General features: G+C 46.2%; 1 protein-coding gene across 1 annotated transcript; it reads right to left on the bottom strand.

Moving 5' to 3' along the window:
• Positions 1-13,329: 13,329 nt before the first annotated feature.
• On the bottom strand, positions 13,330-60,823 carry LOC116940508 (protein shisa-like-2B). The gene is made up of 4 exons (XM_032950421.2): positions 60,637-60,823; positions 42,015-42,198; positions 32,943-33,085; positions 13,330-15,588 (listed from the first exon to the last, which is right to left on the bottom strand). The coding sequence occupies exons 1-4, from the start codon at positions 60,785-60,787 to the stop codon at positions 15,362-15,364; spliced, it is 705 nt and encodes a 234-aa protein (XP_032806312.1). The 5' UTR covers positions 60,788-60,823; the 3' UTR covers positions 13,330-15,361.
• Positions 60,824-72,089: the final 11,266 nt, after the last annotated feature.

Raw genomic sequence — 72,089 nt, 5'->3', positions numbered from 1 at the left:
TCGCGTCAAGGAGCTATGTTGGTCGGCACCCCAAAGGAGTGCATAATTAGAACAGAGGCCACACGTAGATAGCCGCCCTAACCACAGCGAAAGGTTTTATACATCAAATCAAGTGCTCGTGTTGAGAATATCCAGGGGGGGATTGAAATAGATTTGAATGCGCACACGGGACAACGTTGACTTAGCGCGCGGGTCAGTGACAACTTAAGACAAAAGTTGAGCTTCGGCTTTGAATGAACTCTCGGGGTACATGAAGGAGTGTACTCGCGCCTTGCGCCAACACGCCACCCCACACGTGTAGAAGGCGCGTATCGCAATCAACATTAGACGTTACGTTATATTGGGTCATGGCATAGGCATTTTTGCAAGTAGTGAACATACATTGCGAGAAATGATTGGAGCACTTTACAAAGGGGATAAATGTGAGCAAAAAGGCGACGTGCAATAAGTTTGCTCAACAAAATATAATAACGGTAGGATTGAAAAGTATGAAAGTTGACCGTGATAATGGAAATACGCATAATGTGTCGAAAAGAGAAGGTTTTTATTAATTCTGTTGTACCGTCAAACAACAAAAAAAGTCACATTAGTTCGAAGGTGCACAAAGACGCACAGGGAATTGCACCGAGACAAAGTTAACACATGATGATGAAACAAACACAAATCAGACACATTACATTGTACCCATGTATGTCGAACTTCTTTCGCACCGTACGTAACCGGCCGTGCTAATCGGAGGCTTAGGCAGGGCACATCACTGAAGGGGAAGTTGGCCGGTGACTGAGGCTCACGGCGGTGGTGGCAGCCACAGAAGACGACGCACCGGAAAATGTTGTCTACCCACGGAGATGAGGCGACGTGAGATCATTTCATCCACAGGAGTGAGAATGAATGGGAGCAGCACCGGACCAGTGAAGGATGACAACAGTGTGGAGAGGTGTTCATCCATCAAATGGATAGAAAATGTATGATGATGATACATTTATGTACAAATACACGTACTGTAGATATTTTTTAAGTTCTAATGTCGGTAAAAATATGAGATATGTAACAAAAAAATTGGTAGGAATCACAAAAAAAAGAAGGGCAATAGACACCACTGTTGTGCTTCCCATTGCACGAATGGCAACGTCTGCTGTTTGCATTTCATTTGTTTAACCATGGTGACAGGGTAACATCAGTAAATAATTAATACTTGCAAGGTTACAAAAATCCCTGGGAGGATGGTTACAATTACAGTATTTAATTAGTCTTATTTTCCAGCGGGCACAAGACATGGTAGTTTCTAAATTGCTTTCCGATACACAATATCATTCTGATCGTGACCATCACAATCACCAGTAGCAAACCACCATCAATCATTGATATTGATCTGCGTGACCAATAACACCTACATTAATAGACAAGCAACTGTTCCCCACAGCACCCACATAACTGTGTCGGAATCATATTCCTAATTGCTTTCTTAAATCAATAATTTAATTAAAAATAAGTTCGTCATTTTCTTTTCTCAAATGCAAATAACATGATAAAACTTTGACCACAAAAAAGCCACCCGAGGCCTATGTTTTGTTACTCAAAGCAGGATGCTACCATTGTGCCATGGTTAGCACAATGGACTTGCAGTCCACGTCTGACCTCCCTGCGTGGTAGTTGAAGCAATGGGTGCGTTCCTTAAACCCCACCTCAGCTTTGTCCACCCTAATAGCATTGAATGCGTACCCCACAACCCACACGAGTTGTGGTGTTAAATGTCGGTACTCCCACCTCTCCCAAGACGTCTGAACAGTGTGAAAGAGTAGGCCAATACACCAGCTAAAGGATATTTGAAGAGCTCCATCTCTAGCAGAGGGCCTTATGCCAGCAGTGGCGTGAAGAAAAATCTGCTTTGCTGCACCATTATGTGCTACTTTTACAGATGCTTGTCACTTTTTCATTCATACATCAAAAGCGTATCCATAACTGTGCCTCTCCTTGAAATCACCAGATGGATGACATTAACAGAGGACCTTTATTCTATCTGACGCTTTCTTGTTGACAGAGCCCTGAGGGCCCATACATTACAGTTTCATCTCTATTTATTTATACAAAATATCCGTTTGTGGATCTGTCTTTTTTGGACGCTTCCCCCAAAGGAGGCATTTATTTAAGCTATTTATGTGTACACACTCGCTGCTTACACAGCACAGGATTATTTTTTATACTAATTTTCCATGAAATGTATTTTTTTCCGTAACTGCAGTCGAACGTCTTGGTAGTGATGTCGGGGATGAATATCACGGATCATATCTACGGTGTTATCCACAAAAATGTTGTACTCCACATCGGCAGAAAAAAAGTCGTGAATGGGAAGAATAGGCTGTGGATAATAGAAAGAATAACCAAAAATGTTTTTGTGCTATTTGCAACCCAAATAATGTATAAGAGGATATTGCTAAGTAAATTATTAGAACATTGTACATGAACCTTCATAGCGAATTATGTTCTCCAAAAGAAGCAGCTTTTATTCAGACACACAAGCCAAGCTTTTGTTCTTGAAACAATTTATTTTTGGAATACGTTATTTAGAGGGGAATTCGACGTTATGATATTATATAGCTCAAAACCAAAGGAACAACAAAATACCAATGACAATTTTGCCAACACATCGTCTGTGATGTGCTCGGGCCAAACAACAATCCAGTTCACAAACAAACAATTGAAATTGGTTCCGAACATATATTTTAGTATAGACTTACATTTAAGTAAAACCTCCTTCCGATGTTCATTATTTACCCCCGCCTTATAACAGAAAACGCCTTTGCTGCCTGTAAACTCTCGCATGCCTCACTCCAATGCGAAACACCAATCAGTCGTTCGTCTCTACAAATGCAGCCTACTTTTTGCATTCAAGTAAAATGTTATGATGTTGTTAGTGTATTTGAGCGTCATTTAGGAGTTGGATCATTTCTTCGTACATTTGGTCTCCATCATCGCGATGGCTTGCTGTTTGTTGGCGCATATGTTTGAATTATGTCCAACTTATCGTTGATAAAGAGCCTTCATGTTCCAATGTAGCCTGGAAACATAATTCCCGGAGAGACTAAGGATACTCCTCTAGAATTACGCTCAACCTCCCTCTATGCAAGAAAAGTCTGTCACGATAAGAAGTGCGGAGTGCCTTTTTCATCCCATCTCAAGCGAGGCCAAACAAGCTGCCATTTATTTCTCTCAATTCCTGTTTTCAAGCTCAACAAAAGTTGTATTTTTCACCGTAATACATTGTATGTTGCAATGGTTCGTATCCTCTCCTCCTGCATTTTACCCTGGTTACCATGATTCGTCATGAAATCAGAGTTGCATACTACCAATCAAAGTCAATTAAATTCTGGAAGAGAAATTTTAATATAAAAAAACTCCATCATAGCTAGCCCTAATAGATTATGAATAGGCATTTGACTCGCTAGACAAAAATGGCAAAATAGAAACCTTATAGAATGAAAAGCATTTACATGTATAGATGTAGTGGAATAAATATGCGCATGGAGGTAAATGGTGAGATCGCGTGGGGGCAGGACAGTATGGGTCATATTGGGACAGCCAGGTGCGATGGTTGGGACGATGAGACAATGATTAGGCCATTTAAGCTCGGGAGCCAGAGACGGCTGTGATTGGCTGGTGTGGTTTTCAGGGCTGAAGTGGCGTCTTAATGTCTGGACATGGAATAGGTGCACGGGGACGCGGGTTAATTAATTGGGGAATAATGAGAGCGGGGATACATTGGGGAGACGCGAGGAGAGAGGGGAGTTGGATTCGGGGGTTGGACGAAGCAGGACGTGGAGCGGAGCTGAAGTGAAGGCAGCCAGCAGTGGAGAGAGGAAAGCGGAGCTGAAGTGAAGCAGCCAGCAGTGGAGAGGGCACAGTGATAGCGGAGAGCAGAGACGAAGCAGCCAGCAGTGGAGAGAGCACAGTGATAGTGGAGAGCAGAGACGAAGCAGCCAGCAGTGGAGAGAGCACGGTGACAGCAGAGCTGACGGAGAAGCAGAGATTGGAGAGACAAAGGCGGCGAGTGAGTCGAGTGAGGCGCGGCGAGCAGGGGAACTGTGAGGCATTGAGGACATGTGGAGAACTGTAAATAAAGTGGTGTTGGAAGAAAGACAAAAGTAGTCCGAGTGAAATCAACCACTACATATATGGAAGAGCTACATTTCGATTGCATGAAGAAAGTACCAAAATACATTAAATGGGGAGAAAGGAAAGGATATGCTTTCAATCAAAGTTATTTAAATCAACATTTGATATTTCTTTCTGAAAAATTGGTTGGGGGGGCGGGAAAAAAGGCACACATAAATAGAAAACAACATGAATTATGTAATGTTTTGGATGACATAGATATTTAACAGTAAATTAACGAAACGAACAACAGGAAATTATAGAAGAACTTGAAGGAGGCTGCAAAGTTGGGCTCAAGATGAATGAGCAAAATAAGAATCCCTGGAAAATAATTATCAGAGACGCATAACTATAAAAGGATAACAGAACAGCTCCTGAAAACAGACTGGAAACATAATGATGAATAATAGGCTGGAATGCTATTGGAAATCTGAACTTAATAATACAAAACAAAATGCTGTGTCTAAAGAAAGTTTTAATCAATGGGTACAATAAAGTGCTGTCACGCAAACATGAAAAACGATGCCACTGATGAAGAATAAGGGACAAGTCTTTCGAAATTGTGCAAAGAGTGACCTATTTGGGATTACACTGAAATACGAATATAACAATACACGGATCAGAAAACTTAAACATGTTACAAACAGAACTGATTGACTGTTTAACACGTAGGCTTCCGCGACCAATATTATTCATAATAAAGGTTTTTTTTTAGTTAGATCGCGTTATTTATAAATGTGTCGTAACCCTTCACCACCCGACACGGCCAATCAGCAAAAAAAAGTGTCACGTTGACAAAAGACAATTAGTTCACTACTTTAGCCCACCGGTGTGTTGAAGAGTGAATCCACAACATTTACAGTTTGAATACGACGTTTCGCTGGTCATTACGGTTTTTTAAATTTTATTCAGTATCTCAGCGGAGACAACAAAAAAACAAAACAAAGCAAAGACCGAGGGGCCGCCCCCTCGCTCGCGCCATAAAGGCCCCGCTCGGCCACCGACCCATCCTCTGGACCAGAGTCACCCCTGCCACAGCACTGGAGGGGCAGCCTCCCCTTCCAGTCACGCACACCTTCACCCCCGGACGCCGGCGAGGCCCCCCCCCCCCCCCGGCCGCCCTAGCCCACCCTGGGCAGCGGCCACTTCCATCGTTCCCTTGCGGCATCGCGCCCCATTTTCACCCGGTCCACCTCCACCATCCTTTCCAACAATCTCCTCGCAACATAACACGTCTCCAACGGGGACATCAGGGACCCCTCCAGCTCCTTCTTTAGGTGACATTCTTGGAGGAAAATTACGTCACGTCTGGTGATCTGCAGCCACTGCATGATTGCCCCTCTCCTTCCCTTCCCCTTCATTCCTCTCACATTAACAGATGCTACAGATATGTCCATGCCGAGGCGTACATTATTCCGTGTCGGACTCCGGTGTGCGCTCCCCACGTCTGCCTTTGTCCGCCTTCTCCTTCACCTTTTTTCTCCCTTTCAACCTCCGGGGCTTCCCCCGGTTCAAACGTCCCCCCCCTTCCGCCCACCTCCACCCAGATTCCCCCAAATCCGGCGAGGATCCTGAAAGGCTCGTATCTTGCTGGGGACTAGCTTCTTTCAGAACTCTGTCCAGCTTCCTTTTTCTCCCCCCCGATTCCTCCCATGCGTCATCCGCTTCTTCCTCCACCCGCTGTTGTGTAAAACTAATTATTACACGTTGAAGTGTTGTGTAAAACGAATTATTAGTGGCAAAGACTAATTAGAGAATCCATTGAAATTGAGAGAAACAGAAATAACTTTAATCGTTCTGATAGCTATATGCTTAGTACGGCTTGGAAGCGTATTATTGAACAATACATATTACAATTCCTTATAGGGGAAACACATATTAACGGATTACTAATGTAGCATATAATCACAATAACACACATTACAACTAATTACCAATCTACAACTCATTACTAATCATAACCATTGACTGATTACCAATCGATTATATAATTACAATACCCCCTCCCTCCGCCTCAAATCACTGCACCTGAAATAAGTTAAATCATGACGTCACCCTGCTGCTCTATTTAAGACCGGGAGCAAGTGAGGGCTTTACCATTCTGGCGAATTGCCCGATGCTGCTGGAGTAATTACCAGCGAAACGCGTTCCTGTTCCTGTTCTGCCTGACGCACTACTGCAGCGCTCGTCGGTGTCTCGAGGGTTCTCCAGCCACCCCGGGGTGTGCGAGGGCCCCAGGCCGGGTGGTCTGGGGTGGCCTTGCTGCCGGAGGGTGGGGGAGCCACAGGCGCCGCGGGAGGAGTGACCCCGCTGCAGCGGCCACGTGGAGATGGCGGGGATGGAGACGGAGTCGCGGCGCACGTCGCGGACCAAGGAAGGCGCCCGGGGTGCTGCGAGCGACCGGAGGAGCGGCGCGAGCCCGTCTGGTGCGGGGGTGATGTTGGGTGAGGCGCAACGAGGGAAGAGAGTGGAGGGGGTGGATGGGCTGGAGAGTGCGGGGAGGGAGGAGCGGGGAGGAGAACGAGGGGGAGCACCGGGAGGATGGGGTGGGAGTGCCCCCGACCAGAATGGGGAGGAAGGGGCAGGAGAGGCGCCTGCAGCCCAGGGGCCGGGGGAGGGGCAGTGGAGGGAGAAGACCGTGGGCGCTGGCCCGGTGGGTGCGGGGAGGCCCGGCGGAGGAGCGGGGAGGTGGCGCAGCGGAGCTGGGGCGGGCCTGACCCCGATGCAGGCCAGGAGGCACAACTGCGTGCGAGTCGAATTCAAGGAAGATGTGGAAGAGGGAGTGACCCTGGACAGGACGACCTTCGTGAGGTCGGTGGTGCTTGGGATGCTGCGGGTGGAGGTGGAGGACCTCTATTGCTTGATTGCTCTGCCGGGGGGGAGGGCGTTTGATGTGAGCTTCAACTCCAACATTCTGCTGCAAAATTTCCTTGCCCGTTTCGAGGAGAAGGCAGGGGAGAAGCCGCTAACCTCCATGAGGACGCGGTTACTGTCGGACCTGGAGACAAAGGTTGTGACCGTGTTCCTTTATCATGAAGCATTGTATGATCAGGACGTGGAGGTGTGGCTGAGGCAGCATTGTGTGGTGCTGTCGGGTTGCAAGAGGGTGCTGGATGCGGCGGGGATATGGACGGGGGCCAGACAATGGAGGGTGCGTCTGAAGACGGAGGGGGGGGCACTGAGGCACGTCCCGAGCGCATTGAACATTGGGGGGAACAGGGGCTATGTTGTCTATGCGGGACAGCCCAAACTGTGTAGGAGGTGTGGGGGAGGGGGGCACCTGGCGGCAGCGTGCGTGGCACGCGTTTGTTACAGGTGCAGGGCGCTGGACCACACGGTGGAGGAATGTGGGGAGCCGGCCCTTTGCAACCTGTGCAGTAGCAGAGGGCATCTGTATAGGACCTGCCCAGAGTCCTATGCTAACAGGGTGCGGGCATGTCGGAGTGGACAGGTAGAGGAGGCGGCGGAGGAGGTGGCCGGACGGGAAGCGGGCCGGATGCATGGCGGGGAAGGGAAAGGGGAGGTGGAGGAACCACGACCCCCTGGGGAGGGTGAGGGGGGGGGATCTGTGGGGGAGGGACCACCACCACCACTGGAGGGGGAGGGGGGGGAGGAGGGGAGGGGAGATGGAGAAGAGGACTCGGAAACCCCAGTGGGGGACTGGGCGGAGGTGATGGGCGAGGAGGAGGGCGAGGAGGGGCAGCGGGTGGAGGAAGAAGCGGATGACGCATGGGAGGATTCGGGGGGGAGAAAACGGAAGCTGGATAGAGTCCTGAAATAAGCTAGTCCCCAGCAAGATACGAGCCTTTCAGGATCCTCGCTGGATTCGGGGGAAACTGGGTGGAGGTGGGCGGAAGGGGGGGGACGTTTGAACCGGGGGAAGCCCCGGAGGTTGAAGGGGAGAAGAAAGGTGAAGGAGAAGGCGGACAAAGGCAGACGGGGGGAGCGCACACCGGAGTCCGACACGGAATAATGTACGCCTCGGCATGGACATATCTGTAGCATCTGTTAATGTGAGAGGAATGAAGGGGAAGGGAAGGAGAGGGGCAATCATGCAGTGGCTGCAGATCACCAGACGTGACGTAATTTTCCTCCAAGAATGTCACCTACCCTATACCCTAGGGTCGGAGGCTCTGCTGGACGAATGGAAGGGACACTACATTTGGTCTGGCAGCAACGGGAACAGATGTACAGGCGTGGTTACCCTTCTAAGAAGAAGGGGAATGAGAGTGGAAGGGACCCAGGAAATAATATCGGGTCGGCTCCTCTGTGTAGATGCATCTTACCAGGGTGTGGAGCTACGGCTGATAAATGTGTATGCCCCGGTACGATGTATGGACAGGACGGAGGTGTGGGAGTGCCTGGCGGGCCTACTGGCCACCAGGAGGCAGGTCATTGTGGGGGGCGATTTTAACTGCCCGTTGTGTCTGGCGGATCTGGTGTCAGTAAAGGGGAGGAGGAAGTTAGATTCCTCTTCCAGGAAACTGAGGGAGTTGATGGAGGACTTTGGGATGGTGGATACGTTCAGGAGGGTGCATGGCACACGGCCAGGGTTCACGTGGGCAGATAAGAGTGGGGGCACACGGTCACGTGTCGACTTTATTTTCGTCTCCGACAAGGTGAATGTGGGAAGTGCGGGGGTGGAACCTTTTCCCCTCTCGGATCACAGAATGGTGGTGGCGGGGCTTGTGATCCCAGGTGGGGTGAAGAGGGGGAAGGGTGTGTGGAAGATGAATGTGGGCTTGCTGGTGGATCAGGAGGTGGCGGAGGATTTCACGCGAGCATATACCAGCTGGAGGACGCTGCAGGTGTGCTTCCCCACGAGGGTGGAGTGGTGGGGGCAGATTAAGGGTAGGATATGGACGTTCTTTCAGCGTTATAGTAGGAGGAAGGGAGTGGGTAGGGAATTGAGACAGTGGAACGCTAGGTTACAAAGGCTGTATAGACTGCTAGAGCTAGGGTTCCCGGTGGGAGAAAGGATAGAAGAGCTGAAAGGGAGGGTAGCCTCAGTCCTGGAAAAGAGGACTAGGCAATTAGTGTATAGGGCGAGGGTCAGGGCAACAGAGGATAGGGAACAGTGTACAAGATTTTTCTTTAAGGTGGGTAGGGAGGGAGACAATGAAATGAGGGAGCTGGTTAGTCCTACTAGGGGTAGACAGGTGACGACGGAAGGGATGATTCGTGTAGCGGAAGACTTTTATGGGGATTTGTATAAGAGGAAAGGGATAGATGGGGGGCGGCGGGAGGAGCTGCTGGGGGCATTGGGGAAGAGGGTTGAGAACCCGGAGGCGCTAGAGGAGAGGATTCGACGGGAAGAAGTGGAAGGGGCGGTGAAGGGGCTGAACAAGAACAGGACCCCAGGCCCGGACGGGATCCCAGCGGACTTCTATATAAAATTCTGGGAACTCCTGAAAGAGGATATTATGCAAATTTGTAGGGAAACTCTGGAGGGGGGGCGGGTGCCGGACGACATGCGGGAGGGCCTGGTCACGTTGATTTATAAAGGGAAGGGGGACCGTAGGGACCTGGGAAGTTGGAGGCCAATAACCCTCCTGAATGCGGACTATAAGATCTTGGCAAGGGTAGTCGCGGGGCGACTAGGGAAGGTGGTGGGTGAGGTGGTGGGGCCGGACCAGACGTGTGCGGTCCCAGGGAGGAGGATCGCGGGCACTTTGGTGGTTTTGAGGGAGGCGATTGAGGGCGAGAGAGAGAGGGGGTGCCCGTTGGGGATCCTAAGTCTGGACCTGGACAAGGCCTTCGACCGCCTCTCTCATGAATTCATGCTGGCGGTGATGGAGAGGATGGGGGTGTGTGGGCCCCTGGTGGAGTGGGTGGAGCGACTTTATGGGGGCTCAGAGCCAGGCTCCTGATAAATGGGGAACGCTCCGGGATCATTCCAGTGGGATTCGGGGTGCGGCAGGGATGCCCGATGTCCCCAGTACTATTTGTCATGTGCATGGAGCCTCTGGCGCAGATGATAAGGAATGACCAGAGGATTGGGGGGGTGGTAATACTGGGGAGCAAGGAGCAAGGAAAGGTGACCCTCTACATGGACGATGTGGCTGTGCTATGCAGGGACGTAGCATCGGTATGGAGGGCAATGCAGGGAATGGGGAGGTTCTGCGCGGCCTCCGGATTGAAGGTTAGTGTGGGGAAAAGTGAGCGTATGGTTTATGGAGACTCGAGGCTTTTCGAGGGTCGGCCGCCGGAACTGAGTCTACAAACAGAGGGGATAAAGGTACTGGGGGTGTTCTTCTGTGGGGATAGGATGGGGGAAAATAACTGGGAGAAGGGGGTGAGGAAGGCAAAGGGCTGTCTGGGTAAGTGTGCTGGGAGGCGGCTCACGAAGGCCGGTAGAATTATGGTGGTAACGACAAAAATACTACCATCCCTAAACTACTTGGCGCAGGTTTTCCCGCCAGGTGGGAGGGAGGCTAAGGCCTTGACCTCGGCGATTTTCAGGTTTATCTGGGGGGGAGGGATGGAGAGAGTAAGGAGGGCCGCGGTGTGTCTGCAAGTCGGGAATGGGGGGAGGGGTGCCCCAAATGTGGGGTCTACCCTGCAATCGACTTTTGTCTGCAACGCGCTGCGGCTGTTTTTCTCTGCGGAGCCGCGGGGCAAGGCAGCGTGCTATATGAGGTATCGGCTGACGTGGCGGTTGCGGGGGCTCGGGATGACTGAGATAGGAAGGAGCTCTCCTTTTGGACTGGCCGGGGGGCTGGGTCGGGCAGCACGGCCTGAACCGGTGGGGGGGCCGGTGGGCTCCCAGGGAGGTGCGGGCTGCGGCGGAGAAGGAGGAGGCCTGTGACGAGGTGGCCGGTGCGAGGAGGGAGATGCACGGGAAGATTTGGAGGAATGTGTTGTCGGCAGTGCTCACGAAGGAGCAGAGGGACCTGTCATGGCTGGCTGTCTGGGACAAGTTGGAGACGCGGGGTTTCTTGTACAGCTGCCAAATGGCGCATACCCCAAGTGTCCGAGGTGCTGCAACGCGGACGAAACTCCATCGCACGTGATGGTGGCGTGGCCCTTTTGCCCAGGAGGTCTGGAGGAGGAGTAAGCCGTTGCTGGCCCGTTTCGCGCTGTCGAGGGTGATAGCACGGGACGTCATGTGGGGAGAGCTGCGGGGGGTGGGGAGGGAGGACAGGGACCAGGTGTGGGCTGTAATAGGAGCGACGAAGGAGGCGCTGTGGAAAGCGCGAAAGAAGGAGCTGGAGGGGTCCCTGATGTCCCCGTTGGAGACGTCTTATGTTGCGAGGAGATTGTTGGAAAGGGTGGGGGAGGTGGACCGGGTGAAAATGGGGCGCGATGCCGCAAGGGAAAGATGGATGAGGCCGCTGCCCAGGGTGGGCTAGGGCGGCCGGGGGGGGTGGGGCCTCGCCGGCGTCCGGGGGTGAAGGTGTGCGTGACCGGAAGGGGAGGCTGCCCCTCCAGTGCTGTGGCAGGGGTGACTCTGGTCCAGAGGATGGGTCGGTGGCCGAGCGGGGCCTTTATGGCGCGAGCGAGGGGGTGGCCCCTCGGTCTTTGCTTTGTTTTGTTTTTTTGTTGTCTCCACTGAGATACTAAATACAATTTTTAAAACCGTAATTACCAGCGAAACGTCGTATTCAAACTGTAAATGTTGTGGATTCACTCTTCAACACACCGGTGGGCTAAAGTAGTGAATTATTTGTCTTTTGTTAACGTGACACTTTTTTTGCTGATTGGCCGTGTCGGGTGGTGGAGGGTTACGACACATTTATAAATAACGCGATCTAACCCAAAAACCTTTATTATGAGAACTTATTGATTGTTAAGAAGAATAAGGGGACTTGGGCAGGCCATGTCGCCGGAAGGGATGATGGTCGGTGGACAAGGATAACGACGGAGTGGAAGCCAAAGCAGGGAGCTGTGTCCAAGGGTTACGTCCGCCACGGACATGGAATAATGACATCGGATCGTTTCTCGGTGCTAGGTGGATTCTTACATTGCAGGACAGATGGTGATGGCTTGGGGAGTCCTTCACGTGGAAGTAATTGATCATGGCTGATGATGATAAATATAATCTTGAAATTTGTAATATTATCACGTTATATAACAAGAGGTATGATGAAAGGGGCATTTGGTTATTCAACGGCCTTCCTCCCTTGGCGATGGATGCTCATGTCCCCCTATTTAATCAGCACTCCTAGAAAAATGTTGAAGCTCAGCTCCACTGCTCGGTCCTATAAACGTTAACAATATATAGCAAATTCAAAAAAACTATGTCAGAGGTGGAATGCTATTCCTTAATGGACGTGTGCTTTACGATGATAAGAACCAAGGCGGGGCCGAGGAATTCCATCAGTACTTATCTATGGATCCTGAAGGTAGCTCAAAGCCACACATGATCACTCATTTGCTGCAACCAATTCATCATACAGCATTCCACTCTGACGTTTTCACGTTTAAATTTATAATTTTGTGATAGTCAAATCGTAAAAAAGTACTTTCCTTTAACATTCATGTTTTGCTAAAAAAAAATGCCTTTACATACTTGACCACGTGACAATGTGATTTGATTGGTCCTGTTGGGTGGTTGAGGGGTAATTGTCTCACATAAAAGAGATAAATTATGAATCAGAATATGTTTTGAAAGCCTATGCAAAAAAATGCGTTTTCATTCTATAACGGAATGTATATATTTTGATTTAAAGCTTTCGTAACTGCAGGAATTCATATTCTTGGTTCTTTCGGTAAAGTCACGTAGAAGGGAAACAATAAAATAATAAAAATATAAAACAATAACATTCTTACGACGTTTCGACTGCAACACAAGCAATCATCATCAGGTGTGATATACTTTAATAACATTTTTATATTATTATTATTAGGCGTGAGGCAGTGGCCCATTGGTTAGTGCACCACACTTTGAACCTGGCGACCTGAGTTTGATTCCCAGCCATGGCTCACATCAGTGATGAGTGATATCCGAGCCAGTCCTGGCCACTCTCTTTACAAACCTAAACTGGGCAGTACGGTGCAGTAGAGTATGGGTCAAAACAACTCCCGTGACTGACATGAAAATCCAGTTTTGCAGTAATATGTGTAGTGTATATTGTATCTTGATACTGTTTTGTGATTTCCTATGTTATTATGTTCTTGTTCAAATAAAAATGGTGAACGTTTTTTTTGTATTTGTAACAAATATCACCTTGGCACTTTCACAACTCCACAGAAACATTTTATTTCCTTTTTCAGAAGAAATGCAATTATTGTATCTACAAGTAAAAATACTGCAAAGCACAACTTTGGGTGTAAAGGGGATATTACGGAGCGTTCAGGGAGAGAAAACATGATTTTGTTTTTAAAAAAATATGAAGCCAAGTTTGTCCTTTATCACATTACTAATACCTTTTAAGTGCAAGATTAGAGTAACATTAATGACAATTTGTCACTCGGATACTTAAAAATTATGCACTAATTAATTGCAAACATTTATCCAATAAAATATTGACATACTGAGCAAACACACGACGAACTGTTTTAAAATTGGTACAATGCTCGGATATTTAGCAAATACAACACACCATTAATTAGGTCAAAACTTTCCAACACACAAACCACTTGGAAAATCCAAATTATTATTAATCGAATTGTCCAAGCCACATTTTTGGCCACAAATGGAATAACATAAATTGTTTCTGTCGATCACCAACATAGTTGTTTGCATGTTTGTGTTTCTCAACACAGAGAATACAGAGTGCTCTAAAAAAAAACAATCGACTAAGGGCCTCTCTCGAGTCTAGACACTGCAGCATATGGGGTTTGAGTACAGTTCAAAGATTGGTACATTTGTATTGGTATTTTTTTAGAAGGTGTCCCTTCACACACAGTGCATAAGTTAATCGAACTGTATGTGCATTTTCCCCCTCAGCACCCTACCGTCGGATAAAATAAAGCTAGCAGAACCTCACAAGGTTGCGAAATATCTTACAGAAAATCTCTCCCGAATGCCTTCAATATGGGATAAACCGTAGCATATGAATGAGCTGTTCAACTTGTGTGCTTATTCCATGTTCACGACTGCGTGCGATATTTTCAATGTGAACTGAGATAATTGCCACGGGTTATTATTCTGGATTTACTGTCATCATTATCATACTAAAAATAATGTTGTGCCGCCGAATGTTACGGGAGTACAAAATAAAAAAACATAGACCACATATTTGTTTTATTCTTTGTAACAATTATCACAATTTTGTCTGTCACAAAACGCTAAATTGTCCAGCTTGAAGAATAATCTGCTAGTGTTTTTAACAATGACTGTGGCTCTGCAAACTCAATTCAGTTAAGAAAACGGTATTTTCGTATTCGTTTGGTGAACGTTTAAAGAGTGTCCAGTAAATTCTCTATTCAGTGGCAGACTTTATGCAGGGCATTGTCTTCCAAATGCATGACTGCAATTTGTCAATACATTAGGGTGGTCATTAAATATCCAGCTGTAATTAATGTTTATACTTGTTTGAAATGCATTTGATTTCGCCAAAACTCTGCCATGGCTCACAGCAACATGGACAGTTTGCATCAGAAAATTACGGTAATAAAAAAAATCACAGGAATTATATGCAACATGAGTTGACATATGTTAATGGTTGCCAATGTCATCTGTGTGATGGACCAACTCCGAGGTCACCGGTTCTGCCCCTGTCACAAAACCAAGCAACGAAACCATATTTGAACCCATACGAAAACGAAATGCTGCTGAAATCAAGTAACGAAAATTTTAGAAAAATAAACTACCCAGGAGAACATTGTTGCAGAACAACAACTGAAAGAGAAACCTATTTTCGATCGTACAATAGGGCCATGCAGAGCCCGCACCAATGCAGCCAGGTTGCTTTTGAACTGCAGAATCAAGAGCCGTGCCACTGACATCAAACACAACGAACATGTGGCGACATCAGCAGCATGGCTTGCACATGACACGATGTACGAAGGAAATGAATAACCCTGTCCCAAGTCAGACTCGTATAGCCTTGCGAGGCCAGCGTTTCGAGGTTTTGGTTCTAGCTCAGTCTCGCCAAAAATTATCCCGGAAAACCGCCCAGCGCTGCGAGGGCCCCGCGCTGGCGCAGCTCAGATGTGCCAGTGGAAAAGTGGGTATGAGAGAAAATACGGCAGCTAGCGGCGCGAAGACCGAACGAATAGGAATGCAGAGAGACGAGCACAGCCGCGCGCGCATACTGGGGGGTCACTTCCTTGCCGTGCAGCAGTGGGCCGGGGAGGGGACGGTCACGGCCCCCAGCGGAATGACGGCCGCCTCCTCCAGCACCATCTCCATCTTGGTGGACGTGGTGTCCGACTTGAGAACCTCGGAGACGAAGAGGATCCCGTGGGACTTCGCGTGGCTCACGCTCGCCGCGCCGCCGCTAAACGCGCTGAAGTCCCCCAGCTCCGGGTTGGCGCGCCGCTTCTCCTCTGTAACACGACGATGGAGGCGCGGTCAAAGGTCACGGCCGTCGATTAATTTGAACGTGTTGCTGGTCGTCGCAACATACAGGTGTGTACGTCAATTGCATAAAACTGTACACATACGCACAATTGACAGATAATCAACACATTTTGAATGATGCTCTGGCGATGGTCGTCTTCAAGCACCGTATTGTAAAACTTTGGTGCATACCAATGCTAGATATTTTGGAGTATGACTTTATGAAAATACCAAATGTTAATGGAATATTACCTAAATATCTCTTTTTTACATTTCCTCATTTCTTTAAATTGTCATATGAATGGTTTTGCCTTTTTTAAATCCACTGCCGGATGAAGGCCTTTATCCCAACGTTACTTCGCTATGCTAGTCAGTGCATGTCAGCGAAGGACGGAGACCAGCTCACTCACCGCTGTTAGCCATGGCCATGAATTGAACTCAGGTCACTTGATTAATAGTGTAAGTGTGCAAAGCAATATGCCATTGTTAAACCCCAATTATATACCATAAATAATCATACTACCTTAATGCCTGCCTTATGTATTCTCTTATTTATAATTATTCACCTACTGTTCTAAATGAAGTTTAAACGTTACTTTCAATATTCGTCTCTCTTGATGGCAAAATATTTCCCAATACCGTACACCAAAAATTTAAATGCTGCTCATTAAGACCCTTTATTGTGATTTATTTTCTCTCTCTTTACAAAATGCTATCATGATGTACTTAACAATACAAATGGAAATGTTGTGATTGCATTCCTTTTAAAGTGACTCGATCTGCTAGAGCATAACCTTCAACCTGGATGTTTAACCCTCTACAATAGCCCTCAAGCTGATGAAAAGCAATGTGGAGTTCGAGACGATCCTTCCTGCCATACGACTTGAATGAAATGTCTTGGCATTGAGTTGATTCGAGCGGCATGTTTTCTGCACTCCAGCTCATTGCGGAATTATTCGGTGCACAACTCGCGACTTCCTCGATTATGGTTGAAAACGTAGTAGGATTTTGCGATCAATATTATCCATAAGAGGTTTTCGGAATATAAATGTGTCATTAAACCCGCCACCAACCGACACACCGAATTAGTAAGGTTTGTCAGGAAAACAAAACATGCCAATTTGTTACTAGTGTAGTGACATTGAATGAGTCACTGTAGCACGTGGCGCTGGGAAATTGGTAGACAATGCGATTAGGGGTAGCAGCGCGTTCTACCAGTTGGACACGTGGGCCAAGCCCGGAGCCTTCTGGGGGATCCAGAAGGGTGCGTGGCCGAGGGCGGAGCCTCGCCACGCTGGGGAGAATAAAAGGCGAGCTCCGACCCACAGTCGGGGCTGCTGCCATCGGGAATGGAACTCGTCGTGCTGCTGTCGTCGTGGTCTTCGCCTCTTCAAGCTGTGGGTCTGGCAGCGTGTTGGCTGTCCCGACCCGGTATGGAGTTATCCCCTATGGCTGTGAGAGCTGGAATAAACAAGAGGGATAACGCCTCCTACTAGTGTCTCTAAATTAGTACACGACACTACTGCAGCACACCCGGTGTGTTGGAGAGTAAACCCACAACATTAACAATTCGAGCACGACGTTTTTCTAGTAATTACAAGCAGTGTCATCATGGGAACCGTCGTTGTGTTTCGCACACACACACACCATGCTGCACACATGTTTCATAGAAGGCACTACATATGCATTGCGTGCATTGAATCCTGGCGCTCCAACCACGGTGCACTTAGGAAGGTGGTGGGGCGATGTTTTAAGACACCGACTAGCTGTCAGCCCCACGTGGCATCACAACAATGTTGGTACAAATATTTACCACCGGTGGCAATTCACCGACTGTCGTCGCGGCCTTTCCTCCGATACACGAGGTGAGAGCTCGGGCAGGATGCATGACAGGCACAAGCAAATCTGTTGAACATTTGTGTGAAGTTCATTTAACATTGACCATGTCATGCCTAAGTGTTTATGCCCCCTTTAGACAAGGTCCTGCCACAGATTTGCCTGCGATGAGACTCGAAGGCATAGGTGTCAATTTGGAGCCATTGTAGGGAGCATATTTAAGGCTCCTATTGCAATGCCACGTTAAAATTTCGATTAAAAACTCATTTATTTTAGAACTGCCTTTTGTGTTTAGTTTGTTGTGCTCCGATTAGCACCTCCGATTGGCACTATGGGCTACGCATAGTGCGAAAGAAGTCCAACATACATACATATAGTAACATACGACATAGATTGAATATGGGTAGAAATCACTGACAATAAACATCCACACGCTTCTGACACCTGAATTAATTTTGTGACAGATTAATCTCAGTGAAGTGACAAGTGGCTGAAACGTCATGCATATAAATTACCTGAACAGACCTTTGCGATCGTCTAAATTGAGCGCAGTAATGTCCCTGTTAACGCAGGTTAATACATGTAATGTTTAATATCCATAACAACACATAGACGCAAAAGCACACATGCATACATTTAGATGAATGAACGTATAAAAAAATATGTATAAACACTTTCTGATCTTTGTGAAGGTCAAGCTAACCAGAAGAGTGATGAAATACTTAACTGACAATATGTATATTCTTGGTTCTTTCGGTAAAGTCACGTAAAAGGGGAAATAATAAAATAATGAAAATAAAACAATACAATTCTCACGACGTTTCGATTGCAACACAAGCAATCATCATCAGGTGTGAAAACCACAGCAGGAACATTTGAAAAAAGTGGCGGTTTCTTCTTAACGTTAGCACCACGGACAGCAACAACGTGACTTTACCGAAAGAACCAAGAATATGAATCCCTACAGTCACGAAAGCTTTAAATTGACAATATTTAGGTAAAATATAAGTCGAGCGGTAATGAGTCAAAAGGTTGGAAAAAAAGGTACATAATTTCACGTAATGGCCTGCTTAAGAACATGCCTCAAATTGTTTGGTTACTAACATCAAAAGTGCATCCTTGGTAGGGAATGCCTCACCGCATTTCACGTAAGCATATTCACCTGGCACCGAGTAAAAGCCCTCTCACACCATAAGGAATTATTCACGTTTGAATTCACGTGCCACTTAAGTTCAAAGCAAAAGCCAGGGTAAGAGCATAGCGATGCATCCGACTGCAGACAAAGACAAACGAACGTAACGATGCGCGTGCAAACTTTTCAATCGTGTGCCTGATTGTGCTAGGAGGGCGACAGGGCTCAATTATCCAAACCCGCTCAAGGTAATGGGAAACAAACGTGCCGTTCGTTCAAGCAAAATTACGACTCAATACGCTACTACATATAGTACACTAACAACATTACTCATGTTACAGACGCGTGACATTGGCAACGTGATGTTGTTCCGTTGATAAAGAGAATGTAACAAAGGCTCAAGGGTGCACAAAGGAAGCGTGGAGATGTGTGCACTTGGAATAACACCGACAGACGTCGCACAATTAAAGGAAGTGATGAGGTCAACTCATGTGCAGGCGCTCGAGCACTGTTGTTCACACATTTTAAGAGGGGGGGGATGGAGGGGGGGGCACTTTTGCCGATAAATCATCATCAGAGTGTGAGGGCCTCGACACGCTTGAAACCAATGGGGTTTGACAGCAGCACGATGATGACGATGATGGGGGGGGGGGGGGGTGGTGTCACGTGTTGTGTATTGTGGGGGGCCGCACGTCAGGGGCCACACCTAAGGCCACCAGGGGCCGTCAGTGGCCCACGGGCCTCGCAATGAAGAACACTGGGGTAGACCCTAAGACATGGCAAAGACTTGGGGAGTCTTTTCTCCAGCAGTGGATAGGTCATGGCTACTGTCGAGTTTATATATATACCAACGACATCCTGTTCAATGATTAACATAAACACTATTTAAATGAATCAATATATCGTGCGAGTATCGATATTATTGTTAAACTAGATTTCCTCATTGATCAAAGCTTGACAATTAGGGACATCAATGTGTTTTTTTTCACCCACTATTCTGAAACTAGAGAGCCAATCGTGCTAAAATTGCTGGCTGAATTGTCAAGTGATTTGTCCCCATTCTCCAATATCCTGCTCTCGATGGATCTATAAAAAAGGTATTTTACTATATGGCCAATATTGACAATGCCTATGTTTGCAATCTCCCGCCTCCTTTACGATTCAGGAGACATTGTGTAGCTAAAGTGCTGAGCTGATGGCATTTAAATGCAGGATGCTTTTATAAATGAAAGGATGATAGGCAAACATCGCTGTGCCTTAATAGAAAGTGTGGCCTATAAAGATTGATTGTCTGGACAAAGCAACAGAATTGTATAAAAGTAAAATACAATGTTACGGTTAACGAAAGGCATATAGAGAAGGCAGTGCGCAATGATTATGCCATTTCCACTGCTACACATTACATTGTTATACAAACGTCAGCAGCTCTGCTCTATCAGCTGCTGGATGAAGGCCTCCGTACACCTATGCCATCCCTTATCATGCTGCAGCGCCCCAATCCACATCGCTCCTGCACGTGAGCTGATCTGGTCACCCTCGCTGCGTGGATGGTCATTTTGCTCGGCGTGTTTGCCTTCCTTTAGCTGCCACCTCCTCAGCAGCCTCATCATCCATCATCCAATGATCATTTCTAGGAAAGTGTCCTCCTGCCCACGCCCACGTACTTTACTTTGCATTCAATCTGGCGAACCTGATTCATGGGCATATTTTTTCTCTCTCTCTCTTTCTCCTGCTAGTCCGCCACGTTTGTTGCAGAATACTGAATCCGTTGAGCATTGTTCTGCAATTCATGCGTGACAAAATGTTTGTGCCGCAATTTCAGAATGGCCCAGAGTCGGTTGGATTTTGGAGGCAGGATGGAAACACTTTTTTTTTCACAACTACGCTGTCAGCACTTTGACTGGCAATCGAGGCGCTGTTGTTTTTGAAGCCTTTATAATGGGCTGAAATCGTTTTTATCCCCCCCCCCCCCGTTTATCATTAATAATAATAATGTTACGGCCCTTTGTCAATACAATAACTTTTAAATGTACGTGTGTGTGTGTGTATATGTGGGAGGTTGTGGCTTGTAAACTGTGCTACAACAGCACGAACCTCAGTTCATTTCTCATCCATTGTAAGTATCAACAGTGACTCTGCCTTTAACGAGGACCCAGTCGGGTGTGTACTTTGGCCTCTGTCCTGTTAAACAAGAGGAAATAGCTCAAAGCATCGCCTATTATATATTTATTTATTTTTCAGTTTGAGGCAGTATTATTGACGAATGTGTTGAGTTTGTTATTTGTGCGTAAAGCACCACTGCCAACGCAGCATCACCAAATAGTTGATTTAATTTTGGAGGTAAGGGATGGTGAATCACGGCCGCGGCATCGTTATCAGCTTCATTCATCGTCATTACATCATCTAATTTATCTTCAGCATTGTTTTATACCCGCTTTAATTTATCGTCAACAACGTGCGAATTATAATTATCGATGTCAACTTCTCTTGGTGCTTTCGGTAAAGTCACGTCGATAGAAAAAATAACGAATAGATCACGACGCTTCGATCGCAACACAAGCAATCGTCTTCAGGTGAAACAATACAGCAGGCGGACCGCCTCTACGGGGAGGATTTCCACACAACTCAGACATGACATCAACCGAGAAGTTGAATGCAAATTTAGAAACCTTTGGAAGGACGTTGATCAACCAGGTAAAGTGTTAACTGTTGTGTTGGCCGACTCTCTGAGTTGCATTACATCTCTACGTTTGTTCTTTTTTTCTATTTCTCTCTCTCTCACCTTGTTCCCTCTTTGAATGTCACCCCCACCCTCTCGCCCGTTACGGCAGCCCCTCCCCCTCCCCTGCCTCCCCCCTCTGATTAGCCGAGGTATACCCAGCTCTGCGATCTTACATTGACTTGCAAATTCCATCTCTAGCCCCGCCCACTTACCCTTGGGTTGTACCCACCTCAAACCTATATAACCTTTGGCTGCAGTAGCTCTCTCGCTACATTTCTTCCTGCCTCAGCAGTCCGCCTGCTGTATTGTTTCACCTGAAGACGAGTGCTTGTGTTGCGATCGAAACGTCGCGATCTATAAGCTATTTTACTATCTACGTGACTTTACCGAAAGAACCAGAGTATGAATTCCTGCAGTCACGAAAGCTTCGAATCAGATTAGTCCTCAGTTCTTTATAAATGGTTTTGATCATGTCTAGATATCTCAGAATAAGCTTTGGATAAGTGCGAGCATGCATGATTCTATCAGTTTCCAATAAATTAAATACCCAGTCTTCAAAAAGCAGGCATAATGGCAATGGATTTAATTTGTCTTTCACGTAAATTTGACAGTTTGTATTCCATGGTGCATTAACGTGTTCTAAATCCAGATTGCTCATGCGATTGACCTGTAAAGTGTCCACGATTCAGTTATCTATGATCATCTTAGACAATTCACATGTCTGATGAGAAGCTAATGGGTCTAATTATTCAGTAAAATACTGACCAGAAAGGGTATATCGTGGAATACGACCAAACTTTAACAATTTGACTTATTGATAACCACCTCCTGTGTGTTGTGTTATGAAGATCACGGCCAGAAGAACAAAGCACAGTAAGAACAGTGCAGCACTTAGATAGATAGTCGAATTAACCAGAAGAGACACGAATAGTGAGATCAATAAAATACCTACATATAAATAGGGGACATTGCAGACATGATCAAACAGAGGCGATGTCACTTTGTGCACATTAGCTTTGACAAAAGAGAGCTTTCTCAACAGCCTTCTGTCACAGTAACAACGGTGGAACAAGCGTGGAGGTTATGTAAGGAGACGTTGAGGGTGGTGTAAGCGGTTCGTAGGCACGGTTGGCTACGTATGGTGCGAAAGAAGTTCAACATCCGGACAAAGGCGGCTGGAACACGGCCGTGCAGGAGAAAGCAGGGGATTGGCTGAGGACCGGGGGAGGGGGCAGAGATTTGGCGAGACAAGAGAAAGGAAAGGCGGAGGGGAGAGTTAGATGTGGAGAAAGAGGCCAAGGGACTCGGTTGTTGGAGAGGAGGAGACGGAGAAGATGAGAAGGAACTTGCTGGAAGCTTCCAGAAAGATCGAAAGGGGATTATAAAGGAGGGCCGTTGACGAGAGCTCGAGGCTCTTGGGAGAGACGGCTGCCTGCAAGTGCGTGTGCGTTTGTCGTTTGAGGGATTGTTTTAAGTGAAGCCGTGAACCGATGATCACCTCGTGTGGACGCCCTTTCACAAGGACGAGAGGATGTACAAGGCAAATGGCTCAATAATGTCAAAGATTGCCTGGAACGAAGAAGCACACTGCCATCCACTGATATACGAGAAGATTGATGAATATGAATAGGTTTTAACCCTTCCTGGCAATAAAACAGGCGTTAAGATATTCTTGGGTCTTTCGGTAAAGTCACGTAGATAGGTTCAAATAAAACAGTTTTTTGTTATTTAGTTTTTTTTGTTATTTTCTTTGAACCTATCTACGTGATGACTTTACCGAAAGACCCAAGAATATGAATTTCTGCAGTCACGAAAGCTTTAAGTCAAGGTGTTAAGATGTTCAAACACCTAAATAGATACCTTTTGGAAGGAATCAAGTCTGCATTCGCCACACGCAGTGCCGGATTAAACTAGTGCGTGGCCTTCATATTCTTGTTTTTTTCGGTAAAGTCACCACGTAGAAGGGAAACAATAAAATAATAAAAATATTAAACAATAACATTCTCACGACGTTTCGACTGCAACACAAGCAATCATCATCAGGTGTGAAAACCACAGCAAGAAAATTTGAAAAAAGTGGCATTTCAAATTTTCTTGTTGTGTTTTTCACATTTGATGATGATTGCTTGTGTTGCAGTCGAAACGTCGTGATAATTTTATTGTTTTATATTTTTATTATTTTATTGTTTCCCTTCTACGTGACTTTACAGAAAGAACCAAGAATATGAATCCCTGCAGTCACGAAAGCTTTAAAGCAAAATTTAGTGCGGGGCCTGTAACATACAATGAGGGGACAAAAGTATTTGATCCCCTGCTGATTTTGTACGTTTGCCCACTGACAAAGAAATGATCAGTCTATAATTTTAATGGTAGGTCTATTTGAACAGTGAGAGACAAAATAACAAGAAGAAAATCCAGAAAAACGCATGTCAAAAATGTTATAAATTGATTTTCATTTTAATGAGGGAAATAAGTATTTGACCCCCTCTCAATCAGAAAGATTTCTGGCTCCCAGGTGTCTTTTACACAGGTAACGAGCTGAGATTAGGAGCACACTCTTAAAAGGAGTGCTACTAATCTCAGCTTGTTACCTGTATAAAAGACACCTGTCCACAGAAGCAATCAATCAGATTCCAAACTCTCCGCCATGGCCAAGACCAAAGAGCTCTCCAAGGATGTCGGGGACAAGATCGTAGACCCACACAAGGCTGGAATGGGCTACAAGACCATTGCCAAGCAGCTTGGTGAGAAGGTGACAACAGTTGGTGCGATTATTCGCAAATGTAAGAAACACAAAAGAACTGTCAATCTCCCTCGGTCTGGGGCTCCATGCAAGATCTCACCTCGTGGAGTTGCAATGATCATGAGAATGGTGAGGAATCAGCCCAGAACTACACGGGAGGATCTTGTCAATGATCTCAAGGCAGCTGGGACCATAGTCACCAAGAAAACAATTGGTAACACACTACGCCGTGAAGGACTGAAATCCTGCAGCGCCCGCAAGGTCCCCCTGCTCAAGAAAGCACATACACCGCATCAAAGGAACGATTGACGGGGCCATGTACCGTCAAATCTTGGATGAGAACCTCCTTCCCTCAGCCAGGGCACTGAAAATGGGTCGTAGATGGGTATTCCACCATGACAATGACCCAAAACACACGGCCAAGGCAACAAAGGAGTGGCTCAAGAAGAAGCACATTAAGGTCCTGGAGTGGCCTAGCCAGTCTCCAGACCTTAATCCCATAGAAAATCTGTGGAGGGAGCTGAAGGTTCGAGTTGCCAAACGTCAGCCTCGAAACCTTAATGACTTGGAGAAGATCTGCAAAGAGGAGTGGGACACAATCCCTCCTGAGATGTGTGCAAACCTGGTGGCCAACTACAAGAAACGTCTGACCTCTGTGATTACCAACAAGGGTTTTGCCACCAAGTACTAAGTCATGTTTTGCAGAGGGGTCAAATACTTATTTCCCTCATTAAAATGCAAATCAATCATAACATTTTTGACATGCGTTTTTCTGGATTTTGTTGTTGTTATTCTGTCTCTCACTGTTCAAATAAACCTACCATTAAAATTATAGACTGATCATTTCGTGCAAATTCAGCAGGGGTTCAAATACTCTTTTCCCTCACTGTATATTATAAAGGGGCCCTAAATATATATAAAAAAACATGTAAATATAAAAATACATTTTTTTACTTGCATAGTAAAGTAATTTTATTTTTTCATTTGCTATAGAGCAAGATAATACGACAAATAGCTATCCTTAAACACTCAGTCGTTCCAAAAAGTTGAAGGCAGTACAGTACTATAGTAATAGAGCAAGTGCAGAATCACTGAACTGGAATTGATAACTTGAAAGCATTTAGCGCGGAGCCCTTGAAAGTGCGGGGCCCCGTAGCATTATGTAGCTACTGTTGCTACTCAGATAATCCGGCACTGACCACACGTATTTGTGTTGAAAATGTAAACAAACAAACATGCTCTGATAATTATGTGCACTATCTTTGAAACTCATTGGCCTACACCAGAGACAACCTTCTTCAAAGAAGAATGCGTATATTATCAGGGCATGGTTGAACATCTTAACACCTGTTTTATTGCCAGAAAGGGGTAAAACCCATTCTAACTTCTCATTCTTTGATGCTGGCAAACAAGGTCCCGTGATATACTCGAAGATTGCCTGGGATTGGGAATCAGTGGGTAGGATGGAAGATTGTTTCGATCTGGGAATTACAAAACGTAGAGAGGCGAAGGAGAGAGTGATGGACAATGGTCACGAGTGGGCTACCAGCACATGGCGACCTGTCCGTGTTGCCAAGGCATTAGGGGGCCGTCCATAAATGACGTCACGCGATTTTGGACGAATTTTTTACCCCCCCACCTCGTCACACGGTGTCACAAAAAGTCAGACCCCCCCCCCTCAAATATGACGTCACAAAGCTCTGCCCCCCCCCCCCAAAAAAATATATAAAACATTCTTCAAATGGCTTTAAACTATTGTCATTGTAGTGCGTAGTTAATGTGCCGCTGTGCTCTGATGTTGTAGGAGAAAACATTTATCAAGCTGTGCTCTGATGTTGTAGGAGAAAACATTTATCAAAAAGTCTATTTAATTAAGTAGAACATGTTGTCTATATTTATTTAAAGTTGCGCATTTTCATGTGACGTCACATTTCTCAAACCCACCCCCCCCCATTGTCACACATCGTCACAAATGTCTGACCCCCCCCCCACCCAGATGCGTGACGTCATTTATGGACGGCCCCTTACCATCGAAGGGATTCATGTTATTGATATGAGAAGATATAGTTTATTGAATACATTACGCTGGAATGCGTCCCAAAATAATGATTAGTGATGCAGTGATACCTCGTCAAACCAAGGTGGTGGCGGGGGGGGGAGTTACGTTCCTGGAAAATGCCGTTTTCGGGCAAAACCGCGTTCGAAAAATAATAGATGATATGGGGAAATAGGGTTGCGTTTGCCGAGTTCGAAATTATCACCCCCTCCTTCTTTGTTTAACTTCAAATTCCCCGTGGTTTTCCTCGTCATCATACAACAACATATACAAACAACATACATGGAAAATAAAATAAAAAGTAGGGCATAAGACGAATTAAAAAAAAAGTCAACCTGAATGTGTTCACACGTCGGCTTTCGCGACCGATATCAATAATAGAGGTTTTTTTTGGTTGGATCGCGTAAATATATAAATGTGTCGTTAAAACCCGCCACCACCCGACACAGCCAACTAGTAAGGGTTGTCATGTAAACGGTACATGTCAATTCGTCACTAGTACAGCACACCGGTGTGTTGGAGAGCCAAGCCACAACATTTACAATCTGAGTACGACGTTTCGCCAGTAATTACAACTAGCTTCATCAGGCGACAGCCAGATTTGTGGAGAAGTCTAACTGTTTCGTTCCTTATATAGAGGCGTAGACGTGTTGACCACCAACGGGAGTAACTGATAAACTAGCCAGATGTTTGGAAAAACAAAACATCCGAGTCAGATTTGGCACGGTACATAGAATACATAATTTAATATCTTGTACAAAAGATGTATTACCGAAGCTATCAACAGAAGGTGTGTACAAGATTAACTGCACGTGTGGTAAATGTTATGTTGGGCAAACAAGACGAATGGTCAGCACGAGACCAAAATAACATCAGAGAAATATTAAATTATCCCGAATGCAACAGTCAGCAGTAGCAGAACACGCGTACCAACGAGGACACTCAATTGGTTTTGATAATGTTGAAATTTTGTGCAAAACTAGCTACTACTGGCCAAGACTAATTAGAGAATCTATCTAAATTTAAAGAAATCAAAATAACTTTAACCGTTCGGATAGCTACGGTCTTAGTGCTGCGTGGAAGCTAATCATCAAATAATACATTCTTTAAATGCATGCCTATAAAGGGCAGCATACTTCAATAGGGATTACCGTTGGTACGGCTATTTTCATACACAAAAGACAGGAAAGACAAGATCTAAGGGCTGACCATAATGCGCATGCATAATGTACGTTAACTCAGTAATCCCCCCCTACCCCCCAACTTTGCGCGAGAGCGCAGAAGCGTGGTCACCACATCTACGCCTCTATATAAGGAACGAAACAGTTAGACTTCTCCACAAATCTGGCTGTTGCCTGATGAAGCTAGTTGTAATTACTGGCGAAACGTCGTACTCAGATTGTAAATGTTGCGGGCTTAGCTCTCCAACACACCGGTGTGCTGTACTAGTGACGAATTGGTCACGTTCTGTTTACGTGACAACCCTTACTACGTAGTTGGCTGTGTCGGGCGGTGGCGGGTTTTAAAGACACATTTATATATTTATGCGATCTAACCCCAACAAAAACCTCTATTATGGATGAATTGTTTTATTTGACTTACAAGGAAGAATGATGATGGTCATGATGATGGTGATGTTTAGTGGGGGTGATGGAGGGCGCCTACTTGTGGAGTGAGACCGATTGAGCGTTCTGGGGAGAGAGGATTGCGACGAGATATTCATACGCAGTACAACTATTTTGTTATATATTTGCTTTTAAAAGGTAAGGCCCACTGAGCTATAGAGCTCTTTTTCAGAAGCGACCTGGCCGCACATGACAGCTCAGCGAGGTGGCTTATGACGTGGACAATTTATAGCAGCCTAATTGCTCTAAACGCACGTTTCTAAATGCGGAGGGGAAAACCGGAGGACCCGGAGAAAAATCCACGAGACCACGAAGAGAGAGACGCGCAAACTCCAAATATACAGCAGGCGTCACGGGTCGTGATCGGACCCACGACTTCCTGTGTAGCAGGCGAGGGAGTTAACATCTCTTAGCCCACCACAAGCAAACCGCGCACTCCTTGCCGACGCTAAGATGAGAATCTTAGCAGCGTCAAACCACGTACAGCCGAAACATCACCCCCGTGATCCGGAAAACGTACCTCTAAGTAAAAAAAAATCCTTGGGAAAGGTATGACCGGACTATTAATTTACAGCCGTTTTGTCAATTCACGTCTAGATGAAGGTCTCCCCCATGCTGTGTAAGCCATGGGGGTTGTTTTGGCCGTTCCTCACCGCGCTAGTTAGTGCGGGTGGGTGAAGGGTATACTAGGGAATGGTTCAGATATCAATCGTCGCTGGTGTTCTCTGAATAAAATATAGGTAATTGAGTTCGTAGCGCGGTGTCATAACCGGTGTAATACTGTATCCAATGTAAGGTTTTGTTCAATTAAAAAAAAGATATGCCTGCCATTGCAGTTTACACATTCAACATTTATTTAGTACGCAATTGAGCTCCAACTGAAGACAAATCAAAGTGTCACCTTGTTAGATCGAGAGTTCGGTGTAATATCTTTGTACGCTTGGCATTAATTTGTAATCATCACACAATCTACCGCAATATAACCCTCTGGCTACGGCTGTGTGATTTGCACGGCTGAACAAGATTGCGACTCCTCTGGGACACGCTGAAGGAGATGGGTACACTTCCTGCATTGCAATTATAATCTAGAGCAGTGCCGGATTAAGCTAGTGCGGGGCCTGTAGCATTTGTTAAAAAGGGGCCATAAATAAAATAAAAAATACAAATATTAAAACACAAATTTTTCACTTGCATAGTAAAGTTATTGTATTTTTTCATTTGCTATTCAGCCAGATAATACGACAAATCGCTAACCTTAAACACCCAGTCGTTCATAAAAGTTGAAGGCAGTCTAGTACTATTTAATAGAGTAAGCGCAGTTTCATTGAATTGGAATCGATCGCTTGAAAGCATTAGAGCAGTGGTTCTTAACCTGGGTTCGATCGAACCCCAGGGGTTCGGTGAGTCGATCTCAGGGGTTCGGCAGAGCCCCCGCCACGGAGGTCCGGACACACTTGAATTATTGTGTAAATTTGTGATGACACACACGGCCCGCTTGGCCATCACTAGCTGCAGATGATCATGCTACACTGCTTGGCCAATCAGCGCTGCGGGGAATTTAGTGCATACTCAGTAGTCAACGTGTGACTGTTGTTGTCGTACGTCGTGTGATTTCTTTAATATTTTATCCATACTAACTATGTCGGGCAAAAGAAGAAAGTGGTCGGACGAATATGTACAACATGGATTCTCATGTATCACGGAACGTGATGGGAGTGAGCGTCCTATCTGCATGATTTGCAACGCCAAGTTGAGCAACTCTAGTCTTGCACCGGCAAAACTAAAGGAACACTTCTTGAAGCTGCATGGAGATGGGGAATACAAGAACACAACACTTGCTGAATTCAGGGTGAAGAGAGCCAGATTCGATGAAAGGGCCACTCTGCCTGCTCTTGGATTTGTACCTGTTAACAAACCGATCCTGACAGCATCGTACGAAGTTGCTTACCTGATCGCAAAGCAGGGCAAGCCACACACCATTGGTGAAACACTTGTGAAACCAGCTGCATTAAAGATGGCGAATCTGATACTCGGAACAGCGGCCGAAGGTAAATTATCCCAAATTCCCCTTTCAAATGACACCGTCAGTGACAGAATAGAAGACATGAGTAAAGACATCTTGGCTCAAGTAGTCGCGGATCTGATTTCAAGCCCGGCAAAATTCAGCCTTCAACTCGACGAAACCACAGACGTTTCTGATCTAAGCCAGCTTGCTGTTTTTGTACGCTATGTGAAAGACGACATGATAAAAGAAGAGTTTTTATTTTGTAAGCCTCTTACAACAACAACGAAGGCAGCCGATGTGAAGAAGCTTGTGGATGACTTCTTCAGAGACAACAATCTTTCATGGGATATGGTTTCTGCAGTTTGTACGGACGGAGCTCCAGTCATGCTGGGAAGAAAGTCTGGTTTTGGTGCGCTAGTAAAGGCCGATGCACCACACATCATTGTGACGCATTGTATTCTGCACAGGCATGCGTTGGCAACAAAAACCTTACCTCCAAAAATGGCAGAAGTATTAAAAACTGTGGTGGAATGTGTGAACTATGTGCGAAAAAGTGCTCTGAGGCACCGCATCTTCAGTGAGCTGTGTAAAGAAATGGGCTCTGAATTTGAGGTACTTCTGCTCCATTCTAATATTCGGTGGTTATCCCGGGGACAGGTGCTGAATCGTGTTTTTGCCATGCGTGTGGAATTAGCCCTGTTTTTGCAAGAGCACCAACACTGCCATGCAGATTGCTTCAAAAATCCTGAGTTCATTCTCATTTTAGCGTACATGGCTGATATATTCGCAGCTCTCAATCATCTCAATCAGCAGATGCAGGGTGGTGGAGTCAATATCATGGAAGCGGAAGAACACCTGAAGGCTTTTCAAAAAAAGCTACCGTTATGGAAACGACGAACAGAGAACAATAACTTCGCAAACTTCCCGCTTCTGGACGACTGTGCAAGTAAGATCGAAGATGTGTCTGGAATCGGAGATATTTCTGTATCCACGGAACTGAAGCAAACAATTGCCACGCACTTAGATGAGCTTGCAAAGTCTCTCGACGGATATTTCCCTACAAGAGAGTCATATCCAGCATGGGTGAGACAGCCGTTCACGTTTGCTGTTGAAACAGCAGATGTCAATGATGAATTCCTCGACGAAATCATTGAAATTCAGCAGAGCCAGGTTCAACAGCAACTCTTCAGAACAACAACGCTCTCAACGTTTTGGTGTCGACAAATGAACAAGTATCCAGTTATTGCTAAGAAAGCCCTGGATTTTTTTATACCATTTGTTACAACATATCTTTGTGAGCAATTCTTTTCGAGGATGCTGGACATAAAAACGAAGAAAAGGAACAGACTTTGCTGTGAAAATGACATGAGAGTGGCACTTGCCAAGGTGAAGCCACGCATATCTGAACTGATCTCTCAAAGGCAACAGCAGAAGTCACATTGATTTCCAGGTATGTAATTTGTTGTGAGTTTATGCATTGTGTTGGTTTTATTCTTTGAACAAGGTAATGTTCATGCACGGCTCATTTTGTGTACCAGTAAAAAACATATCTATGTATTGAATTTGAAAAAAATCACATTTTATTTTTCACTAAAGAGGGGTTCGGTGAATGCGCATATGAAACTGGTGGGGTTCGGTACCTCCAACAAGGTTAAGAACCACTGCATTAGAGCGTGGGGCCCTTGAAAGTGCGGGCCTGTAGAATCTGTAGCGACTTTGGCCACTAAGATAATCCGGCACAGATCTAGAGGCATTATTACAGTTCACATTGGTTAGATTTGTCCTCATTCTTTAAATCACAAAGTATTATTAATGTCAAATGAGGGCGGTGAGGCGGTGGGGGGGTGTTTCAATTGAAACAATCATGTCTAGAAGTTTGTCATTAAACATGTTTCTATATTATTCCATAATTGTGTGTTGTCCGTGCACAGATTTTCTATGAGATAGCGCATTTGTACGTACATAGTGTATATGTAACAGCCAGTTTGTCAATCCACTGCTGGATGAGGGGCTTGCCATGCCACGTGAGTTGTTTGACCACACATCACCAGGCTGATCAGTGCAGGTTGGTTGAAGGACAGATTTGTACCCTGTTGTAACGTTCGCTTTTGCCAAAGATGCAACTTGTGTCTTTGGTGAAAATATGGGAATTGGCAGAAAGTAACAGCAATTCGGCCAATTTCATGGGAAACATAACGCCTTTGCGTCAACGTGTAAATGTCGGTGTCTCAGTGAACCCTGGCCTGGCTATAAAGTGAGAGATGGAAGTGTAGTGGCCAGCGCCTTGCACTCCAAATCCGTAAATTCGAGTGTGATTCCCACTCATGGCCAACATCATTGGCGAATATCTAAACTTGTCCTTGGCTTCCCTTACCTTGGCTCAGCTTTTCAACAAATCCCTGCTGCGGTGTGAACATGTTAGCTACTGGGGAGACATCAGACGGCTTGGGCGTCTGATGATGCCATCTCGTGCGCCGAGATGGCATCATTGAGTGCTCGCTAACGGCACTTTGCCCCCAACAGCCACGATAGGGGGCCATCCATTGAGTAGGTACAGCAAGAATCTGTCAAATCTTGTCCCCTCCCCCCATCCCTGTACGCACGCAGACTTTTTACACCCCCCCCTCCCACCTGTGTTCGTACGCCTGACGCACCCCCTCCCCCTGCCGAATCCTTAAAGAACGGCCGATATTTAATCCACGCAGAAACGATCAAGGATTAATAATATTAACGTGTTTAAGCAAACAGGTAGTCCACCGCCGGCTGCATTAAATAATGAAGTTGCGTACCTTGGCCACTTATTTTGCTGAGCTGTCAGGGGGGTACGGTGGCATAACAAGTGACACCTCTCCCACAGCCCCACCTCTCCCGCTAGTACTTGTTGTCTGACGGCTGAAGACACTGACCTGTGGCTCATTTGAAGGCCAATGTAGTCAAATTATTATCGAGGCTTCACCCCCACCCCCGTTTCCTATACATACGTACATTGTCAGTAGACCCCCCCCCCTCATTTGGGTTAACCCCCCCCCGTCCATGCGTACGCACTAAATGTATGGCCCTTGAGGCTATTAAAATTTAGAGGGGGGGGGGGGGGGATCTCTGTCTGCCACGTGGCTATCAACGACGGGGTACCACGCGCGCATGAGTGCCGGGTTGAAGGGCCGTAAGTGCGGCACGCGCGGTGTTACTCGTGCCCCGCCAGCAGAGCCGCAGGACGCTTGCCGTGTTGCGGCTGGAGATGCAGGCCGGAGTCGAGGCGCCCGCGGGGCTTGGTGCACAGGAACAGGTAGCCCAGCACGCAGACGCTCACGACGAACGCCAGGAAGACGAGCGCCGCGAAGCCAAGTCCGACCAGCGCTCCCACGCTGCACAAGGGGGTCAAACGGCAATGCGGCGTATTCCGTTCACGAGCGGGACAAGGATCATTCATAGATAGGACTCACCAAGCTGCCGCCATCGAACATAATGCAGTCGATCGAGATCATCATCCACCCCCCAACAATGCCTGCACACAAGCTGATTTAATCGCTCCATCTCTCCCCGGTGGATGTCCTCGCGTGCGTTTCATTCCTCGGCTACCGCTTCGTCACTATTTGTGGCCATTAACTTAATGTGTTCAAAATATTGAGGTACTAAAGTTCAAGCTAAATATGCCTACACACAGTTAAAAATAGAGTCCTTTCTTTGTCAATTTATTAAGAGATGTGTGTTCTAAAACCTGTTATATTTATTGCGAGGGCATTTGAACACAAGCTCACACACTTTTCCAGAGACAGTCGAGTTTACTGTTATTGACATAAAGGTGGAAATTATCAAATTTCCAGTGCAGGGGATAAAATAGAAAGGCTAACACTGACGAACGTAGTGAAGTATGGTAAAGAGAAAATCCCCATGATGGACAAGGTATGAGGAGGCCATTTGCAAACATACGATTGACAAATAACTGAAAATAACGATTAAACAGAAAACAGGTGATATTGCCTCAATGTGATACTTTTAAAATGTCAATAATTAATTTTACCTTGGGAGACCTCTCTGATTTTCAAGACTCTTGTTCATGAGGGTCTTGCTATATTGGGATATTTGGGGCAATTCCAAGAATGAGTGATTGACTTCTTCTGGGAGGAGACCAGAAAACCCAGAGAAAATCCACCATGCACAGAAAGGGGTGACGCTCAAAGCTCCACACAGAGGTTTAAGAATCCATTGCTGCACTTCCATCCCGTGGTCACCTCACAGCCAGCCTCAACCCTACAACGCCCACTATTCCCAAGAGGTCACCCGTTCAAGGACCAACCAGGCTCAGCCCTGGCAGCTTAAATTCAAAATCTCTATCTGGGGGAGGATGGTGGATAAATGTATCCCCCCCCCCCCCCACAGGAATGATAATTGAAAGTGCAATGCAGGCATTAAGAGAATTAGGTTGCAAATCACAACCTAATTGACATTCCATATAAATTATGCATTAAGAAAGATATGAGAGATTAAATCTCTGTTAGAGAAGAATAAAACTGTATATATAAATGGTCATAAGCACAGATTTAATACATTTATTCCATACAGAGAATGAGCTATAACTAATAGAACTAATCGAATTGCCACTATATATACACTTACAAAGCATAATCTCTATAGAGTTCTGTATTTATAATGGTTTTTAAAGTCAGCTATGCACACTACAGATGTATCAATACACTGTCATATTTCAACAAATACAGTACAATAATTTCCAATGTAGATATAATCTTTGTGTTAGATTGTTTTTTTATATAATTAATTGGTGGAACTCCTCATATCTCAATGCCCATTCTAATAAAAATTCGTGAATAAGATATTTTCTGATGTCTGTGTGAGGGGTTTGGGTTGGTGGTTTGGGTGCTACCAACTTTCAATCAATCAAGCCAAGATTTGTAACACGTGCCATATTGAGCAAGCATCAGAGACGTAAGCATGCATTGCACTGATAACAATGAAACTGAACATCAGGAGCAGAAGAGAATACAAGTGTTTTAAGTCTGATCTCAAAAGGCACCGATTTTATACATGTATAATCAATGCTGACCGGACTTCAGTGGGCAGAGACTAACCTCGACACCATGGCAGCACCGTTCATTTATCGCAAAGACACTCCTACATGTCCTAGTTTAGACTGCATTGGTAAGTGCTGCTCGTCACCATCCATTATTCTGGAAGCATAATAACAGTGGTAATGTTACAAAAAAAATGAGTTCCAGGTCATCATGTCTTTCAAGAGCTGGAGTTAAAGGCACTACACCAAGCACTCATGCTGGATTGCATTCTTAAAGGACACAGGCATGCATCTGGATAGTGAGGTTTTGTTCTTTACGACACTCAGCCACCAATGCATGAGCATAATAACCACTTTTCATAACAACAAATAACACAAGTATGTAGGTAACATCACAAAAAAATTAACAAAACAATCCTTCCTCTTTGGTTCTTTCGGTAAAGTCACGTAGAAAGAAAATAAATTAAATAATAGAATACGACGTTTCGATTGCAACACAAACAACCATCATCAGGTATAACTAAATTTGAGAGAGAGATAAAACACAGACACGGAGACGCACATACAGACACAACATAGACACACTGTTGTGTGTCTCTCTGTGTGTCTCTGTGTTGTCTCTCTCTGCTTGTGTGTCTGTCTGTGTGCCTCCTCGTCTGTGTTTTGTCTCTCTCTCAAATGTAGTTCTACCTGATGATGGTTGCTAGTGTTGCAATCGAAACGTCGTATTCTATTATTTAATTTATTTTCTTTCGACGTTACTTTACCGAAAGAACCAAAGAGTAATTCCTGCAGTCACGAAAGTTTCAAATCAAAACAATGCTCACAGACGCAATTAGAGAAATTCAATTACAAATTACATTTCCAGGTTACAAAGCCAAAACAGCTTTTCGAATGTGTATCTTAAGGGTCACATATAGATGGCAAAGGTTCACTTGAAATCGCCGCCACCAATTTTGCAAGGGCTGTTAGGCAGCACTTGATTGAGGTCAGTTTTCTGTAATCCCTCGAGTGCTAAATCGCTTGCCAGGTCCGCATTTCAAGCTGTGTCAGTGTCAGCATGACGCTACACACCGAGTCTCTATAAATGGATGGAGGCATCTTCTTTACATGAATCGAAATGTTTTTTTTCCCGCCATGCCATAAACACGAAAAACAAACCCATGACTGCGTTTGCAGTGAATCCGGTGAAATTTCCTGTTGCTGAAATTGTGCTCCTTTAAGCCACCGTTTACATGCAGTGCACTTTCTTTCACTGTGAGCACTTGTGTTCACGTGCATAATAAATATAGCACAGCAAAAGATATTTATACATCGGTTTGGTTGGGCAGTTTTATTTGTTGGCCTCCAAGGGCAAAATTGATAAGGTTGAAGGCGACTCAGTTTCAGTTATTAAATGTTGCAGAAGCACCATTTATAACAATTGGAGAGAAACACGAACCTTATTCACTCTGATTGTGGGGTAAATCACGAGTAACGAATGGTGCGTCCTTGGAAACCTGAAAATGCGGAGCACTTATGGAGCCAAGTTTGTGATTTACAATCAACAAGCTTGAAAAGCAAATCAGCATTAGTTTCTGTTCATGAGAAAAGAGCAAAAACTACCGCGTCATTCCCTACATTTACTCGGGTTTCAATTCATGTTTAATCAAATAATGCTCGTGATTAAATGTTGTCATTTGTTTGGGAAATGAATAGAAGAAATAAAAATGATTACGTCCCTTCAAAAAGCTCGCGAAAAAAGTATACGTCCTTCATACTGTGATGAATACATATGTTATGAATTCCATTCCGTTGCATACGTCTAATAGGACACTACGGTAAGAGGGAACATAAAACAATGACATCATTAGACGCCAGTAGTTTCTGTAAAAAAGAAAAAACACGCGTTTTTCAAAATGGTCAAGTTACTGGACTTATACCAGTGTTCTTCACTACATTTGTAGAGGGGGGGGGGGAGCACTCTCGCCGATAAGACATCATCAGCGTGTGAGGGGCTGCCACACACGTCAAACCACTGGGGTTTGACAGCGCGATGATGATGGGGGGAGTTGTCACGTGTTGTGTATTGCTGTTGACCCCTTTGTGCAGCGTGGGGGCACGCTAGGGGCTGCACTAAAGGCCACCAGGGCCCGCCAGTAGCCCGCGGGCCTTGCAATGAAGAACACCGACTTATACGAATACATTTGCACCCGAGTCATCTTTCTTATTTATCCTACAACTTATTGGAAACTAGTGAATGTATATCAATGTAATCAATGTAACCAGGGGCCGAGCCACTGGGGTGTCGTGGTTGTCTGGACACGCCCACCGAGTTGAGACGGCTAAGAGACACCCATAGGGTTAGGGAGGGGGAAAATCACAATCTTGTTGAGTCTGCATTTTGCTTCTTTCAACAAGGTGACAAGTAAATGTTAATTACGCTGATGACGGAAACCCATGAATGCACAGTAGGCACAGTACTGAGTCACAAATGATATCTGTAACTTAACCAATAACCACCAGTCAAGCAGCCCCGGAACTAAAATGCGCCTTAAAGCAATGCTGGACATGACTGAGGGCTCCATGGAATGCCCCATGACGCCACGTGGCATCCTTGGAGAAACTCAAAGCACTCTACATGCCCTCTGTTGGCATGTAAGTACACAGCAAGCCGGTACTCAGCCAATGCCATAAGAGGCTGGGAGAGTGTAACTTTCATTGGATGCAAAAAGCTACGTGGAATTGAACCCATATTGACATGGTTCCTGGTCCAGTATTCAAACATGACACTACAGTGTTTTATATGCCACTGTAAATAATGCACCAATAACAACAGTATTGCACATGCAATACCATGTGCAATATGTTTGTCAAAAGTTATATAGTGGTTGGATATAGACAAAAAAACTGTATGTAGGAGCTGTAAAGATTGACATGTTAACATGCTGATGATTAATTTGACGGCCAAGTACATGTATTCAGAAAAATAAATCTCGTTGCTGGTGTATATAATACACTTTAGAATGTTCCTGTTATTACAGGCAGCTCAACCAAACTAACTATTTGTCAAAGCAATGCCCTTATTTTATTCATGATCCATTCAATACAACATAAAAAAATCAGCTTGTCTGTGCATTTGGCCGTGACCTACTGTTTAATATATTTCCAAAAATGCTGTGTTTTTTGTTTCCGTTAAAATCGAACGAAAGAGCTGCTGTTCAAAGCCCCATCTGGTGAATGTAGGGGACATTCTTCGATTTCATTGCATGATTTATAATGCGAAGGAAATGTCTAACGGGGAGCAAAATAAGGATTTGATGTACTTTTTGTACAGACTGTGCAACTGGAAAAATATAAAGAAGTTCAAAATTTACCCCTTATGTTACCCCCTTTAACCACAGTCCTGTATCAACAGTACTATGAATTAAATGATTGCAAATATTTGTTCTCCAAGTTCCTTGTGCCTTGACATTTGTCAAAAGCTTAACCAGTCATAAAAAATGGATGTACCTGAACCCTGTCATGCATACCAATAATTTAACACACTGCCAATTCTCTTCTTAGAGAACTGACTTTATGTCTAGGACCTTACATGGGAGATACTAGTTATACGTATTGAATGTCGAGGCGATGTTAGGAATATGCTCTACGCACCGTAATATCAAGAAAGACTGGAGCCTCGATCATAACATCAGTTAAAGATAAACAAGGTACTGTTGCATCACTAAAATAGTATATACTACTGCATCTTGCTTCTTTTAACAATTAACGTAAATAAATGTTCATTACACTGATGATGGAAGCCTTGAAAGCACAGTAGGTATTGCACCACGGTGGTGAGATGTTAACTACCTTGCCTGGTATACAGAAGGTCGTGGGTTCGATCCCGACCCTGACGCCTATATATTTGGAGTTTGCGTGTTCTCCCCGTGGTCGTGTGCATTTTTCTCTGGGTCCTCCGGATTTTCCCTCCAAATTTCCAATCATGCGTCTGTTGAGCTATCGTTTGTGGCCGGGTGGCTTCGAAAAAAGAGCTATGTTGCTCAGTGGGCCATATCTGGTAAAAAAAAAAAAAATTGTTTTATATAGTTTAGTATATACTACTCTGTATTTATTGCTATATTTTGTTCCTGAAAGGCTCAGGCTCAGCTCCTCACGGATGGAGGGTAGGGTATTTTGGGGAGGCCACCAACAGCAGTGATTCACACAGCTAAGGAGAGTGAATTTAGGTTTGCCCAAGGGACATTTGGTGGTGCAGGCCACTACCACAACACCCACCTAGCACCGGCCCTGAATAGGCTTCTAATACTGCGCTGAGATTATTTTTTTCTGTAAGGAAACCTTTCATTCAGGCTGCTGGCTATCCTGAAAAAAAAGGAAAACGAGACTAACATTTCCCGTCAAGGATTGTGGCCTGCAAAAAGGTTGACGGTAGCTTGTGATAAGTAGCTTAAATCATATTCTTGGTTCTTTCAGTAAAGTCACGTAGAGGGGAAACAATGAAATAATAAAAATATAAAACAATACAATTCTCACGACGTTTCAACCACAGCAAGAAAATTTGAAAAAAGTGCCTGTGGTTTTCACACCTGATGATGATTGCTTGTGTTGCAGTCGAAACGTCGTGAGAATTGTATTGTTTTATATTTTTGTTATTTTATTTTTTCCCTTCTACTTGACTTTACCGAAAGAACCAAGAATATGAATTCCTGCAGTCACGAAAGCTTTAAATCAAAATTTAGCTTAAATCAATCAAGATTGATCTATTTTCTCTTTGTAAGTTAATTTACACAAATGTGTTTTCCTTGTAAATGTCTTTACATTATTCCACCCACAGGACAATGACATCGCAGTGCTGTGAAAGGGCACAGCTGTGAAGAAAATAAACTCTGCCACTGCCTTTTCCTCTTTTATAGCCTTGCTTTTCTGTTGTCAAAAGATACGAAATAATTTAATAATGCTATGACTTTATGTCAGCGAGACTTGCAAATCACAGGGCAGTGCTATATGTCACTACACGGCTATATATGTCACTCCACGGCTACGGAGTATTGAGCTACAAGATGACATTTTTTCCAGGAAAGCATGCACTTTTGACAACAACAATTTCGCCAATGAGTATTCACGACTCTTGTTATGGCACCTCATCTGGTCTTTTTTTGTGGGAAATAAAAGGTATTTTTTGTTTTTCTATCTCAATCGTTAATAGACGGGGTTTTTTGGGTTAGATCGTGTAAATTTAAATGTGTCGTTAAACCCGCCACCACCCGACACAGCCTACGTGTTAAACTATCTATCTCAATGATTACCAGGTGTACCATGATGTTTTAAAAATATATATTCAATAAACTACCATTGTAAATCTTGTTATAGACAATACAGAACAAGACATGTACCCAGACTAACCCCCCTTAACTGACACTTGCTCCATTTAAATTGTGCACTGGACTTAATAGATAAAGATTGGTTCAGCCTTTGCCCTTTTCAATATATACTCACTGTAAAAATTGGACATTTTTAGACAAAAAAAACAAGGACTTGCCGCACGGTTAGCAAACTCAGTTTCAGTTTATTTGTTTTGGTATAGCCCTGTGAGCCATTCGGCTCTTGAATCGGGTGCAACCACAACAAACAAAAAAACAAAAACAGGAACAAGAAAACATCTTAAAGTGACTTTGTGACTGTGCAAACAGAAAATCCATGAAAAAACAGCAAAATATTCCTGAAAAAATCACTGTACACCAACGCTGTGTGCAAAAAATCCCAGTGGGATGCAAGTCAAACAACAACAACCACAATAAAACTTAGATTAACTCCGTGCTTGCCAGTGGCATGACGGGGATCTATCAAACGTACCTTTCACCTGCTGACACTGATATTTATACTGTTAATAATGAATAATTTGGTATTCACGCCGTTCTTCGCGCGTTAGGGCTATTACGAAGGTGCCATACATCTTGTAGGGTCTGCCAGTAGGGGGCTATGTTGCTTAAGTGGTGTTAGCAAGTGAAGCAATTTGTGGGGTAATTTTTTTTATTTGTTGATTTTTTTGTTTGTTTTCATGTTCACCACAGGTATATGTCATTAATGCAGACATGATTCCTTGCAAAATGTTTCGGTTTGGTGTTTTAACATCTTAACACCTGTTTTAATGCCAGAAAGGATAAAACCTTTTCTTATATTTTTTCACACACATCTCTTTTTTTTAATCTCGCAAAACTCTTCATCGTTTTGTTGCTGGAGGCTTAAAATTATAGGCAAAAAAGGGCCTTGAGTTATAAAAATGTGAATGTTTAAATGTCCACATTTAATTTCAGAGGGTGCGTGCACTCCATGTTAAGAACCACTGTCTTAAAGAGTTCATAACGGAAGTCTGAAACTACATATCGCCCTGAAAAAAGTTTATGAGCAATGCCACGTGTATAAGTTGACAATGGTATGCTTGAGAGGGTGTGTGGTGACACAGCAGTCACCACACTGTGCTACGAACCCGGCCACACAAGTTCGATTCCGGCTCACGGCCAACACTAGTGACAATTAATTATCAGAACCATTCTTCGGCCTCCCCTAGTTCACCTCAAATGAGTATCTGCTGTTGTGTGTAAGTATCGCTACTGGGGAGACAAAGGCGGTCGGACGTGGTGTTGGCCACCCACCCCACCGTGTACCTTTCCGGCCTTCATAGGTGCTCGCTAACAGCACTTGCCTGAATAGTCTGTTAAAGGCTATGTGGGTGATCCTTGTCTTTGAATGTCTGACACACATAGCTCAGCATTTTGGACATTATGAATGATATAGAGACCATACTATATACCATATGTATATATGCGGTATAGACGATATCTATACAGAGCCCATACCATGGAGAAATGGTTAGAGCACTGGACTTAAATATGCAGAGGTCACCGGTTCCATTTGATCTCCCGAGTGGCAGTTGACGCAACGGGGCAAGTTCTCTTAAATCCCCCAAACTCCATTTACCGAATAGTACAAAGGGGTACAACAGAGTCAGTCTATCGGCAGGTCTCCTGTGGTGGGATGAAGTGTGGAGTACTCTGACCTCTACCAAGACACCAAGCCAGCATAGGCGAGTAGGCCAAATAACGACAAGAGGCAGCCTCTCTCTCTCTCGACCTAGTAGTGGAGGCCTTCCTTCCTGTCAAAGAGTGGCGTGAGCCAGACCATCGCAGGACCGCGCCTCTACTCTTCATCACGAGGACAAACACGCGCTTTAATGCAAATCGTTGCGGGACGCAGCAGCAGTCTATATGCTGCAGACCTACCTCAGAGCCCACATGTAGCTGTGTGAGTAAGGGAAGAAGTGATCCGGTTCTTCACAGCAGTATTTGAGGTCAGCAAAGCCGCAGCAGTAGGTCGCTGAGCTCGAGTCGTTTGGCCCCGGGCACATGAACGCCAGCACGGACACGTGCTCAGCATTCACGTAGCCACTGCACAGGGCAGTTGAATCTATAACACACGGCAATCATTGCAGGGATAAAAACGTGTGCTAAGAATACACGATGTAAATGCAGCTTAACTTCTTCAACGCGCATGTATTTACGTCCATTTTCTTTTCGCCATTTATAATCACCCTGATGTCACAGGGCCACGTTTAAATTGATTCCAAGTAACAAAGTAAATTGCCTTCTTTGCACAGTCACTACAATACGAAAGTGAGTTTCTCAACGAGATAATTACGACGCTATCAGGAGGCCGGCGAAGATTAACACTGGTAAAGAAGCATCGAGAGAAATACGTTTTTTTTTAATCATAGCTTTGTGCATTTCCATGTCAAAATGTTTAAGGCACTGCTGTGCATCACATTCTGCTCACGTTTATTATGTCAATTTCAGATCCATAAGTTCCATAAACGTTATTTAATGTATGACTCAGTCATGCAGAAACTATTTTTTTCGCATTTTGGGTTCGTATTGCATTAAGGTTTTCTGAAAGCATTTTATGCAATGTACATACTCGTGAATGTAACATCGACTTCAACATTTCATGAAAAAAAAATTCTGCAGCAAAATATTACATTAAGTTTTAATGCGGTAGATGCAAAATTACTATATAATGCACGAACATTAATATGGAGATACGCGTGCGCGTTCCAAACTCTATTTGTGCTAACAAGTGCACACAAAGTCCTGCAGTTGCTCCAATCTCCTTAATGGGAGCTTTGCCTCCCGCCTCTGTGTAAGATTGTGAGCAGGCACACGTTAAAAGCGCCAAATGTAAGCATCAGGGTTGTGGCGATAAAGCACATTTAGATGTTTCTGTTCATCCTCAACGATGATTTCAGCAGCCGAATGTGTCTTGCGATGCGATGGAGGTGAAGGTCTCAGCCCATTGTTTTGCTGCTGCAGTTTGACGTGCTCGCAGCGAGCACCCTGCAGGAACATCCAGTGCCAAACACGAGAATAATTTCTGCGCTACAGTCACCCACATATCCCTTGGGTCACTGGTAGATGTTGAGTGCTGAATGCCACTTTGAAGGTCATCCTCGGCAAAAAGTTATACTTACAGTCATAATTTATTCTATTGTCCTGATACATATTGACAAAAATCAAGGTTCTTTCTCCGGGAGGACAAGTGCCGTTTTCTATGTACCTCGTGTCAAGGGATCACTGATGAGGGACATTAATCTCCAATCGCCAGCCTCGACCCTGTCCTCAAAAGCACACTTTTTGTCCCTTTCATTTTTCACTGCTATAGCTACAGTAGTGAAGAGTCGTTAACTACTCACTGTTCGGTAACCTGCATTGCCACTAGGTATCAAAGGGGCAGTGCAGCGTTACCTCTGTGTACATAACGGTTGGGGTCAGACGAAGTGAAGTGGATCGTAGCCACAATTTGGTAAGAACCAATCAGACAGTTCCACGTGGGAATGTGGGATTGGTTACACCTGGCCACAAACGGTTATAAGAAGGGTGAGCGCGCAGAGCGCGGGGAGTTCTCTCCCTACACGAAGACTGAAGCCTGGGCTGAAGATAGCCAGGACCCTGGACCAGCCTTCCAGCCCTTCTGAGGGCTAAGGCTCGGCGTATCCAGTGGTCAAGACCCGCCAGGCCAGCGGTGGGTCAGATAGCCTCCCCTAGATCCCAGCCGGAGGACTCTAGGATAGCGGTAGACGTGTGAGTAAGTCCTGCCAAGATAAGAGGCTGTACCTCCTTAGGTTAGCAAGAGACCTGTGTGTAGGTCCCGCTAAGTCCGGAGGCTGTACCTTCTTAGGGTATCGGGTGAGGGGACCGTATACCCCTCTGTGTGTTAAGGACTGTGTAAGAGAAGTATTACAATAAACAGAGTGTGCCTCATAAGAAGTTTATTCGTCATTATAAACACTACCGTAGCATCAGACGGGGAAAGTTATTCGATGTACAATGGTCAAGCTGTTGATGAAATTAATATCAATTCTTACAAATTAAGATCGATTCATAACACACACATCAAATGTAATAATAATGTATTATCTATGGTATATGTAAATGATATCCAAATTATATTCCGCTGTTACATTGAGGCTGAAGCAGGGAGCAACGTGTAAAAACAACAATACTAATTATTCTAAAAACATCAAAACAAGAGAATATGTCCCCTAATTACGACAATTTATTTTAACATCTCCATGGATGTATTGTTGCATGCCCAGTTGCTATGGGAGCCGGGTGGTGCAGAGGTAGGCTTCGTTTCTTAGTTCATTGCTCGCCTGGTAAATATATAAATGTGTCGTTAAACCCACCACCCGACAGCCAATTAGTAAAGTTTATCACGTAAACAAAACATGCCAATTAATTATTAGTACGTGACAGACCTTACTAATCGGCTGTTGGGTGGTGGCGATTTTAACAACACATTTACATTCATGCGATCTCACCCACAAACCTATTGTGAATAATATTGGTCGTGAATGGCTACGTGTTAGACTGCATGCCTGGTGTGGGCCAAGTCAGTGTATTGGGCTCATTCCATTGCAGTCTCTTCTCGGGAGTGTTGACTGAGACGCAATTGGCCTAACACCTTGGAGTAAGGCCTCGTACAGAATGACATTTTTGACCTCAGACATTTTCAGAATATGTGTGCACACACACCCTACACAATTCCTTAATCCGCTGATTCAGTGATTAACACTTATGATCCCACCCAACTTCAGCCTCCTCATACATACGGTGTAGTATGTGTATTATTAATAAGTTCCCCTGGGCGCCTCAATCTAAGAGATTTCGACAATTACACGGACTGCTCCTTCCAAAGTGTGGGAAAGTATTACTATTGCAAGACCCATAGAGTGGGAATCCACCGTGTGTGGCCACTACAGTACACAGGGACAAAATTATTGACATCTCATCAAAATAAGTTGCAGGAAAGTTATCATTATGCGTGTTGTCCTCAGAGATATAAAAAATGGCATTGCTTCGATTTCATAGTCAACATCTTTACGATGACTATTAAGAGCAATTGCTAAATATACATTGCGACACCATAATGAGCACTTGTTAAAATGTTTCCATCATATACTTAACGAATATCAGTAAATCAGTATGCAAAATGCAAGTGCAGATTTATAAGACGTTTTCACTGACCAAGCACTGCAGCAATAAACAATTATTTAGCTCTTTTAACAACAAAATAAACAAACAAAATTGATTATTACTGATTCTTAGTTTTTGGCACGTGAATAGATTGCGTGTATGTCTGGATAATGAGGCCATTTAAATATGAATGTATTGACATCTGCCATGTTTTATGGAGATGCTGCAGACCCATAACTGAGCACTTGAACATTTAAAGGTACAACATATATGGTTTAGTTCGGCCTAATACAATAACAATCAACGCCTACATGAATATTCGATTATTCTGCTATGTTTCTACAATATGTATCAGTCATGATCACAATGTACTTCACTCAAGGATAAATAACAGAAAGTAATTCAGTAGGTGTACAAAGAAAGATGGTTTTGGTACATTGCAGAATAGTTGCATCTCTTACAAGGCCAAGAGTAACAACAGCAAGCAGTTGGAAATACCTGGCACACAGAGTCCGAACAAACGACGATGCATGCACAACATGTACACCACGTTCAGAATGTGTATTCGCATGTAAAAATAATGTAAAGAAATAGCTAGAGGAATCGACGTATGCAATGTATATTGTATGTAAACTTCATTTTGTGGATTGGATTCAGGTGACCTCATCTATTATTAATGCATTTTATCCCAACGCTACGGAAGTGCAAGATATTTATCCATGATTTTCACGCAGTCTATGATATCCAGAAGGTGGAAACCCACAATCTAGTGCAGGCATAGTGTATACTTTGGTTTTCTTGTTAGAGTGAACCTCGCGTGCATAATCGCATTCAACCCCCACACATTTATGGCAGGCGCATCAATGAGTTTTAATCACAAATAAGGCAAAGAGATGAATTGTACTGGCAACCACAACTTTTTAACTGCATATTGGTTTTTAGGGAGCAGCTCTTATTGCGCACAATGTATCTGATGTAAAATACCCTCTGTCTCAGTGCTATGTCTTGTACTCATAATGAGAGAGTTTTCAATAATTGCAGCAACATGAATAGAACGTTCAAGGTACCTCTTCATTTAAATAGGTTTTCAAACATTCAAGCGGCGACCAGATTACTTCCTCAAGGTGCATTACTGAAGCCTATTTGTAGGTTCTTAACATTAAGTCGCAACACCTTGCCGCTCAACAAAGGGGGTAATTGTATAATTCACAAAGCGGAACCTTCCGATGTGTGAGTAAAGCTCAGCGTCACTTAAATAAAGCTCTTGCCGCAATCGACAACAACTCCTCACATCACATGTGTAGCGGTGTTAACCACGAACTGTTCAGTAACCTGCATTGCCACCAGGTATCAAGGGGGCAGTGCAGCGTTACCTCGGTGTACATAACGGTTGGGGTCAGACCAGGTGAAGTGGATCGTAGCCACAGTTTGGTAAGAACCAATCAGACAGTTCCACGTGGGAATGTGGGATTGGTTGTACCTAGCCACAAACGAGTATAGGAAGGGTCTCTGCGGAGAGCTCGGGGAGTTCTCTCCCTACACGAAGACCGAAGCCCGGGCTGAAGACTAGCTAGGACCCTGGACCAGCCTTCCAGCCCTTCTGAGGGCTAAGGCTCGCCGTATCCAGTGGTCAGGACCCACCGGGCCAGCGGTGGGTCAGATAGCCACCCCTAGGTCCCAGCCAGAGGACTCTGGGATAGGGTAGCGGTAGACGTGCAAGTCCCGCCAAGCTAGGAGGCTGTACCTCTTTAGGTATCAAGAAGATCTGTGTGTAGGTTACGCTGAATCCAGAGGCTGTACCTCCTTAGGGTATCGGGTGAAGGGACCGTATCCCCCTTTGTGTGTGTTAAGGACTGCATAAGGAAGGAATAACAATAAACAGAGTGTGCCTCCTAAGAAGTTTATTCGTCTTTACAACACTACAACTGGAGTCAGAAGTGGTTGATAATGGAAACAAGTTCGGCCCACGTGCGAAGTCAGAATGAAGAAAAATCTGACTTACCTGCGGGAACCGCCAACTCCGCTGAGAATGCCGGCGCGTTGACAACCGCCCAGCCACCGATTCAACAGCCGGTCGCTCCTCCTGCCATGGGGGACGGACTCCGGGCAGCACATGGCCGCCTCGCCCAACTTCTACATGCCCCAGCCTCCATTCTCGACGAGATCAACTCGGAGGTCACGGGCGGATCAAATCAGCCGCCGGCGGATGTTCCCGCCATCGGCCAAGGCGAACATTTTGACTTTCCCCCCGAGGAACCACGTGGTCCCGCCAGAAGCAGAAGCCAGGGGCATCCTGGGGTTGCTGGGGGCCAATCGCAATCCGCTGCATCATCAGCGCGCGACGCTGTAAATTCAAGATACTCAGTGGACGCCGCATCATCACTGTACCGACAGGGTACAGTAGACGCTATCGGCCAGGCAATCACCGATCTCCGGCTCGAGACGGTGCAGGCTGAGGAGGAGACGACGTCCACCCTTCAACAGCGCCTGCCCATCTTTCGGGAATTCGCGTCTGCAGGGTGCGACTGGGCGTCGTTCCAGCGTCGCTTCCTGAGCCACCAAGAAATGATGGGCTGGTCGGACGCACAGGCGCTCCGAGCGCTACCGGCCACTCTGGACGACGACGCTCTCGCCTCGCTCCTCACCATCCCCAGGCAACAAAGGGCGACTCTGCAATCGGCCCTCCGACAGATGTCCGACGTCTACAGGCCTCCGTCTGACGTCCGCAGCCGATTTTACGACAGGCGACGCCACCCTAAGGAGTCTCCGTTGGCGTTCCGGACCACCCTACTCGCGATGGCAAGAGCGGGTTACCCTCACATGGACGACGAGTCCATCGACGCTATCGTCCTCCAGGAAATGCTGGAACTGGCGCGCGAGCTGCGCATCGTCATCCAAGCGGTGGATGACGACAGTATGTGCTCGCTACGAGCCACTCAGAGCATCCACGCACATCTACTTCTCCACACGGAATCGACCATCGCCGCCTCAGCTTCGACATCGGAGCCTGCCAGCAGGGACACTGAGTTCTCCCCCGACCGGGCTTTCATGGCGACCAGGTCAACCGGCCGGCGATCGTCCGACCACGCTGGTCGCTGCGACGACCAACAGCGGGGATGGCCTCCTCCATGCGGCGACATAACGTGTTTCAACTGTGGCCGACGAGGCCACATCTCCTCCGAGTGCCGTGCGCCTCGACGACGCCCCTCCGCATCCCGAGGCCAGGACTACAGGACGCCCACGGCATCGCGGCACAATCAGGCAAGTCGCGACGCCTCTCACTCTCGGCCCTCATTCATACCATACACACCGCAATGCACCATAAGGAAGGCTCGCGATTCGGCGTATGATGGGGGGTGTTCCAGCGATTCTTAGCGGCAACTTGGACCTGGGCAGTGGTCTGAGTTGGCCCATAGGGTAGTCGCGGCGACGGCAGGTTCATCCGCGGTTGTCGGATCGATCGAGGGTATGGAATTCCGTGTATTGGTTGATACTGGTGCGTCGGCTACGATCATTTCGGATTTGATTTATAATATACTGCCCGTATGATGCCGCCCCTTGGAACGGGTTTCTATCCCGTGTTTCGCCGCTAATGGAAGTTCGCTGGGCATTATTGGGCAAATTCGTGCGCAAATTTAGATTGGTGACATTAATTGGCAGGGCCTATTTTGGTCTCTTCTTCCCTCGCCGTGCTGTGTTTGTTAGGCACTGACTTTCTCGCGAAAATGCCTATTAAGATCCTTGTAGATCAAGGCTGCATCGAACTCCCGTTAGGTCGACGGATGACATTCCTGCCCATACCCTCACATCCGCGCATGGCAAATGCCTCGGTGCAGGCATTCGTCGCTAGCACAGTCCGCATTCCGCCAGGGACACAAATGCTCATGCCCTTGCGCAAAAAAAACACTAGCCCTGGATGCCTCGGAACATGGCATTGTGCTGGGACCTTCAAACACAGCTGCTAAGGGGTTAGATTTGGTGGCTGCACAGACCCTCGTAGCAGCTGACAGGGCACCGTTCTTGCAGGTTTTGAATGTCGGATTGTCCACAACCATCATTCCGCAAGGAACTGTGCTCGCCCACGCGACCCCGGTGCCCCTGGGAACCGGAGTAGTGGGACACGTGCGTGACACGCCACGGGTTCCACCTCCTTCCGAATCGGATGAGGAATGGTTGGACGCGCTTTGCGCAGACACAGGTAATCTGTCTGGTTCGCAGCAAATTAAATTGCAAACTCTTCTGCGAGAATTTTCTGATGTATTCAGTAAATCTAAATTTGATATTGGCTGCACCAAGCTGCTGCGTCACCACATTGATACTGGTGACGCTGCCCCTATTCGACAAAACCCGTTTCGGCTTAGCCCGGCAGAGAAACAGCATGTTAAATCGGCTGTGGATGACATGCTGGAGGCCGATATCATTTCTCCCTCCACTAGTCCCTGGGGTGCTCCAATAGTGCTGGTCAAAAAGCACGATGGCAGTCTTCGTTTTTGCGTTGATTTCCGGCGCCTAAATAAAATCTCGGTAGCTGACACCTACCCTCTCCCTCGTATGGACGAGTCATTGGATGCCCTTGCAGGGGCGCATTATTTCTCCACTTTGGACCTTCTGTCGGGGTTTTGGAAACTCCCGCTCGACGAAGCGTCAAAACCTAAGACTGCTTTTCGGACACCACAGGGCCTTTTCGAGTTTAAAAGATTGCCCATGGGTCTCCACTCAGCCCCAGCGACGTTCCAGAGGCTCATGAAGCTGGTCCTCGCTGGGCTCCAGTGGGACTCATGTCTCATATATCTTGACGACGTTATCATCTTTAGCCGCACGTTCGGTGAACACATCGAACGATTGCGTGCTGTCTTCTTGAAAATGTGGGCCGCTAACTTAAAATTCAAGCCGCAGAAGTGTCACCTTCTGCATGAGTCTGTGCGCTATCTGGGCCACATAGTCAGCCGCTCAGGAATCTCTACAGACCCTGAAAAAACCAAATGCGTTCGCCAATGGCCGACCCCTACATCTGCGGGCGATGTTCGCAGTTTTATTGGTTTTGCGTCATACTACCGCCGTTTTGTTGCTGGCTTCGCGACGATTGCCAAACAGCTTCATGCCCTTACGTCCAAAGGGGTGATGTTTCATTGGGGAGACGCGAAACAGGCCACATTCGACTCCTTGCGGAACGCACTCGTGACGGTACCGTCCCTTGCATACCCCGATTTTTCCGTACCATTCGTGTTGGACACCGATGCTAGCAACACGGGGATTGGGGGTGTTCCGTCTCAAAAGGTCAATGGCATTGAAAGGGTCGTTGCCTATTGTAGCAGAGTCTTGTCCCCTGCTGAACAGAGGTACTGTGTTACCCGACGCGAGCTGCTGGCCATTGTCTCTTTCATTCAGCAATACAGGCCGTACCTGCATGGTCAGCAATTCACCGTGCGTTCTGATCATTCGGCATTGCAGTACGCTCTATGGGTTGATCAACCGTCTGGCCAGCTTTCTCGGTGGCTCGAAGTCCTTCAGGACTACGATTTCAATGTTACTTACCGTAAGGGTGGACAACATACAAATGCCGATGCGTTGACTCGCCTCCGACCGGCTCAAAAATGTGCGTGCTTTTTGGGCTCAGGCCGTTGTAAGCCGGCACTGCCTGCGCAGGTCGCGCCTCTCGAAACGATGTCCGCCGCGCTTCCCGTCGCCTCTCGCGCCAATGTTGGATCACGCGGATCCAACGGCCAGTGACGACTTGCTGGGGCTGACTTTGGCCGAATGGGTTCGGCACCAGAGCGACGACATGTCGTTGTTGCGGTTGCGTCATCACGCGAATAATGCGGCTCCAAGACAGGGCAAATTTAATTCATTTGTCATGAAACGCAGTTTACTGATGCATTGGGATGCTGACTCATGTCAACACGAAATCGTCGTGCCCTCCGCCTTGCGATGTAAAGCCGCATGGGCAGCGCACGAGCGCTTGTTACACCTGGGTGTCCATAAAACCATTGGGTTGTTGCGGTTGCAATTTTTTCTGAACGGGCATGCTGCGCGATGTATCCGACATTCTGCTGGGGTGCACCCACTTCGCGCAACGTAAACCGCCGCCTATGTCCGCCCTTGCAACCCATTTCAGTGTCTCGTATAAACGAGTTGGTGGCTCTCGATATTTTGGGCCCTTTTCCTACTACGCCACAGGGTAATAAGTACCTTCTGGTTGGGGTAGAGTACTTTACGCGGTGGCCTATGGCCTGGGCCCTCCCCAACCAGTCGGCAGTGGCCGTTGTGGACGCCTTTGTTCAGGGCTACATCCTGGAAAAGGGCGCACCAGAACAGTTGCTGATCGATCAGGGAAGAAATTTTTCAGGAGTCCTGCTGAATTATGTGTGCCGCCTGTTTGGCACAAAGCCGACGGCATGGTGGAGTGCCTGCATAGAACTTTCACCGCTATGTTATGCCATCAGGTCGATGAATCCCACCTCCATTGGGACTTGCAGGTTCCAGGGGTCCTCGCCGCATACCACATGGCACCTCACGCGGCGACGGGATTTTCCCCGTTCTTTTTAATGTACGGCAGGGATGCCTTTCCTCACACCGACGTTCGGCTGGAGATTGAACAGCCACCGCAGAAATCCAGGCTCGTTGACCACTTGCGATTTAGCCTCCGTAAGTTGGCCGAGGCACGGGAGGCTGCCATTGAGAATTCGGCTTCCCGCCAACGAGCGAATTTGAGACTGCATGACCCTCGAACGTCCACGCATCGGTGGGCACCGGAAGACAGGGCATGGCTTACCTGCCCCCAGGTGCCGATGTCCACATCGGCAAAACTCCTCAGGCCATGGGAGGGTCCGGTAGAGGTAATGGAGGTCCTGCGTCCCCAATGTGTTAAAATTCGCTGGGGACGGCGTCGCTGGTTCGTTCACCCCTCTCGGTTGAAAACCGTCGTCACGCCGCGCGTCCCTCCACAACAGACACAACACGGGGGCCAAGTGTGCGACGCGTCCGATGAGCCAGATGTTGCCCTGTTAGTGCCTAACCCACAGCGCAGGCATGTCATTCCTCCTATAGATGACACGGGAGTGACGGCTCCGTGCAGGCCACATTCGGCCTCAATGTACCATGGAGCATCAGGTGTCCCCGTGGAGATGCCTCAAGACCCACCAGATGCTCTTGTTCATCCTCCTCCTCCTCTTGTGCCGCCGACGAAGCCTACCATCCCCTACGATGGCCCCGCGAAACACACGCGCGCTAAATCTCGCCGTTTTTTATGATGTTCGCTTGCTTGCGGACACGTTCCCGGTTCCTAATCAGGTTTAATACACTCGCCGCCTGCTCTATTGCCTTGTATATATATTATGTTGTTAGGGGGGTATTTATATGGGTTTTTCTCTTGTTCTTGTTGTTCGTGAGGCACACTCACAATTCGTCGTTGCATTTCAAGTTTCGCATTGTTGCAGCCGGGACGGCTGGAGCTTCCGAAGGAGGAGGCAATGTAGAGGTGTTATCCACGCACTGTTCAGTAACCTGCTTTGCCACCAGGTATCAAGGGGGCAGTGCAGCGTTACCTCTGTGTACATAACGGTTGGGGTCAGACGAGGTGAAGTGGATCGTAGCCACAGTTTTGGGAGAACCAATCAGCTAGTTCCACGTGGGAATGTGGGATTGGTTATACCTGGCCACAAACGAGTATAAGAAGGGTGACCGCGGAGAGCTCGGGGAGTTCTCTCCCTACACGAAGACCGAAGCCCGGGCTGAAGACTAGCTAGGACCCTGGACCAGCCTTCCAGCCCTTCTGAGGGCTAAGGCTCGGCGTATCCAGTGGTCAAGACCCACCGGGCCAGCGGTAGGTCAGATAGCCTCCCCTAGGTCCCAGCCGGAGGACTCTGGGATAGGGTAGCGGTAGACGTGTAAGTCCCGCCAAGTTAGGAGGCTGTACCTCCTTAGGTATCAAGAAGGTTAGCGATAGACGTGCAAGTCCTGCCAAGCTAGGAGGCTGTACATCTTTAGGTATCAAGAAGATCTGTGTATAGGTTACGCTGAGTCTGGAGGCTCTACATCCTTAGGGTATCCGGTGAGGGGACCGTATACCCCTCTGTGTGTGTTAAGGACTGCATAAGGAAGGAATAACAATAAACAGTGTGCCTCCTAAGAGGTTTATTCGTCTTCACAACACTACACATGCATCATTAGTAATCATTTACACAGCTCTTGACCTCGCTATTGTTCTTGTATTTCGTCGTCCTAAATTAGTTGATATAATAATGGGGGTGGAACGGTGCAACCACTTTTCAATTAAACATTGTAACTGATTCATAAGAGTGGTTTTTTTTTGGGGGGGGAGGGGTTAGATCACGTGAACCCAAAAAACACTATTATGGATGATATTGGTCGCGAAAGCCTACGTGTTAAACATTGTAGCTGATTATACGTGCACGGAATAAATGATAGCCAACCAGAATGTATATATGTCGTGCTCGTCTTCCGCTTCCTCCTGCGTACATCACGAAAACCCTAAAGTGTCTGTGCCTACACTATTCGGTTCTTTCTGTAAAGTCACGTAGGTAGAATTTTTAAAAATATATATATATCACGACGTTTCGATCGCAACACAAGCGATCTATTATTATTTTCTACCTACGTGACTTTACCGAAAGAGCCACAGAGTATGGATTCCTGCAGTCACGAAAGCTTTAAATCAAGATTTTTGTTATTTCTTGTTATTTTCTTTGAACCTATCTACGTGACTTTACCGAATAACCCAAAGAATATGTACGTGAATCGTTTGTTCAATATAATACTTTTGGAAACAATATATAACCTGGTTATTGCTTTTCACGTTTTTAAGAATTTGCTGTTATTCTAAGTTTGATTCGTTTAGTTGAATCTTTTCAGTCTCCAATGCTTACATGTACTGTCTCTGATATTGCTCAAGTGTCTCTTGCTGTTTTATATTTTAGTCCCGTTAAACTTGTCACCTATTTTTTTATTATTCACAATAGTTTTCTCATTAATTTACAGTTTGGATATGTATTTAATGTATTCTAAATAATATTATATTTATTGTGTTATATTCCTCTCTCAGGTATATTCTTCACTACCGACGTTTGCTCTTATTGCTCACTGCTCTCTCTTAAAAAGTTCTGTCTTTAATAATAATTTCATTTTATAGAGCGTCATTCATGCAATTCCATCCTACAACGCTGCACATCAATTAGCAAGTCCCTTACTCAGGTGATACAAAAACAAAACCCTACTACTTAGCAAATAATAATTTGAAATATGAATACATGCACATAACAAGAAAATGTTCATCACAGAAAAAAATAAATACATCCGTTCGGTCTCCATACCCCAGACCATAATCCCAACATTTCGCCGGATATAGGAAAACCTTCACAGGAGTGTTTGTGAAGTGACCAAACATGTATTTATTTTAATCCGATTTACATGTTATGAATGGTTTTTTTTATTATTATGCATTCACTATTTAAAATCCGATTACCATGTAATTCCATTTTAACTGTTACGTGATGGGCTTGCAAGTAGTGGTTGCCTGGGTCATTCAGTGCTGCTGCGTGCTTGGTGACCTGTCAGCATGTGACGTTAACGCGGCATCGCTCTGCCTCCATGGTGCTTCTGATTGCTGCTGGGTGCCAGCGGTGCTGACGTCATCAACTCTTTCTCAAATATCTCTGGGGGTGTCCACCCTGCCTCTGGCTTCACCGACATTGCTGCGCATCAGCAACGCTGTTTGCCACCGACTGCCAGAGTTGCCATCAATTTGGCTTTGCCATTGTTCGCCTTCACTGCCGCTGCTGTCTAGCGCTGGGTGCATGCAGTGACCTCCAATGAGGGAAAAAAGTATTTGATCCCCTGCTGATTTTGTACGTTTGCCCACTGACAAAGAAATGATCCGTCTATAATTTTAATGGTAGGTTTATTTGAACAGTGAGAGACAGAATAACAACAACAAAATCCAGAAAAACGCATGTCAAAAATTTTATAAATTGATTTGCATTTTAATGAGGGAAATAAGTATTTGACCCCCTCTCAATCAGAAAGATTTCTGGCTCCCAGGTGTCTTTTATACAGGTAACGAGCTGAGTTTAGGAGCACACTCTTAAAGGGAGTGCTCCGAATATCAGCTTGTTACCTATATAAAAGACACCTGTCCACAGAAGCAATCAATCAGATTCCAAACTCTCCACCATGGCCAAGACCAAAGAGCTCTCCATGGATGTCAGGGACAATATTGTAGACCTACACAAGGCTGGAATGGGCTACAAGACCATTGCCAAGCAGCTTGGTGAGAAGGTGACAACAGTTGGTGCGGTTATTCGCAAATGGAAGAAACACAAAAGAACTGTCAATCTCCCTCGGCCTGAAGCTCCATGCAAGATCTCACCTCGTGGAGTTACAATGATCATGAGAACGGTGAGGAATCAGCCCAGAACTACACGGGAGGATCTTGTCAATGATCTCAAGGCAGCTGGGACCATAGTCACCAAGAAAACAGTTGGTAACACACTACGCCGTGAAGGATTGAAATCCTGCAGCGCCCGCAAAGTCCCTCTGCTCAAGAAAGCACGTATACATGTCCGTCTGAAGTTTGCCAATGAATATCTGAATGATTCAGAGGACAACTGGGTGAAAGCGTTGTGGTCAGATGAGACCAAAATGGAGCTCTTTGGCATCAACTCAACTCGCCGTGTTTAGAGGAGGAGGAATGCTGCATATGACCCCAAGAACACCATCCCCACTGTCAAACATGGAGGTGGAAACATGATGCTTTGGGGGTGTTTTTCTGCAAAGGGGACAGGAAAACTTCACCGCATCAAAGGGACGATGGACGGGGCCATTTACCGTCAAATCTTGGGTGAGAACCTCCTTCCCTCAGCCAGGGCATTGAAAATGGGTCGTGGATGGGTATTCCAGCATGACAATGACCCAAAACACACGGCCAAGGCAACAAAGGAGTGGCTCAAGAAGAAGCACATTAAGGTCCTGGAAATGGCCAAGCCAGTCTCCAGACCTTAATCCCATAGAAAATCTGTGGAGGGAGCTGAAGGTTCGAGTTGCCAAACGTCAGCCTCGAAACCTTAATGACTTGGAGACGATCTGCAAAGAGGAGTGGGACAAAATCCCTCCTGAGATGTGTGCAAACCTGGTGGCCAACTACAAGAAACGTCTGACCTCTGTGATTTCCAACAAGGGTTTTGCCACCAAGTACTAAGTCATCTTTTGCAGAGGGGTCAATTACTTATTTCCCTCATTAAAATGCAAATCAATTTATAACATTTTTGACATGCGTTTTTCTGGATTTTTTTTGTTGTTATTCTGTCTCTCACTGTTCAAATAAACCTACCATTAAATTTATAGACTGATCATTTCTTTGTCAGTGGGCAAACGTACAAAATCAGCAGGGGATCAAATACTTTTTTCCCTCACTGTACCAACATAATCTACAAACTCATGAAGTATTTATATTCTTGATTCGGTGTCCTTACGAGTCTTGCTGTACTGCCTGTCTACTACAGTAAGATACATTACTCGGTAGCTAATGCTGCCTTTTCTACTCATACTGTGTCCCTTGCACTAAAATTATCCACTGTCACCACCATACTTGATGAAAATTTTTGAAAAATTATTGACCTACCAAATTAGCAGTTTCCTGTCCACCAACAATCTACTACATCTAAAACAATCTGGGTTCCTAAAAAAAATACAGCACCACGTCTGCTGCATTAGACTCTCTGAATCACATTTACAGTAGCCTTGATAATAAGCAGTACTGTGCCTGTCTTTTTCTAGACCTGTCCAAAGCTTTTGATACAGTAGACCACAACACCCTGCTTAGTAAACTAAGTTGCCTCGGTTTTTCCGAAAACGCAGTAAAATGGTTACAAAATTACCTCTTTTCTCGCACCCAAACTGTATTCACAGATGGTTGGAGGTCAAACAGTGTTAAGATAACAAAAGGGGTTCCACAGGGTTTCATCCTCGGCCCCCTTTTGTTCACTCTTTACGCCAATGACTTGGGCACTGACCTGGATCATTCCAGGGTAAATTTTTTTGCAGATGACACGATACTGATTACTGCTGGTCGCTCTCCGGATGACGTGATTGCTCAGCTACAGGGTGATTTTAACAAACTACAAAATCAGCTAGTTGCTCCTAAACTAGTCCTGAATACCTCCAAAACCAAGGTGCTATGCTGCTCACCAGGACTAAAGCAGGAAGTTATTTTTCCCCAATTACATTCCTTAAATAATTGTCAAATAGAGCAAGTCAAGATCTATAAGTATCTTGGGGTCATCCTGGATTCAAAACTGAATTTTGAAGATCACATTGATTATGTTGGTAAAAAGACAAATTAAAAATTGGTTTTCTGTATCAACACAAGCACTGCTTCCCCCCAATGTTCCGTTTGGAATTGATAAAAGCTACCATACTGCCTCTACTTGACTACTGTGACATCGTGTATAAATCAGCCCCAAGTACTGTACTGAAGAAGCTTGATTCCATCTATCACTCGGCCTTAAGATTTACATTGAACTGCCCATATAGGACTCACCACTGTGATCTCTACATTGGGTCAAACTTAACATCTCTTAATGTTCGACGGCTTGTGCACCAGATCTTATTTATTCACGATGTACTTACAAAAAAATCCGCAGACTACCTGCTGGATCTCCTCTCTGTTTCAAAGAACAAATTTGACCTCAGGTCTTTGCTCATTTACCAGCTTCACATTCCCTATTGCCGTACAAAAACTGGAGAAAGAGCCTTTGCTATTGATGCCCCCAGAGTCTGGAATGCTATTGCCAATAAACTGCAACTTTAATCGCTACCAATGAGATCTTCTCTCAAAATTGCTCTAGAGGAGTTGTACACCCCTAGCTGCCACTGCTATTCATTGGCGTAAAATAAAATAAATGTTTTGCTCCGGATGACGCTGCAAAGTACTATCTGTATTTTGATTTAGCGTGCTGATCTTAAAGGTGCATTGAAAAATTTGATACTCCGACCGATGCTTCTGTTGTTGTGGAGTAACTCATGCAGCCAACTATGGCTCTAGGGTTTGGTGTTACATGTTATTTATGTAGTTTATTGTAAAAAATCGGTCACAGTCCTTGTGATCACTGTTACGTTGCAATTATGGCTTTATATTTTAGTGATTTGGAAAAGTTTTTTGGTTTGGACATGTTTGTTTTGTTGTAGTACGGAGTTAGACTGATGGCCTTAATCTAAGTTTTTGTGGTTGTTGTTGTTTGACTTGCATCCCACTGGGATTTTTTGCACCCAGCGTTGGTGTACGGTGCTTTTTTAAGGAATATTTTTGTTGGTTTTTTCCATGGATTTTCTGTTTGCACAGTCACACATAGTCACTTTAAGATGTTTTCTTGTTCGTGTTTTTGTTTTTTGTTTGTTCTGGTTGCACCCGATTCAAGAGCCGGATGGCTCACAGGGCTATACCAAAATAAACTGAACTGAACTACTTAGGAAATCTCATCTCGACCCTGACATCTACAGAATATCCAATTTCTCGGGAAGGTTCTGAAAAATAAAATAAAAAAATATCGCTATATATCTAATGCGCTTGCAATCTATGGTTTCTAAGATCCAGTGCAGTCTGGTTTTCGACAAGGCCATTTTACAGAGACGGTTTTTTTACGTACGTATGGTCAATGACCTCCTAGTCTCTGCCCATTGTGCGTCTCTTACGCTCTGGTTCTCCTTGATGTCACATCTCTATTCCACACCTTAAAGACCACGACATTATTCTGCAGTGCCTTGCGAAATACATAGGCACATCAGGAACTTTATTCTCTTTGTTTTGTTCTTATCTATCAATTTGTGCTTTCAATGTCACATTCTAGGGTAAATCTTCCTCTCTAAAAGCATACTATTATGGGGTGCCTTAGGGCTCCTCACTCCACTGCTTTTTCAATTTACCTGCTTCCACTGGGTAGAATAATACAATTTAAAGGTAGAATATAATACGTGTTTATCGTTTCCTGTCAACCACCCACAATATTCACTCTTGAAGCCTACCTTGACGAAATTTCCGACTGATTTGGCTCTTTTTTTCATATTAAAATATCCTAGCATGAGATCCTAAAGTTTTCAAGTAAAATATGCATCTCCTAGACTCTAATATTAAGTTGGCAAAAATGGGTGCACAACGTTGGGATCCTGAGCTTTGATTCACCCACCACATATCCCACGTCTGTGAGACCTCCTACCTGCAACTGCATAGCATTGGCCACACATGAAATGTTATGGTTCCACCGCCTGGACTGCTGCAACTCGTTCTTCTATGGTCTCCCAAATGCCCTTATTTTAAAGCTACAGATGAGGATCCTCACCTGTACACGAAAACAAGATCATATCAGCCCAGTAGTACATTATCTTCACTGACTTCCTGTCAAGTCTGAGATTCATTTTAAGATTGCAGTGATTGTTGGTTTTTCTTTGTTCTTCATGGTCCTGCCCCTGTCCACCTCTACTCTCTCGTCTCACTTTACTCTCCGCCTGACGAAGCCCACAGTGAACCTTTGCTCCATAAGGTCGCTCCTTCTCAGCTTCTGCTCCTGCTGCCTGGAATTCTCTTTCACTTTGAATTTTGTGCAGTTGAGAGTCTACCCTTGTTCAAGTCAAGACTTGAGACACATTTGTTCATGTTCCAGAGGTAAAATCTACCGCCCCCCCCCCCACGCTCCTCCTCTGGAAGCGTCTGGAGATGTGGTTTCATTTTGATGTGATATAGCTGTATATTGTATTCTATTATTTACGAGTGGAGGAAAATAATAACTGTAGTCCCATTGTGCTAAGCAATGTAAACTAGCTTTAAAAGAGAAAAACAAATCAAAACAACTCAAAAGTTCATCATTAAAACTGCCTTACAACAGAAAATGATATACTGTTGCAGGCTAACGTTTCAGGTAATGGCCCTTCCAAGAGTGCAGGTATTGAATGACAAATTTGGAGATCACAACTGTTAAGCAGTTGCCCCGTCCCTTTTCTACCTTGATTAAGGGGCACTTGCCGGAATCGCTCGCCAATGTCTGCGTCTATTGTAAGGTAGCTTAAATAACGTGGTTAGTGTATGTTTTTTTTAAATTTCTGCTACAATCAACGCAGTTCCTTAATTAATATATACATACACATTTTTTTCGATGACGACAAACATAAAAAAAAGTCAAAGACGCACATCGACCCAACCGGTTAGCAACCCGGACAAATACATTCCCGAATCGCGCGGTGCATAAAGTAGCGCATTACGCTCAAACAGACCCACGCACGCAATTCTCGCGGCCGTTAAATCACAAGTACAGCGTCAAGCCGCGAACGTTCATCTCTCTTGAGTGGCGACGTTTCTCTCAAAGCCACGTACCCACGGTTTCGTTGCTGGGCGCCTGCTCTGGACTGCACGGGATCATCTTGACTTCTGCTCTGCGTTCGCTTCGATGGTGAAGCGGCGAGCGCGCGCGCTCGTTCGGCACCATGGACAGCTCCACCCCCGCCGGCACGGAGGTGGGGGCCATCACCGCCACACTCCACGCCGACTCAACACATCACCAATAGCCCCACCTCGTCACCCGCCCCCCCCAACACAACACAAGGCTCTCCGTGATGTACGATTTTAACTCTGACAGATACGTAGTTCTGCTGCTGCCGGACTCCATAGCATTTGAGCCTGGCGCAGTGTTTTACCCAAAGCATATTTACGACGACTAGCTAGTGCCATTGATGGTCACGCCAGCGCATTCGCGATCTTCTGTGTTTCTCATGAAGAGCTCCGTTCAACTCCTCACGTTGTCCCACCAATGGATCAATGTTCTTCCTCTTTCACTCTTCCCTTTCATTTCCCCTTTCTGTATCATCGAAGTAATAGTTCCAGCTGGTCCTCTTAGGATGTGCCCTGCATTACACAATCTTCATTCTTATCAGACGTCTCTAAATCCATGCTTATAGCCACGGCCGTATTATCCAATAGGCACAATAGGCACTGTGCCTAGGGCCTACGAAAGGAAATGTTGGCCATGTTTTTGTTTATTTGAATACATACATATATTTACATAGCAAGGATGGGGCACAGTGTTTAAAATTGAATGTGTTTATCTACGGCACGCAGCGCGCTCCCATCGAATTAGGGCACAGACTAAATAATGAACGTATCAGTTAACACACATCTGTCCAGCGTGAAAACAAGTGAGTGATAGCGGCGGCTGAAGTGAGAACATGGGGCAGCAGCAGCAGTCCCAACTGTAGAAAGTTATCACTAAATGCATACGAAACATAAGTGCCTAGGGCCTACAAGAATCTTAATCTGTACTCTTTGGTTCTATTCGGTAGTAAAGTCACGTAGGTAAAAAATAAAATAACAAAAATCACGACGTTTCGGCCACAACACAAGTGGCCTTCATCAGGTGAAGGGACCTTGCTGTCCAACGCTGTCCTCTGGACAGTCCGGTCCCTTCACCTGATGAAGGCCACTTGTATTGTGGCCGAAATGTCGTGATTACTGTTATTTTATTTTTACCTACGTGACTTTACCGAATAGAACCAAAGAGTATGGATCCTTGCAGTCACGAAAGCTTCAAATCTAGAATTAATCTTAATCTGGTCCTGCTTATTGCTGCTCACTCTCTGTACATCTTCATTCTTTTATTAAGTCCACCAGCCTACTCTTATCCGAGCTGCAACTGGAAGCTATCCATATCGCCTGATGTATTGATCTGCCACTGCCTTATAACCCAAAAATGAACCCAACAAAAAAACACTCAGCACGTTCATCAATATAATTGTGGGCTGAAACGGAAAAATATATAATAGGTGACATTTCAGGCAATGATACTTCTGCACAGCACACACAAAAAGTGGATAATAGTTTCATGGCATCTGCACTACTGTATACACCGTGGGGCCTGATAAGAATAACATTTTCAAGGGATTTTTTTTCCTCCTGATTACGTTTATAAATATGCATAGCTGCCTAACATACGAACCTTGTTGCTTATCATTAACTCGTCCAAACTGGAATCCTTGAAAAAAGAACGTTCACTTTATAAATGTATCCCCTAGCTTCAACAATTTCATACCAAACTGTTCATAACGCCTTAACAATCCCACCTGCGACGCAATGGTTAAATGAAACTCAATAAGAGCCAGATCCGTAATTTTTTTATTTGTTTGGGGGGGGGCGCTGAAGGCTAAGTACCCCCCCCCTCCATATAAATTATACACAACATATGTTTAAAACCATTTCCTACGGTTTCTTCAGCCTTTCCGCTCGCATAATGCGGCGTGAAAGCTGTAGACGAACTCACGCCGGACCAAAGCGCGTGCCGTTTTCAGTTAAGCGTTCGAGCGCCCGCAAAGAGCAATGCTTTTAGTGCAAACTGTTATAATTTGACACATTTTGTCTGCAAAAGAGGGGTTCCGACTGGCGTTCGGAACTCCAGTTGAACTCGTAATTAGGCCAAATGGAAACGGTTGTGTTGTTCAGTCAAAAGCATTTGAAATAGTTACCATATTGAATTGTGTCTAAGATTCGAATAGGTGTGCACTAAATGTTTGACTGCGTTTAATGCAACGTTGTAGATCTCTTCCGTAACCAAATTAAGCGATCCATTACTATCTCGGAAGCTAAGGTGAGTTGAGCCTGGATAATACTTGCATGGGCGACCATCACGCAAAACAACTGTTGTAATCTACTATGTCTATGCCACACCCTCCCCACCTGAAACCCGCACTCACCATCGTGGCCATGTCCCGTGCGGTCAAGTGTAGTTAAACTAACTGCTACGACCCAGCACTACATCGGGATGCTTTCCTAAATTCGTGGATTGGACAAAAAAAGCGTTGTATATACATGTACACGTGTATCTTACACGCGTGTACTTTAGCCGTAATGACGAACGACGTGCAATGATTGCGCGCAAAAAAAACTGTAGACGCATACTAAAGACGCTTGCGAATAGAGCGAGTCTTGCTCCATCGTACGCATGCACCTTGTTCACTACTGCCATCTGCTGTGGATTCTGGACGTGCAGCATGGTCGGCGTTGATGTAACAAGAGGCAAAGTGTGCATTGGGAGCTCAGGTGACAGACACGATAACTTAAATGTATTAAATGTCCCCCTGCTAAGTGTCCAGTGGGAAAAAAAAATCCTGATAAAAGTCACTTCGTGCCGCATTGTGCGTGACATTTTGGATTCGTAGATATTTATTTTGGAAGCTAATTATAAACTCCATGTACATTTTCATAGTGTAAAGTCGTGTACAAGAATACAGTACCAATTATTAAATTATCGTTGAAGTTATTTGCTATCGAATGCTAAATGAGCACATTTCATGTTTATCTCTCTGGAATACACTAATTGTATATACTCACAGATATACAATACTGCATTTATATACGAATACAAACCTGGAACGACCACATTTCCAAATGTATACCGTATACAGTTTTTTTTTAACTAATAATTGTAGAGGTGTCTTCATGGTTTTGTTTTGGCCTTTAAAGAGATAATATAGTGGGGCATGTTAATGTGTAATAATGTATATAATGGGTGAATAGCAGGGGTGGTACAAGATAGATTGTCTCGTGTGCCTGACAGCTTTGCTCGACGCGTAAACCCAACGGCTCGAGACAGTGATGTCACAAGCCAAATAAGGTCAAACAGTGGGGAACAAAGTCGCACTAACTACGTTACTCATTTACCTTGTTATAATCTGTGGAATACTTTGGCCACTGTGGGAAAAAGCAGGAGTTTTTAAATTTGGATCTGTGGTGAACGTATGAGGCTAGAGCAACACGAAATGGATGTGAAAATGGTGATAAAAGTCATTTTTCCCTACATCGTGACTGTGGAACAATTTGGTCATTCGGGTCACTTAGAATGTGAATGTCTAAGGTGGTCAAGTTAAACTTCCTTAGTAAAAAGAATTAAACGGGAGTGGAGAGCCACTTTAGAGATTAGCTAACCACAGAGGTCAGATTTTTGTAGTTGGTCAATGGGATTATTTTTTTGGTCAATGGACGTGAATGGGCAAAAGTGAGTATTTGGAGCTCAGAAATATACCACACTAATGAAGTGTATGGGATGGTAGATTAATATGAAAGTAACGATAAAAATGGAAGCTCCCATCATATCTGAGTTGTATTGTAGTAAGTGGGGTGTATGGGATGGTAGATTAATATGAAAGTAACGATAAAAATGGAAGCTCCCATCATATCTGAGTTGTATTGTAGTAAGTGGGGTAAAAGGCACACAAACTTTGCATGGGCTCCAAATAATTATCATTGCGTGGGTTTTCTCCAGGTAACCCGGTTTCCTCCCACATGTAAACACTCATTAATTGGCCAATAACACCTGCATTGCTAGTGGGCTGCAGAGCCTGGGCATTTTTTGGCGCTGGATCACTGTGTGACTGCCTTCCTGCTAATCCGCGGTTCAGCGTGTCTCCGAGTCATTCTCTCTCGTCGAGAAATTTAAGAATAATTACGTGAACAACTGATCCACAGTAAAACAAATACACCGCACAAGGAACGTGTACTAACTCATCATGAACGGGATTTAACTTGATCATCCTCACTAGTTTTGACTCAAATGACAGCACCGTCAGATCACAGAGGATGCTGGTCGTGACAAGCTTCAAAGCAAGGAAGGAGCACTCACAATCATACAATGTGACTGGCAGTGTTAGAATCAAGTGATCAAGAGAGATCAACTTGCCATATGTCTTCTCCGCGATCCACCTTTTACCGTATACAAGTAAACCTGATTAATAAATTTATTTTTGATAGGCTGGAGCGTGGGGGGGGGCTTATACAACTGATTGGGGAAACTGCTTGAATTGGGACACGATTTGATGAGCCCTCTACAGAAGGTTTGCAATCTAGGGGTTTAAAAATTATTTTGAGAAACTAAACGATCGGTGGGCATGAAGAGTGGCAAAATAATTTCGGAAGATCTAATTCTGAGAGCATTCATCATCAAATACAACACTTCTAAAGAACATGTTACTCGGTTACGAATGTGCCAGTTATTGCGGCTTGAATTTTAAAACGCGGCTCCAAACTTACAGGAAACTGCTCTACAGCGTGGTTCTGATTGGGTAAAATAACATGTTGCCTGCTGTTTTTTTCAACTGATGCTAAATGTTTATAATGTATCTTAATTTGTTACGCTCTCAAGTTTGAATACACTCGCAATAGAGATTATTCTTTGCATTGTTCACCCGTAGTGAATATATCCAGTTTAATTCTCCTCACCTATTACTGATATCAGAAACAACATCATTGAACAAACTGAGTGCTTCAAATACTTGGGTTTACGAATTGATTCAAAAGTTACATTCCAATCCCACATTGATTACATCTGTATGAATTTTTTTTTTAAATAGGATTTTAAAAAATATATATAGAAATAAACATTGTTTTCACATTCTATTACTCATGCAAATTGTTAAAGCTATCATTCTACCAGTGTTTGACTAAGGTGTTGCTGCTTACATAATTAATCGCTAAACAGAACTAAAAACCCACGTGATTATTCTGCTCTTCGATTTGCACTGCATATACCATACGCCCGGGTCGTTTAGCATCTTGCTTCGCGCGATCATCCTTGGCGCTCCTCGCCATCACCCCAGGAGGCCTCAAGCTGAGCTGCCTCGTCACGCTACTCCTCCTCACTCACTCTCCAAAACTCATCAAATGTATTCGCACACCTCTTAGCCTCTCACAACTCTTATAGCTTAGGGCGAAACAACTTCTCGCAGTCCTTGACTCTGCAAGCGACTCAACACATCAGGATAAATGTAGAATAAAACTTTCGGCGATACTCAGAGTTTGTCAGCGCCGAACTCAACATTTTGACCACAAGTATCGTTGTTAATGCAGACATGATTCCTTGTAAAAGGTTTCGGTATGGTGTTTTAACAACGTAACACCTGTTTTGTTGCCAGATAAAATGGGGAAAACTTATTATCATATTTTGGTACTGGCAAAGGAGGTCCCATGATGATGATTTTATTCCAATGGAAGGGAGCCAGGAGGGAAAAGGAGCGGAAACGTGATTGCGCACGGGGGGTGGGGGTGTAATGAGTTTGGATTGTGAACGCAGGGGCCGACATGGGACGTAATGAGGAATAAAATAAGAAAGATAGGGTGGGGCAGTCAGGTGTTGTGTTTCCACAAGTGTATAATGAAAAACAAATGTGACAAAGGCTCTGTCAGAAACCATGGAACTCACCCTCATCCACTGCCCCAATAGACTGTTGAACGGGGGAATGGAGGCGCTACACATAGCCTCCACAAACACAATCAATTGGCTCAAAAACTGGACCTAAAGATCGACACTGTATAGCTATTTTTTACTTTCAACCATGCGTGAAAAGGTGTTGAAACTCAGCATATGATGGTGAAAACCCCATCCTAAAATAATCGTCAAGAAACTATAACACAAAAATGTGATCAAATGTATTTTGTTGGCATTAGCAAAGCTAATGGGCCCCATAGGGTGGAAGTGAAGACTCCACATATATACAGAGGGAAAAAAGTATTTGATTCCCTACTGATTTTGTACGCTTGCCCACTGACAAAGAAATGATCAGTCTATAATTTTAATGGTAGGTTTATTTCAACAGTGAGAGACAGAATAACAACAAAAAAATCCAGAAAAACGCATGTCAAAAATGTTATAAATTGATTTGCATTTTAATGAGGGAAATAAGTATTTGACCCCTCTGCAAAACATGACTTAGTACTTGGTGGCAAAACCCTTGTTGGCAATCACAGAGGTCAGACGTTTCTTGTAGTTGGCCTCCAGGTTTGCACACATCTCAGGAGGGATTTTGTCCCACTCCTCTTTGCAGATCTTCTCCAAGTCATTAAGGTTTCGAGGCTGACGTTTGGCAACTCGAACCTTCAGCTCCCTCCACAGATTTTCTATGGGATTAAGGTCTGGAGACTGGCTAGGCCACTCCAGGACCTTAATGTGCTTTTTCCTGAGCCACTGTGGTGCCACAACAGCGAAGCCGCTCCGTCGAAACCGGGTCCGTCGCTGTGCTGCTGCGACCGAGAAGCCACCCGGCTCCCGTCACAGCGCTTTCCTTTGTTTGCGCACGGGACGGGGTTTCACTCCTGCGCGCTGTGGTTTCTGTGTTTACGCATGGGCGTGTAATTTTACTCGCGCATGGGCGCTCGCCGCGCCCGTTGAGTTGCGAGCCTGCACGCTGTGATTCCTTTGTGTGCGCACGGGACAGGGGTTTCACTCCTGCATGCTGTGATTCCTTTGTGTGCGCACGGGACAGGGGTTTCACTCCTGCACGCTGTGATTCCTTTGTGTGCGCACGGGACGGGGTTTCACTCCGCGGGCGCGCTCATCGCAGCACGTCCGCCCCTGAGCCCGCGTAGCGCGTCGTAGGCGTAAAGCGGTCAGTTCTGCCGATTGAATCATGAATACGCGGGCAGCAGCGAATTCGGGGGTACAGGGGAGCGAGGAATTGGGGGGCGGTAGCCCGCACCCGACAGGGCAGTCGGGGAGCAGTAGCTCGATCACGACGGAGGAGTCGTTGAGTAGCGGCCCCGACAATTTGGTGTCAGACGTGGTACAAACCCCCACAGCCCCACGGGAGAGAAACGCGGTACTCCACACGAAAATAAGATATGTGTTTACAGGCACAGGGACCCCTTCATGGAAAGCGTTTGCCCGCAACATCACAGGGGCTAAAGAGCTTAATGGTTGGACGGACGCGCAGGCGTTACCACAACTCACTATCAATCTAGACGGGCGGGCAGCGGATTTTGTGGAGGCACTACCCGCAAGCACCCAAACCCAGTTGGAAGAGTTGATGCACCAACTCGACCTGCGTTTTAGCACGCGTAACGTGAGACAGGCCAAGACGGCCTTAGAGGCGCGCCGCCGCCAACCCGGCGAGGATTTTCGCGATTACGCTGAAGACGTGCGATCGCTAACACGGATCGCACGCCCAGAGTTCGCAACGGAGGTGATTGACGAGCTGGCCGCCGACAAAATCCTCCGATATTTAGCCCGCACCGCGTGGTGGCAGCCTAAAGTGGGTGGTGCGAGCCTCCCCTTTAATACCCTCGTCGAGCGCGCACTCGAGTGCGAGGAGCTGGCCAGCGAGCGCGCGCAGCTTCGAGGGCTGGGACGAGAGCGCGCCATCGCGAGCCTGGGCCCAGGAGAGGAGGAGGAGGAGGGGCGCGCCAGTACGGTTAAGGGTCGGTCAAGGGAGCCTCCAGGACCCCGCGAGACAACCACAGGATGGGTAGCGGGGATACAGACGGGCATAAAGGATATAGCCGGCCAGGTGACCCAAGTAGGTGACAGGGTGACCCACGTACGTGAGGAAGCGAATAAAAATATGAAAACCATCCAGTCCGAGATGGGGGAGCTATGCTCCACAGTAGGGGGGCTGGCCGGGCGGGTGTCCCAGTTAGACTCCGACCTTGGACAGCTGCGTACGGGAAGGGGGAGAAGGGATGGGCAGGGGGCCTCCTAAGGGACCGCCCCCCGGGCATGCTACCTGTGCGACCATCGGGGGCATCTCTTGAGAGACTGCCCTCAGATCGCCCGTGCTAGAAACGCGCCAGGGTTAAACGCCAACGCCCCCTAGAGAGTGGACCATCTAGGGGTGCAATCGACGTGGTCCCGACACAAAACGACGATAGTAGTAATGGTGAGCGAGTGACCCCCACACAGATTCCGACCACAACACCCAAGGACGCGGTGAGGACGGGCGACTGGCTACGGGAGCTGGTGGCGAGAATCACGGGGGCCACGTCGCTGGTAGAAGGACAGGTGAATGGGCAGTGCACCCGGATTCTACTGGACACGGGGGCGGTGGCCTCACTCGTGAGCGCCGTGCACTGCAGCGTGCTCGGGGTTGACGTGAGCCGCCTGCAGGCCCCGGATCGCGCGCTGCACACGGCAAGTGGAGCCGGGATGGGGCTGCTGGGAAGAATCTCCCTCGAGGTCCGCCTCGGACACCAGACGTGCACCCAGGAATTCTACGTCTCGAGGGTGATGTGCCATGAGTGTATTGCAGGTACGGACCTCCTGGAGAAACTAGGACTCAACGTACAGCCCCGCCAGCGATGCGCCACAGTGGAAAGCAGCGGGGAGCGGATTCCGTTCCTGGGACAAGAGCCGAATCGCCCTCGCTTCACACCCGTGGCCGCTACCCTGGTATCGGCCGTCACCATCGGCCCGCTCGCCGAGATGCTGGTACCCGTGGCAACCCCCTCCACTGACCCCGCACACCGACCATCGGGCGAGGTAATGCTGACTCCTCACCCGGAGTTGGCGGCGCGGTACGGGGTTGTGGGATCGGCCGCGCTGGTCAACGCAGACGGGGGCCGACTGTTCATGCGGGTATTTAACCCACACAGTACCCCAGCAATGCTACGGCGACGCACCACGGTAGCCACCATACACCCCCTGCACGCGCGCCACTCTAACGACTCGGTGTTTGCACTCTGGGCGGAGGACCCTGGTCGCCCCGAGGACAACCAGGACCTGGCCTGGCGAGTCGACCCGACTCCCCGAGCCGAGGTCGTCCCCTTGCACGAGGCGTTACATGTGCCTTGGGAAGATTTACCTAAGGGGAAGGCCGATCAGCTGCACCGGTTATTGCAGGAGTACGCCGACGTTTTCAGTGAGCACGATTCAGATGTGGGCCGGACAGACCTTGTTAAGCACCAAATTGACACCGGTGCAGCCCGACCCATCAAACACCCTGCATACCGAGTGGGCGCGCCTGAACGGGCCCAGATCAAAGAAGCAGTCACGGATATGCTCCGTGATAACATAATCCAGCCCTCAGCGAGCCCCTGGTCTGCCCCAGTTGTACTAGTGACGAAAAAGGATGGATCGACCCGGTTTTGCGTCGATTATCGAAAGTTAAGTACGGTTACCCTCGGTGACGCCTTCCCCATACCCCGCATCGATGACACCTTTGACAGCCTCGCAGGGGCGCAGTATTTTTCCACCCTCGATCTGGCGTCTGGGTACTGGCAGGTGGAGATGGCGGAGGAGGATTGGCTAAAAACTGCATTTACCACCCCGATGGGACTGTTTGAGTTTCGGGTGCTGCCGGTCGGACTCACTAACGCGCCCGCGACGTTCCAGCGGTTGATGGAGTTGGTGATGCAGGGCTTGCAGTGGAAACAGTGCCTAATTTACCTGGACGACGTGATAGTGTTCAGTAGGTCTCTGTCTGAGCACTGGTCCAGGCTACGGGAGGTATTCCAGCGACTGCGAGCAGCCCATCTCAAGCTCAAACCGCGTAAGTGTTACCTTGCACAGCGCGAGGCGGGGTACCTCGGACACCGAGTCAGCGAAGCAGGGGTGAGCACCGATCCGGAGAAGGTACGCGCCGTAGTGAATTGGCCACGGCCAAGGAACCTGATGGAGATCAGATCATTCTTGGGGCTCGCCACCTATTATCGTCGATTTGTAAAGGGATTCAGGGAGATTGCACGCCCCCTCACCCAACTAACATCCCCTAAGAACCCCTATCAGTGGACGGAGGCCTGCCAGACGGCCTTCACCACCCTCAAAGATCACCTCACCCACACCCCCACCCTGGCTTTCCCCCATTTCACCACTGATTTTGTTTTGGACACCGACGTCTGCAGCAGTGGGCTGGGCGCGGTGCTGTCACAGGTGCAGGGTGGGACGGAGTGGGTCATCGCATACGCCAGTCGGACCCTGAGCTGAACTATTGCGTGACCCGTCGAGAACTGAACGCCGTGATCTTCGTGTGTAAACAGTTCCGACCGTATTTGTACGGCAAGAAATGCCGGGTACGCACCGACCATTATGCCCTGCAGTTCCTCCTTACGTTTAAGGAACCGCGGGGGCAGATGGCCCGATGGTTGGCGCAGTTGCAGGAGTATAACCTGCAAATTGAGTACCAAGCGGGGCAGATGCACGCAAACGCGGACGCCTTGTCGAGGCGGCCCGCGGTGTGTGCCGAGACAAGGATGGAGGAAGCCTGCCCGTGCTTCACGGGGGGACGTTGCCGGCAGGTGGCGGGCCCCCAGGAGCACGCTGAGACTAACCCTCCTCCGATGAGAGAAAGTGCAGTATGTGCCACAGAGACCCCGGCAGGAGGAGCCAGGGACCCAATGGACCACCCGGCGGTCATGGACCCCACACCCCGGGGCCCGACGGGCCACTCAACCCCGCCTGATCGGATCCTAGAGGACGTCGGCTCTGCCTTCCCAGGCCTCGATGACGAGCAGTTGAGACAGACCCAGCAGCGGGATCCGGACCTGGCGGCGGTGGAGGCTGCCCTGCGAGAGAAAAAGGGCACCCTACCGCGGCCCTGGAGCGGTTTGTATGCCCGGTTGTGTGTAGAGAACGGAGTGATGAGGGAACAAACCGAAGCTGGGCAGCCGGGGTGCATCTGTGTCCCCGCCTAGGTGCGGCCCCAGCTACTACAGCTGGTGCACGACCACCCGCTCGGGGGCCATGATGGGGAATGGCGCACTTGGGAGACTCTGCGTCGCCAGTATCTCTGGCCTAAATTGGCACAAGATGTGGCCGCCTGGGTGCAGGGCTGCCGGGCCTGTCAGCAGTGTGGGCAGAAACCGGCGCGGTACCAGGTACCCCTGAGGCCGTTCCGCGTCAGTTGGACGAACCAGCTGGTGGGGATCGACCTACAGGGACCATTCCCACGATCCCACCGAGGCAACCGGTATATCCTCGTGGCGGTGGAGTATTTCACGCGCTATCCCGTGGCGGTGGCCATCCCCAATAAAAAAAGCCCTGGTGGTCGCCCAGGCATTCGTAGAACACTACGTGCTTAAAC

Source organism: Petromyzon marinus, chromosome 9, assembly GCF_048934315.1.
Source record: "Petromyzon marinus isolate PM22_M1 ecotype Great Lakes invasive population chromosome 9, UKy_Petmar_22M1.pri1.0, whole genome shotgun sequence".
NCBI lineage: Eukaryota > Metazoa > Chordata > Hyperoartia > Petromyzontiformes > Petromyzontidae > Petromyzon > Petromyzon marinus.
This window is presented reverse-complemented; position numbering and strand designations above follow the sequence as displayed.

Bases quoted from the DNA above. Each gene is read 5' to 3' on its own strand.
- LOC116940508 (XM_032950421.2), bottom strand. From the start codon at position 60,787: ATGGCCCCCACCTCCGTGCCGGCGGGGGTGGAGCTGTCCATGGTGCCG. The intron at 42,199-60,636 runs GTACGTGGCTTT...CGTGTGTTATAG, and splicing joins GCCCAGCAACGAAACCGTGG to ATTCAACTGCCCTGTGCAGT. The intron at 33,086-42,014 runs GTAGGTCTGCAG...CCCCTTGTGCAG, and splicing joins AGCTACATGTGGGCTCTGAG to CGTGGGAGCGCTGGTCGGAC.